We start from the raw sequence: 71296 nt of genomic DNA on the forward strand, positions 1-71296 counted from the left end.
AGTCAAAAGTTATAATGGGGAAAATGTTTTTCGTAAGAACGTTTTTTTTTTTTAGTTTTTGTCCTCTGGAGGCTAAACCGTTGACCTGAGGTCAAATCTGAGGACATGTAGGCGAAAGAGAATTGAAAGAGCTATCGAATCCGGTTTTGCGCGGCGCTCTAGCTCTATTGGTTCCCGAGTTATGCGCCGGGTTTTCGAAAATTGTTGAAATAGGCAAAATTTGACCATTGATAACCTCTGGCGACCTGACCTTTGACCTGACCTAAACAATGGCCGAATTGTTTTCCTCATTATTTTTTAGGCTCTTTCGAATGCCGCTTACCGCGTGTCTCTACGTGGCCCAGGAGCCGATTTAGACGGGGGGGGGGGCGTGAAAACGCCCCTTCCACCACCCCACCCCCCAGCACGACACGGAAAACTCGGACCACCAGTATGGCGGGGGTTAATCATCAGCATATTCACAAACAACGTTTATTGTCTTGCCTTTTCTAGCAGAGTAAGGAAAACAGAACATAGACATTACCCACTCCGTGATATACTCATTATTCTACTCGGTGATTTACCCCGCGTTCGATGTCTCTCGGACGACGAAGATTCTACGTCGTCCGGCCAATCACGTTCCATAACCGCAGCCGAGCCCCCGCTGACCTTGAACGGGATTGGTTGGACGGCGTAGAATCTCCGTCGTCCGAGAGACATCGAACGCGGGGCTAGTCATTATTTCTCCATGTTTCGTCCATTCCTTACGAACCTTCGGGACCGGTTGTGTTTTACGTTTTGGCTCATATTTCGGCACGTATGTCCGTCTGGCACATCTCTAACTCTGTACTCTCCGCCAGGTGACCTCGGTGGCCCGGCTGACCTCGGCTGCCCCGCTGCTGACCCGGCGCTCACCCTCCAGTACCGCGCTGCGCTGCTCTACTTGCACTCGGAGGGCGTCCGCCGGGTGATCCAGCTCCAGCGCCATCCCGCGCGCTGCCCCGCTGTCTCTGATGACCTGACGACCTCTCTTCTGCGAGTGACGGGTCTGAGGAGGCTGGGTGAGCCTCTAGTGGTGGCGGGAGGGGAGGACTGGATCCGGCTGCACCGCTGGATGAAGCAGGCTGGAGAGGATGTGGCCGTACTGGCACAGGACGCTCAACTGCTGGAGGAGGGAGTTCGGAGGAAGGAAGCAGAGGGATGGAGGAAGGCCATCTGGTTTGCGCCGGGAATAGATGTGAGAAGTTCAGCCGATAAACGGTTCGGTCGTAAATTCAAAATAATTACCACCAGTATTGCGGTGTCGGGAAGAAATCTGCTTTCGCATGAGATGGAGACCTCAGAGGCGTCTAATTTGTTTTTCGACCCTGGCATAAACGGCTTCGGCTACAACATCAGCAACAGCTGGGACGTGTTGTCGCAGAAAATCCACCAGTCTCCGACCACCGGCGGCGGAGGGTCTGCGGAGGCCCCTGCCGGCCCCGTCTCAGTCCTGGTGGCGCGCTGGGCGCCGGCGCCGCCGACTCCGGCTCCACAACTGCTGGTGCTGCGCGCCTCTCCGTGGCTGCTGACCGGCGTGTACCGTCCTGGACAGACCTCTGTCGAGCCGCCGCCGGCGCTGATTGTCCAGCGCAGTGAGCTGCGGAGCCGTCTGTCGGCCGCCGGCTGCGCCACCTGGCGGGCGGAGCTGACCGGAGCCGACCCGCTGACCGGGGAGCCGGTGAGACGCTCCTACACCGAGCGCTCTCTGCCGGCGGTGGCGGCACTGCAGGGCGCCGGGCCGCTGACGGTCGCCGTGCGCTGTCCCCGGATTGGCACCACGCTCCGCTGCACGGTGGAGGCGCGCCGGCAGAGCTGCGCCTGGGGCAGGGGCGGCGCCAGGCGGCGGAGTCGGGAGGTGCGTCCGAGCTACCACCGCCCTGGGCCGGCCCGTTGGGCTCCGCGGAGTCGGTCTCTGAGAGCTCAGCGCTGGATTGGCGGACGGCGAGTCTCTGCTACTGGCCCGCACCGGCCTGGGACAGTTATTGCGCGCCGATCGGGGAATGCTCACCAGTTCAGCCCAGCCGACCGACCTCATCCGTCTCAGCGTGTCCACCGGTCCGGAGAAGCCAGCTCCGTCGACAGCAGCGCCACCTACCCCGAAACCCCCGATCCTGCCGTCTACCCTGCCGAGAACAGATACTCAGCCGGCCGTAGCCACCCGCGTCCCGTGGCGCACCCTAGCGTCCACCGCAGCGCCACCTACCCCGTGCGGCGCAGCAGCAGAGGCTTCCTCAGTCACTTCCACCGGCGTCACCGGATCACCAACGACATCATGCTGGCGGTATCTCCAAACTTCATCTCCTGCGGTGGGGCGTTCGGGGGCTGTCTGATATGCGCCGTACTGCTGGAAACCTCCAACTCCAAGGTGCCGAAGGAGGCGTGTATCGGTCCGTGTGCGGTGGGCTCAGCTATCTCCTGTACCGGTGCCATGGCGAGCCTGCATAAAGAGATGGTGAAAGCGCGTCAGAAGATGTCCCGTCGGCGCGGCAGACTGTATTAAGGATCGTTACGTTCAACGCTGACGTGATGTTACTCAATCCAATCGGTGACGTTACTTGTTCCGTGTTCGTCGATCGTTTTGGTGTTTCTTTACGGGATCGAGTGGCCTTCAAGTAGCAGGTGAAGCGAGACTGTAGTTCCTTGTCATTTCTCCAGCGTACTAGGGCTGTTCTGCAGCTAATTTCTTTCGAATTGCAAGATCGGCATTCGGCAGGACTTGCTGTCATACACGATGGACGGTGGCGTTTGTTCTTCGTGCTACGTTTGGACGAGAGTATGGACACATCGTGTGTGCTCTGTGACTGTGTTGTCGGTAATGTAATAATGATCTGAGCGTCATTTTGATATCCATAGTTTATCCCATAATCAGTCATCAGGGAAGACATGCTAAAACGATGAAAATCCATCTCAGATTTGTTCGTCAACAATGCGGATCGATTGCTGTGCAGGATTACTGTTACCCTGACTGTTTCCGTCAGGTTATGACCTTGAACCTAGGTCAGATTTTCAAGCTGACCTTTTATTTCAAGAGTCTCATCAGATCAAGGTTATTTACAGATTAAATGATAACATATGCGACAAATTTCGATGAGACGGACACAGTGCTGTGTGCAGTGATTGTAGAAGCGTTTTTTAACCCGCGCCCCGTAGGGGGGGGGCCGAAACGGCCCCCCCTGTCCTTTTCGGTCGATATCTCCTAAACGGCTGGAGATATCGCCACCAAACTTGCAGGACCCCTCCGGGCATCAATTTTACACATTGTGACCAAAAATTTTACCAGAGGCTATGATAGGTTGGCCACAAATGACGTCAGAGTGACGTCATGTTCTGTCATTTTCGACCGAAAAAAGACCTTCGCGAGAAGACCTGTCAGGACTACAGCTTTGAAGATACAGAAAAATGATCAAGACATAAAAGGTGTAGAATTGACAGGGCTACAAAACTGCTATCTCGAATTTTTGAAATTTTTGAGTTTTGACCCCCAAAAATCAAAAAAGCATTTTTTTTGGATATACTCGCCAAAAAATCCAAAAAGTTTTTTGAGTTTCGAAAAAACCGGAATATATGTGATAGTGCCTTTCGTCTTCTATCTACATACCAAATTTCAGATCGATACCTCGTTTTTTGGCCAAGTTATAGCGTAAAAACTGTTCAAAAATGATGACGTCAAATTTTCAAACTCAATTTTTGGCAATTCTAGAACTCGTAGAGCAAAACAAAGACCACCATTAGACTCCCCGTGACGAGCTGCATCGAATCAATACCCATTTTATGCAAAAATATCAACTTTGAAATTTGACCTAATTTGACCTGACCTTGACCTGACCTTCACCAAAACGTGACCTAGGCTGGCCCCAAAGGCTGCCTAACCCACATAATCGCATTTGTCATGTAAAATGGACCATAAAACATGTATCACACGACACATTCATATTGTGACCCCCGGTGACCTGACCTCGCTGTGACCTGACCTGGTATCAGTGACCTCAGATAGCAAAGTATGTGTTTGACGAACAATGTACCATCGATGGTTTTCAATAAATTACCAATTTACTCGCTTTCACAGCACATTTCTTGAATTGCCTGTGAACGGTGAAAATCTGACCTTTGACCTGACCTGTGACGTCATCGGTTTGACCTAGGTCAATGAAATTTGGTCACAAGGTAGTTCCCGGGTGGGGCTATCGAACGCCGTTTGAATTTTGAAAATCGGCCGGTAACTTTCCGAGATCTTAGGGGGGGGGCCGAAACGGCCCCCCCCCTACGGGTGGTAGGGTCCGCCGGTAGCCCTACGGGGCGCGGGTTAATGATGTCCATGTTGACGGTATTTGTCCTCTGGAGGCTTAGCCGATAACCTTAGGTGAAATTTGAACATAGAGGGTATTTATCGCAAGAGAGCCATGGAATGCTTGATTCTCAATGTTTTATCATCCAAATGTTGTATGGTCAGACACGTGCGCTATTGAATTTCAAAATACCAGTGACGTCATTATTATGGTTTTATTTGTAGACTTGCTTTCTCATTTCGAAACCTTGAGTATTTGTCCTCAATTCGGCGCCGCCACACAAAACATAGCAAGCACGGCGTGTTGTGAGTGTTTTGGAGGTTATATGTTATTACGGCCTCTTTTTGGCAATTTATATGGTTTGTATTTATTTAAGGTCCTTTGCTTTGCATATTTCATGTTCTTTATGATCATACATTGCTCTCTAACTTTTGGAGCTTGGTTAAGAGAAAATTGTGATGTCTATCCAAATTCCAAACATAACAATTAGGTTGTTTTCAATGCTATTTAGCTATTCATTGGTTGAAAATAATTATTTACAACATTCATAACTAGGGCATTTGATATAAACTTCAACTATGTCAAACCTGGTCATCATGTGCCTTTATACTGATGCTGATACGCTTTGAAGTAAGTAACGTAAATTTTCAGCCCAATTTGTTTTGTCCTGCATCAGTTGAATCAACACATTTACTGAATCCTTGGCCTGGCACCCATGCAATCAAGGTTTGTGTTTGTGTTTTGTAGGTCATAGAAGACAGCTGGTTTAGTTGTGGTTGTCATGGCCACATCTTCCAGTGTCAGTTCGGACATCAGCAGAAGAAACCCACAGGACGACTATGAAATAATTCAGCGTATTGGAAGTGGAACTTATGGAGATGTCTATAAGGTATTTTAACTTTATTTTTATGTGTGAATACTTAACAGTATGAAACCCTTTTCCTATTTGTACCTAATGAAGCCATTGATTTAGCTCAAGTTTATGTGGTTTTAGGGCTTATCATTATTTTTTTCTTTTAAATGTTATTGCCACTCCAATATGGGTGCTGCACATCTACAATATGGGCTCTACACATCCAATACTTTGCGCCTGGGTGTTGGGGAGTATTACCTTTACCTATTTTGTCCTTCCCCTGACCTGGCCATTGCCCTCAGGCTACGAGACTGTCCACCAATGAGCCGGCCGCCATCAAGGTCATCAAGCTGCAGCCAGGTGAGTGCTGGTTCTGACCTGCCTTGGTCCCAGCTAAACTCTGATTAACTGGGCACAGGTGACCTCAGAAGCATGGGTGCCCTAAGATCACATCAGACTTTAATTAGCAATTGGGTCCTGTGAACTGTTGAGTGTTGGGCTGTCTCCATGAAGAGTCTGGTGATGTGGACCAAATGGCTACATTTTCTAGTTTTATGTGTCCACTGTCTCAGCACATATGCAGATGTGCCATGACAAGCTCACGAAAAATAGGGTCATCTTTTGAAGCACTCCTGCCACATGGTGTTCTCTACATCTGTGTCACATGTGACTGCTATTTGCTAACAAGGTTCCATCAAATTATTAGCATTATCATCTGGTCTTGCTCTGCTGGGTGCCTCAATTGCCAGTTGACTGACACTTGCTTCGATCTCGTACACGGGACAGTCATTCACCTTAGCGTTGCTAATTCATCTTTCATAATTTCACTCATTTTGCTCTCGTAGACATCGAGAAATCATTTAAACGTGGTTTTGGGGAATTTGCTCGGCTCACACAGATCGCAATGGTAGCCACTTTTGTAGATGTTTCCCGGCGCGGTGCGTCGTAGCCTCTCAAGGACACCGGTTTGCATGCTGCTCCTGACGCGTGTACGGCCGCGTGGCGTGGCGGTGGCTTTAGCCGCAGATCGACATTCTGATCTCGAGTTTTGCCGGCTCGAGGTTCGGTCTGGGGCAACGTGGTGGCACCACGTGCACGTAATTTGGAATGCTGGTAGTCAGTCCAACACAAAGTCCATCCGTGCTATTTTAGCTTTCGCATGATCGTTGTCAAAAATCGTGATGTGACATCGTCCCGTATCACGACATTTGGAACGGAAGCGGACGCAGTCATTTTCCGCCCGTAGCTGGACCTTGCCCTAACTTACGCTAAGTTTGTGACACATGCGGATCGACTGACTTGTCACGATCGAAACCCGGGCCGTAGCTGATGCCCGTGGATGAGCCTGGCTTTTGGTGAACGACGTTGCATTATTCGGTTATTGTTCTCTTTAGTCACTTTCTTTAGTCACTGTTCGTCGAGGATTTAACCCTCGCCCATGTAGGGGGGGTGGTGGTGCAACCCCCCCCCCCCCTGAGGCTTTTCGGAAATAGTGCAAAAACGGCGGCGCGCAGCGCCGCCAAATTTTGGGTACCTTATGGGGCAAACCTTGCGCATCTTTTGATTAAAAAAAATTTGACCGGGTCATGTCAGGTCACGGAGTTATGACGTCACAAAGGGAACAGCCTCCGGCCGGATTTTCACAAACTGAGTGCCAACGCCCGAGGTTTCCTGCCGGTGGTACGGACATCGGTTGATGGATCGTGATGAAACTTCCCATGCATGTTGGGGCAAGTATTGGCTATCATATGGTATAAGAAACTTGACCGGGTCAGGTCAGGTCACGGAGCTATGACGTCACAAGAGGAACAGCGTCCGGTACTATTTTTGAAAAGCGCCCGAACCACTATTTTGCTAATTCTTGTCACCTCAATGGGAATATGCAGCAATATTAGCTTCTATAGGGAGCAAATGGACCTCCCAAATCCAAAAATACAATCAGATTTCAAAAATTTAAATTTTGATTTTTCGAATTTCTGCCGCCGACTGTGACCTTGCCGACTTCCGGCGCTCCCAACGCGCCATTTTTAGAGCTAGGGAAACGAAATACATACCAAACGATAGAGAATTGATCAAGGAACACGATAGTGAAGGTTTCAAGTCGATATCTCCCACCGTTCTGCCGCAATCGCCGCGGAAAGTTGAAAAAAGTCTATTTTTCCGAAAATTTGACCTTTGACCGGTCAAAAGTAGGTCAAATGTTGACCTAGGACCAAAAAATATACCACCAATCGCGAGATCTCGGCGAGAGCAATCCGTTGGTCTTTTCCGCTAAGCTCTACGACGCTCCGTTTTCAAACGCCAAGGGGGGGTCGCACCAACCCCCCCCCCCCCTGCATGGGCGAAGGTGGCAGATCGCCGTTTACGGGCGAGGGTTAAGGAGGTCACCGTGGTTCAGATTTTCTTTTGCATGGCTTGTAAAGCACACCTTTGGGACTTGCGTGTCATCAAAGCTTCGTTATCTTCTCTCACCATTGGATATCGTGCAGTCGCTGCACTTTTGAAAATCCTAGGTATTGAATGTTCATCATTTGTAAGTACTTTTTAGCGGTTCACTGTTCATTGATTGACGTTTCCATCTTCCGGTAACGAAGGTATAATGCCATCATTATAACACCGTAGCTGGGGGGCTAGCCTTATTATCATTATCGATATAATACTGAATTTCCTGATATCCATATATGGAAAGATATCTACCTAAATCACTCTGTTTAGGTGCAGATTCACTGGATCGTCTTATGCTGTCTCCACGTTCCTCGCCCTTTCTTCCTCTCCTCCACCCTGCCTCTCTGTCTCCGTGCTGTGTTCTGCTCTGACCCACCTTCTGCCCGGGTGCAGAGACGTGGACCCGACTGTCGTGGGGGCCGGTCGCCGGGGCGCCCAGACCGGGTGAGCAGGCCGGGGCGCCCGTGGGCTGCCTCGGATACTGTGTGATAGCCCCGCCCCCCCCCCCTCCCCTAGCGTGCCGCGTCGCCCCGTCAGCGGCGCGACCAAGCCGGATTTTCGTGTGTCCAGTGTGGCGCTTTGTCCCGTGATCGTCTTCCCCTTGTATTTAGACACCCCGGAGGGTTTTTTTTTACGGTCAGATTAGGGAATGGGCCGTAAAGAGCAGCTCATCGTGCTGATAGTTTTTGATAAAGAGCGTTACTTTTCGAGCGTCTGACCTCGCGGGTTTTGGAAGATTTATGCGTTTGCAATAAACACCTAGATGCGATTCACCTAGCTTGCGCGTAGCCCCGTTGGTTTTGTGCTAGCAACTTTTTTAGGCAGATTCATTTACGAGCTTGCCGCGTATGACTAACAGGGTTATTCGTAACATATGACTACGCAGTTATGGTCATCTCGTTAAACAATAACAGCTTAGCTTTGTTTATGTCGGTTCATTAGGGATGCCTGAGCTTTGACTTGTCAGCCATGTGCATTGTGCATTGTGCATGACATAATTGCTGTGTAACATCTCATGCCATACCGATATCTTAAATATATTCCGCCTGTGTTGTGGCCTGCATAATGCATATTGCATGATCACTCGAGCGGCTGTTGTTTCATTTATCCAGCTCGTTAACACCGGAAATGAGTTTCTTCATGCAAAAGTTTCTTCATTTTTATTCCTCTTCCATTTTTATTCTTCTTAGAATGCACTTCCGATTTTCGACTGTCCATGGCATCGACATAGGGATTATGCTCGACGCACCTAAGTAAACTCTCAATAACGACTCCCGCTTGCCATTTTCCAAATGCAGCTCATATCGTCTGCTACCGACCGTTGTGTTTCTATCCCAGCCCGCTTGACTCCGCCAATACCTACTATCGTGAGTATGACCAGAGGTCGGTGTAAATGCGGCTGGTGACTAACACGCTGTGGCGACTAACAGCTGTGAAACCGATTGACGCTAAGGTGTGGCTCGACGGAGGGCGAGCCACCCTAGAACTAATGACGAGTCAACTAGAACTAACGGCGTGCTGCCTAGCTAGCCGTACCACTGTCATGCATTTCAGACGAGCTGATTCAGTTTGAATGCCATGTTGCACGCGAGTGGCGCCTGTCCTGTTATGTTCTTCCGAGCCCGCCGAAGGTTCAGCAGAGCCGCCTCACAGATGAACGTAACGAACCCCAGCACACGTTCAGACACGGGGCGGACTGACGAGCAAAGTGGGAGTGCTGTCCGGCGTCCGCCCCTCCAGCCGCTTCCGTGCATCGACGGAGTTCTCAGATCCTGCCGCGTGGTGACATCAGCCAGAGAAGGTCGACGCTAGTACACAGGGAGTTAGTCGTCACAGAAGACGGCGCCGGTGGATTTGGGATTCAATCATTGACCACCTAATACGCTCCAATATATCGGATACCGAATAGTGGTAGTGACGAGTAAACCTGACTTTAACCTCTGTAAAGCGTTTATGATATTGATCTTTTTTATGTCGGCCATATTTACTGCCGGGCGCGTTGTTGGGTGACAATACTGATCGTTAAAATCCGTCCGCTGTGTGTCGCGTTATCGGGCCTCAGTGTCGCCGGCGCCTCTGTGGCCGCTGTGTGGCTGGTCGGTCTGTGTACAGAGGCGTGTGACGCAGAATAAAACAGTACCGGGATGGGGGGGGGGGGGGGTGACGGACACTGACAATGACACTGACGGCTGCCCTCCGAGCCTGTGACGTCACGGCTCAATTGACGGTCGGCGCTGAGTGACACCGCGTGACGGGATGGGAGGGGGGGAGGGACGTTATTGCAAAGAAGGCTGCGGGTTGACATAGCCTCGTCGCACGCTGACACAACGACCAGCTAATGTAAATTAATGGATTTATTTTTAGTTCATTAACTTAGCAAAGCTGGTTCCCTGCCGAAGCCAAAACACCGCCATTAATTCAATTAGCAATCATTATTTTTATGTATCATCTATTTATTCACAATGTTATCCAATTACACCCGTTCCGACCTTTCACTCTTTTTGCTCGCCCGTCAGGTGACGACTTCAGCATCATCCAGCAGGAGATAGTGATGATGAAGGACTGCCGGCACGCCAACATCGTGCAGTACTTTGGCTCCTACCTCCGCCGCGACAAACTCTGGATCTGTATGGAGTACTGTGGCGGCGGATCGCTGCAAGACATTTATCACAGTAAGTTATAAACGGGATCCGACTAAACGAACGGGTAGTAATGTAGAGCGGCTGACACCTACATTTGGGGGTAGAGAAACGAAACATAGGCTAAGGACGTTGGTTCTGAGCGGGCTAACGTTTATCGAAAGACCCTAAAACTAAATGTGACTGACGTTTTCGGTGTACTGAACCTGGGTACTGAATAGCCGCGATTTTTCCGTCGAGTTGGTGGACAACCGTTTCTGGCTGTCGATCTGTGATCATCCTGTATGTCTGGCTGTATTGACCCTGCTCCTTTCTGTGTGTTTGTTTCAGTCACCGGTCCCCTGACGGAGCTGCAGATCGCCTGCGTCTGTCGAGAGACGCTCAGTGGCCTCTCCTACCTCCACTCCATGGGCAAGATGCACAGGGACGTCAAGGTAGGATGGAAACGTGACGACGTGCCACGTGGTAGAATGTTCACATGGTAGTCTGTTACTGGCTGGGATTTTTTTTTTGGACTTGCAGCATGAAATGGAAATGAGAATTGAATGAGGCTGCTTGGATGTAGTCATTTGGAGTGAGATAATCCAAACCCGGGATAATTTGCAATACCCAGACTGACAGATCGATGTATTGCAAGCACCTAATGAATGTCTCATGCATATGATTTGACTTGCAATTGACCTGATTTTCTCCGTTGCTATGCATGCAGCATTTCCCTCCATCGGGCTCTCAGCAGTCTATCCCGTTCTGACCTCGGTTTGGGCCGCCAGGGAGCCAACATTCTACTGACTGAGAGTGGGGGAGTGAAGCTGGCAGATTTTGGCGTCTCGGCTCAGATCACCGCCACCATCGGCAAACGGCAGTCGTTCATCGGGACGCCGTACTGGATGGCGCCAGAGGTATGATACGGCGCTGGGGTACGGTGGGACCACAACCGGGGATGGTGCTCAGTCAGTGTCTTAGCTGTGTGGTGCTTGGCTAGTAGACATAAAACTCATAATGCACCAGCCCATGAGTTTTCTTTAAAGTTAGTTGTGGGAAATAAGCCATTTGAACGAGAGCAATATTTGACATGCAAGCTACATCAATATCAGATCCCAATCAGGGGCGTAGGCAGGGGGGGGGGGCCACTGGGCCATGCCCCCCCCCCCTTGGGCGCCGAAGGCGCCCTTTGCGATTGGAGGGCGCCGAAGGCGCCCTCCAATCGCAAATGCAATTGTGATATAATCGAATCGAAAAACAATCGCGACTGGAGGGCGCCCTCCAATCGCGAATGTGTTTACAGGGAAAATACGGATGGAGGGCGCCCTCGGAGGACGCCCATTCCAAATACGCCCTCCAAATACGGTTGGAGGGCTCCCTCGGGCGCCCTCCAACCACATTTGTAGGCTGTAGCTCTCTAAGCGTAACGGTGGTCGCCTATGTAAGCCGCTGTCCCGTAAATAAGCGCCCTCTCACCCGAAGGCGCCCTCCTGTAGGTCGCCACCCTGCTACACATTGCCGCCCTAATTCTGCTGATCGGCGTCCTCATAATTATTGGCGCTCTCCTACCTATTGAGCCCTCATGTGAAATTTTGAAGGCCGCCTTGCTCCCTTTTGGCACCCTCTTGTTCAGTGCCGCCCTCCTACCTATTGGTTCCTAGTCCTTCCTGTTGAATGTTAATCGGGGCCCTTCTCCTATTGGCGCCCTCGTGTAGATCGCCGCCCTCCTAACCACTGGCACCCTCCTGTTGATCACCGCCCTCCTATCCACTGGCACCTTCCTGTTGACCAGCGCCCTCCGCACAGACGCCCTCCTGTTCGTGTCATCCTCTTGAGCAAAGGCGCCCTCCATTGCCACCCCCATTTTAATCGTCACCCTTCCGCTCATTGGCGACTTCCAGTTGATGACCGCCCTCCCACCTATTGGCGACCTCTTGTTGATCGCCACCCTCCTATTGGTGCTCTCCTGTTCCTCGCCACCCTCTTACCTGGTGGCGCCCTCCTGTTGATTGTTGATCGGCGCCCTCCTACCTATTGGTGCCCTCCTGTTGATCGCTGCCCTTCTATCCATTGGCGCCCTCCTGCTGCTCGCCAACTTCCTACCTATCGGTGCCCTACTGTCGAAACTCGGGATGTTGATCGGGGCTCTTCTACCTATTAGTGCCCTCCTGTGGATCACAGCCCTTCTACCTATTGGCAACATCCGTTGATCGCTGCCCTCCTATCATTTATTTACTCCTTTGGCATGTTTTTCAACTTAGTCGTTTCAACTTATTGCACATAGTTGATGTCTTGCCTGTGAAAACTGCCACAAATGAACGTGCATTCAGCACAATGAATGAAGTATCTATACCTATCAAAACTATCTACGCTCTACGATGCATAAAACACGTCTTTGGTCTTAACGGATTGATCCTACTTTACGTGCATCATGGCATCTATATGGATTACGATTAAGTATTGTCAACAGGTTCGGGCGCAACAGCAGGCATCTGAAGTTTCGGTGATTGAAACTGGTTATGTGGGTACAGTGTACACTGTATGCATCTGTGAGAAGGCTATGAAGGCTGGTCTGAGGTAATTTGGATGATGTTTACGCATCTCGCGCTCCGGTATCAATCCGATACGGTGATCTGGTGCGTAGATATGCCACCGCCAATAAACTTTTATACATCGACACCCATGAGCCAAGCTTTCTGTACAGTTTGTGTGGCAGCGGCCCGACCGAACCTTAGGTATTTTTTACACCTTCAAATTTGGTAAAAGAGCGAGAGGAGCTTTGAACAGTGATCGTATAAAAGGCGTGCCTAAAAAGCGGAGGAAAAGGTTGTTTTCAAAAATTTCGCGCGCCTTCGGCGCAGCATTTCAAGAACACTTGACCTTTTGTGACCTGGAGTATAAAGAATACACACGATGCAAAATCAATGCAGCACGACCTATACGAGGTTACGCAAAAAAAAACTGGTGGCATGGTAAAAAACGCCTCCCAACCCCCCAACCCCCACTGAGCGATTTTTTATCTCGCGACCGTATGGCGCCCTCCTTGGGTGAGGTGGCGCCCTCCAAACCCTTGGCCCCCCCCCTTCGCGATTTTCTAAATACGCCGCTGATCCCAATGCAAGTGTGACCAGCTGCTTTTGTCTCGCTCGACCGGTCTTTGCCGAACACCAGCGGCCGTTGGGCTAACCTCAGCCTCTGACTCTATCCGCCAGGTGGCAGCCGTGGAGCGCAAGGGTGGCTACAATCAGCAGTGCGACGTCTGGGCGGTGGGTATCACGGCCATCGAGCTGGCCGAGCTGCAGCCGCCCATGTTCGACCTGCACCCCATGCGCGCCCTCTTCCTCATGTCCAAGTCGGGCTTCAAGCCGCCGCAGCTCAAGGACAAGAACAAGTGGTCGCCGACGTTCCATAGTTTCCTGAAGGTGGCGCTCACCAAGAACCCGAAGAAGCGGCCGACGGCCGATCGACTGTCACAGGTCAGTTTTGGTCAGCTGATGGTGAAATAGTTATGATCTGAAATATCGCACAAAGCAGACGTATTTGTGTAGACATGGCCGATTCAATTTCATCATTCATATTTAGTAATCGATAAAGTTTATCCGACAAATTAAAATATATTATAAAAACGGTCGAAAATCAATAAGGACAAAATAACATAATGCTCGCTGCGCAGCTGCTCGTTCGAAGCTCCCCGTTGCTACACAAAAATTAACACAATCCACAATTATAAATTTCGTGGCGAACCACGCGCCACAATAAACGTTTAACACTTCTAATAAAATGAACAAATATTGAGCTGTGTTTTGCACCGCCTACATTTGCATCTGCTTTGGCATTAAAAATTATCAGGATGCTATACTGTTGATCGAAGCGCTTGTTATTTGCCTTTGCGGTCTAAACGTCCAAGCATATGGACCCTGCCAATCAAGCGTGACATTTGTTAAACAGTCAACGCCTGCTCATAGCTTTTTGTTAGATTTGTAACCGGCTTATCCACACCCCGCTTTGTCCTCGTGTCTCCGCAGCACGCGTTTGTGTGCTGCGACCAGCTGGACCGTCGCCGGTTAATGCGGGAGCTGCTGGACCGGGTCCGGAACCCCAGCGGCCACTTCCAGGAGGCCGAGCCTGATGATGAGGGGGTGAGTGACCCGCGGGAGAACGGGGTGGAGTGACCGGGGGCTGATGCTCAGTACTGGAGTGTCTTGAAGGGCGTTTGGGGTGTCAAAATTAGTAAGAACTTCGGGCTAGTGTTTGATTGTCTCATAGCCGTGGACAATGGTTGATACTTGATGCATAGACCTCTGTACACTGGTGTACTGAGGTCTATGGTCGATGGTTTCCTTAGCAAAGTCAGCTAAACTGGTCTGCTCAAATCGTTTAATGGCTACAAAATGACCCCGCCATCTTCGCACCCCTGAGCCCCAACAAGCAAATCAAATGTTAGTGTAGTCACGTTCGTTTATTACCTCCTTTCTCATTTGTTTTCATTCGTTTCCAGGCGGTGAACAACGTGCCACAGCGGATAGCGTCCCGGCAGCCCCCGACCAAACAGCGAACCAAGTCGGAGCTGCACAGTGAGTGCGCTGTGGGAACGTAGGGTTATCGTAGGAGAATCCAAAACCGTCGCCATAGGCACGCCTGGCGGGTCACGTTGCCAGGCATGCCGCGTGCGATTGGCGGGCAACCTGTATCGTGTTTCTACTATTGTTAGAGCTTGTTTTTATGCTGCCATTGTTTTCCTGGCTGGATATTGTTTCATGAGTTGTTATGAAAATTGGTGTAACGTGAGTATGTTTTTTGTTTTCTCCGCTAGCGGTGTAAAGGTATTTTTCATCTGTCTGTGTCCAAGCTCTTTTAGCTGTTCCATGACCAATAGCCTGCCCGGCGTCCCACTGTGAAGCCGAAGCGTGGACCTCCAGTGTAAACGGGTTATCCCTGTTCAGCCTACTATGAGACAAAGTACCCAAACCTGCACCCTCGTCTGTCCCCAGTGAGCAGCGTCAGTTTCGAGCCGCCGCTGGTCACAGAGATGTCCTCGGCGGCCGAGCCGGCGGCGCCTCGCAAACAGTGGAGGATCGCTGGCGTGGTGGTGAGTTACGTGCTGCTAGTCTGCTCAGGTGCACCGAGGGACGCTGCGTTCCTCTGATATTTCACCCATTGTATCATTCGGGCGAAAATGCCAGTTTTTATGAAATTCCGTGTGTGCGTGTATTGTGTGTGTGTGTGCGTGTGGGGGGGGGGGGGGGAGGGCGGATGGGGGCTTCAGTGTTGCCGTTCTGCAGTTATGTAAACTATCAGCTGCAGTTATGTAAACAGCTGCAGCCATTGTCATTGATTAGCTGGTTTCGCATCGCTTCATACGTCCGGGTATTGTTCAATGTTCATGTTTGATCCTCCATTATACCTTTGTATACAGCAGGCTGTGAAATTGACTGTGGAATTCCCTGACTCATCCCTTCAACCGCTGACCACCTAACCGATCTTTCAGGATGACGATGACGATGACGAAGCTGAGCCCTCTGCGTCGGACGTAGCCTCTCAGTGGGCCACGCGTGACCCCGAGGCGGAGGAGGTCAACAGGTGAGACCCCTGCCCCCCCTCCCCCCTCCCGCGGGGGTCAGGCGCATGTGGTGATGGCTGCTGGGGCGTGCCGGACTGTGCGATTAAGCAGCTGCAGCGTCAGTGGTGTGTATGTGTGTGTGTGTGTGTGTGTGTGTATGGGTGTGTTTATGGTTGCGATTGTAACTGTACATGTGACTGGTAAAATGGTGAGTGGATGAGTAAGTGGGCTTCAGTGGAACGTAGGAATAAGGAAAGCAAGGAGTTCGGCTAGTCAGATCAAGGATGCTTAGCTAGTGCTGGCTAGCCTAGCTAATTCAAGCTTTGCTGTTGAAGCGTTGGAGGGTGGTTGTTTCCCTGTTGGGTAGGCCTAATCACCCTCCGCTCGAGCAGCTGTCGTGCTACCCTGCTGTCGTACCGCGTGCTATCCGGCTTCTGGCGGTACCAGGAGCTCCCCACCGGTACGGGGAGGAACAATGCGCTGCGGGAGTGGACACAGATCGTATCCCAGCCGTGTGCGGGCCGGTAGTGGTATGATAGACTCTCTACGAGGTGTTCCTTGGAAGAAAAGACGGATGTCGAAAACAGACCATCTTCCCATGTCCCATCCAGCCGATGGGTTCGGATTGTATTGCTGGAAATATGCGGAAGAATCCAACTTTCCCTGCGATTTATCTTTACTTCAGTCGGCGTGTTCCTATTCTTTAGCTGGTCACGACGCGTATTCTGCAATTCATCGAAAATTAACCTACCCTCGCAGCAGCTGCTGTTGTGGTATATCTTAGCTCTCTTCCAGTAACCAGCGTGTCCTCTGGTCTTAAACCCTCCCTTCTCCCTGAGAGCTTGTTGCTAGCCATCCATCTCGCATAGCTCAGCGGATGCGGGAATATCCACTAACTGATGGCGGCAGGGGCTGGCGCCGAGTAGTGGGTCCGTCTGCTGATGGCCCTATCCTGTCGATCTGAGAGGCTTTCAAGTCTGGTGACGGCCGACTGACTCCCTAAGGGGAAGGGCCTCGTACGGCTTACGGTAACACATGCTCCAGAGGTGATGGAACTAATGCGGTGGAAACTGGATAACAGAAAAAGAAACTAATTGGTGGTTGGAAGACGTGCTATGTTATGTCGTGTTTTTCACGTTTTCATTCTTCTGTTTAGTGTCTGTTAGCTTTAATGTAATGATTTTATTTAGAGAGCTGATGCTAGACGGATAGCAATAACATTTGTCGGCACTGTAAAATAGTTTAATTGGCTAAAATCTTACTGTATGTTAATTTGGCTGTGTTTTGCATCAATTGCATCAATTAATTGTGCTAAAACTTCGCTAGTAGATGGGTTTTATGGCGTTTGTAGGCTGACCATGGCATTGTCGGTACTTTGGTCTCGTTTGTAATTTCCTCCTCTAAATAGTCTGATGCTTATCTTTTAGCATCGTAGTACTCTATCATCAGCATTAGACATCCCCTTCCCAATAAGGTCTTTGAACTAGTGCATCCTTTGAAACTTAACCTTAGTGTCATAGTTCCAACGTCAATTCGAAAGAGTTTGAGGACTTCCCGTAAAGCGGGGTGTCCAGCGGTTAGTCTTTGAGCCTCCAAAGCCATCTTTCCGCTACCGCCGTCTCCTCGCTCGCACTCAGCCAATATCCCTCCCTTAAAAGCCCTGTCTTGCTCGCTGCTATGTCTCCGGCTGCCTCGCCCGCCGCCTCGCCCTCCTCTCCGCCCGCCGTCTTCTCGGGGCCGCGCCGCGCCTGACACCGTCGCCTCTCCAGAGCTCGCGCCGCCGGCCACACCCTCGACTCATCGCGTCCCGTCGGCAGCGGCGGCGGGGGCGGCAGCGGCAGCGACTCACTGAGCCGCAGCCGCAGCCTGACCCGCTCTGAGCAGTCGCCCGTGGGCCGCCGGCTGCAGCGCGGCCCGCTGTCGGGAGCGGACGTGCTCAACCTGTCGCTCAAGTACGTAAGGAGCTGAACCGGAGCGAGCTGCCCCCCCCCCCCCAACCCCGAACGACCGGCCGATGGACGGTGTCGAGTTGGGGGGTGGGGAGAGAAGCGGGACCGGGTGGGGGACCGACCGGACCCGCCGCGCGGCAGGTCAGCCGGCGGACGGCCTGGGCCTCAGCGGGGGCGGAACGGCCGACTAGCAGAGCTGAATTTGTCGTAAAAACAACTGAACGTGGCCAATCGGAGCTCGTGGCCGAAATTTGTCGGCGATTTTGCAAATAAGCTGTTAAATTTCCGTTGAGTAACAGCTGTGCAAGAGTGGCTTTATATTGTTTCCTTGTTTCAGTTGATGTAACGACGTCAATGATGTAACGACCATTTGCATACTATGTTTAAACTATTTACACTGAGGCCATAAGTTTGACCTTTACCAGCACATTTACATACTTTGTCGACCATTTGCTTTCTTTGTTGCATACGAATTCAGCTCAACGTGCCTTTGGACGCACGTTGCAATGCACATGTAGGTGACGGCAGTATGGCTCATTTGCTCAACGTTAAAAGGTCATGGATTGATATTTCCAGGTGGATGATAAGTGTGATCTTTGGTCTCATTAATTCGATCCACTAATTGGAGTGATATTTGCTTTCCAGTCTGACCCATCATTGTGCTGATCAATTATTAAATGCTGAATACGGCTAACCATGAAATGAAAAAGTCTCCTTTCGAATTGGATAAGGTCGATACGGCTTGTGCTAATGTCGCAAAATGTCACTCAGGCAATCAACTTGAAGCTTTACACGAGAACCTTTCACAAAAGGCCACTTCTACACCTGCTGATGCTAGCTGGCCGTCCTGCTGCCGCTGACCTGCCGTCTGATAGCCAAACCTCTCGGGTCACCGGTCAATTCTCCCGGGAAATACGCTCGGTTCTGGTCGGCCCGACTGTTTCCGCGCTGCTCCGCCGTCCCTCCCGCGGCCCTCGACTGCCGAACAGCCCCCGCTTGGCCTCTCGTCTCGTCCTCACATAACGCGCCCCGTAGCTCTGTGCCGCACTGAATGCTGAGACAACGGTGGCCCGCCTCATAGTGCAGAGCTCACAAAACTACGGACCGCGAATTCATCACCCTGCGATGCGCTCATAGCTGGCTGAACACTGCTGGCGCTCACCAGTTCGCAATTAGCGGTGACGAATTCTCGGCCTGTGGCATTGTAATGCTCTGCATCTCGCATTCAGCTAGATTGAAACATTTTCGCTTCGCTTTAGTTTTTTTAGATAGTCTGGTTTTGTCTTTTATTTTTGCCTGTTCCGGAGCTTCTTTTGGAAGTTTGTAATATTTTTCTAACCTAACAGTTTTTAGCTTTGTGCTAGTATGTATGATTGTATGTATGTACGTATGTATGTGTGGATGTCTGCTTGTGCATTGGCATCTGTATGGGACTGGCTTAGATTAGTCTGCCTTGCCACTGAAAGCTCCGTGATTAGTTGCTGATTGTTGCATTCATACTGCTGATGATAAGGTAGTTTCCTCTGATAATTTGCATTGGTGCCTTGTGAACGTAATTCCTCTGCCGATATTTTGTTTGCCAGGCGCTTATCCCATCTGGTGAAACCGACATATCTGTGGCTTATTGAACTTGTAATCTGTAAATCGCATATAAGCACCTGAAGGGATACTGATATGGCCTCATAATCAGGAGCACCGCGGGTTTTAGCGGTAGTTTTTGCACCCAGAAAATTTAGTGTACTTCAGGTTATATCTTCGTCGTCTTAAGCTTTTATGTGCTGAAGATGCGATCGACTTGTTGGTTCACAAGCCGGCCATGATCGTGCAAAACGGCTTCGTCGTAGATCGATTAGTTTCTGAGATATAACCGGAAATGTAAAAGTGCAAAACGTACCGCTTAATCTCGCTAGAGCCGTACTTCAGACTGGTCAAACGGACCGAGTCAGAGACGCAAACATTAGGATCAAAGTTTGAGACCATAGACTGATAATCGAAAGGATTAAGATGTGATAATACGAAAGAATTTCGATATGGTCGGCGGAGGGGTGCCAGCAACCGTGCTCCCTGAGTTGGCTAGTGGCAGCCAGAATCACTGTCCTTCTTTGATACAGGAACGGCCCATCTGAGCTCGCTTTCAAAGTTGATGTGGATGTCTCGCTTTCGTGGCTGATCACTCAAGCAGTTATCAGCGATTTACCCCGCGTTCGCAGTCTCCCGGACGACGAATACTCTACGCCATCTGGCCAATCCCGTTCGAGGTCGGCGGGGGCTGGGCCGCGGTTATCGAACGCTATTGGCCGAACTACGTAGAATCTTTGTCGTCCGGAAGACTGCTAACGCGGGGTTAATTTCACTGGTAACTCGGTGATATTAAACGCGGAGAAACATCTATATGCCGTCTCGCCTCCAAGCGCGTCCCTGTTGTGGATGCAGCGAATTGTAATATCCATGCTACCAAGCTAATTTAAGTAGGTCGTGCGAAATTAAATTGAGCCATAAGGCTGATACATTCATATTCAGTTACATTTCTGTGCTAAAATACTAAATGACGCTATGCACATGCCTATCTGATAGTGCGGCTTTTCAAAACCAGCGAGTTGCACCCTGTGCCGCTGGGCAGCGCTGTCGGTTTTACCTGTGGGAGACTGCGCCTGGCTGGCACGGTACGCCGCGGTGGGGACCGCCTGGGGCATGAGCGGGGTGTCCTGTCGCCTGTCCCGCCCGGCCCCGCCCGGTCCGAGGCTGGCCGAGAGGTGGCGTCTCGTCCAGCCTCAGACCCTGCGGCGGGCGCCCTGTCGGCGCTGAGTCGTTAGACCTGCCTTCTGTCGACAGGAGCTTGTTGCAATTCATTGACGACGAGTTGCAGACCAGGTAATTGAGCTCCGTGTGGCCGCCGCTGAGGTCGGGCTGTGCTGTGTGACTCGTGTCGGGCTGAGTACGGCGTCCGTACGGCGGTGTCGGTGCGGCCCCCGCTTGTAGAGTCGTGTCCTGCTTGCAGTGGTCGTGCAGTCGGCTTTTAATTATACTGGCTTCAACTAGTCATTATTGAATTTGTAGCAGTTAAACTCTGCCTAACGCTACTAAACGGTACCCGGGCTGAGGTTTCACTCGGCGTAGACGCTGTCAGTTTGTGTGGTCGCGGTGTTGGCTCCGTTCCGTACCGGTCGTGTCCCGCTGCTTGCGTCCCGTGAGGTCAGTGTGCGCGCCCTCTAACGGTGACCTCTGCCGACCCGCAGGGGTCACACCGGGCGCCTCTCCGACATGGAGCTAGCGTTGTCGCAACAGTGAGTAGCTCCCCCCCCCCCCGCTATCTCTCCAGCTGTCACACTCTTTCTGCCTGCAGCGTTCTCTGGTGGCAGATCTATGGGCTCCTTCCTGATGATTCCTTCTCTATGCCAGCCTGACTTGAATGGCTACCGTATTCGTGACTGGCTGCGGCTTTGGCGCTTCTGTATAAACGCTTGTCCTCGCTTTTTAGCCCTGCGGGTCATATCGCTCGATGTTATACGCTCTGTTTTGTCTCTGTACACTGTCTTTTTTTTTCTGTTCTGCACAGCCTTACCACTTGTATTTCTACGTCACCATCTCATTTATCATTATGTCTATGTGCTGATTCTTGTTGATAATTTGTATATTGTAACATATATACCTCTATCTCCTTGTTGATAGTCTGGCCACTGTTCAGGCTATGAACTGACTGAACAGTGAGAATGCGGGCTTCAGCACTCACGTCTCACGCTTGCTCTATATTCTGTCAATGGTCGCACCTGAGCTGCAAATATGTTGGAATGACGCACCAACTTTTGTCTGCTGTAGCTGATGCCTTCTTCTCCTTGTCAAAGTTCAATCACATTTATATTATTCCTTATATGATACAGTAAAACTTAAGTGCGAATAACTGTTCTTTCATTTGTGGCACTGACACTTCAGCCACCAAACTCTAGTTGATCGTCATGTTACACCATAGGCAGAGGTCTATGGTCACACTCAACCACCACCATGCACCGATTTGTATTTGCCGTTTCCTCTTCACTGAATATTTTTGCTTGATTCGTTTTCAGACCCACGTATACCGGGCGTGTCATGTTTTCATGTTAAGCTGATACTTTGCAACTCCGGCTATCGAAATTCTGCACCACGCGGCCTCACCGTTTTGCACCGCACTGTTTTTGGCCATCCTTTGAACCATGGGTCGTCCTCTCTTGCTTGTGTGTGGTTCTCCGAGCTCGTTACCGTGGACATTTGTCCGGCCGCGGCCGGTCCCGCTGCTCAGACTGTCCGTGTGGCTCATGTCCCACTCAGGGGTCGCACCAGTTTAGCGACGAATGCCAACGCCTCTGGCATAGAAGTCACCTGGCTATCTGCGTTATTGTCATCAGGACAGAGGCCACAGGAGTTTAGTAATATTTCCCCTCCCCAACAGAAGTTTAGAGACATGAATTACTCCCGTTGGCAGGAGTCGGCACTCAGCATATTTCAGTGATGTATTTCACTGCTTACTATGTTTGATGCGCCCTGAAGCCCCAATAAACCAACAAACTGCTTACTATTTCATTGCCCCAAGCTCACAACAGTCGAGTGGTCTGTTTTTGCTCCTCCCGAGCTGGTTACATCAGCTCAGTGGCTGGTGTTTCGCTCCCCAGGGCAAACTCGGCAGGGCAGTTCAATAACCTGCATTGCTATCCTGCAATAGAGGTTATAACAGCCCACCAGTGACCGCTGTTTCGCTCCCCCAGGGCGACCCTAACGGTCGAGGAGTCACGGACGGCGCTCGAGCGGCTCTCTGCTGAACAGGAACAGAATGGAAAGGACGTCTCGGCACCGGGTGAGTGTCAGAAGACGGCCTCCTCTGGACTGGAGGGGCTGGATGATTCTGTACGAGTGTTCGTTATTAGTTGGTGGGTGGTGGTGTTTTGAGAGACCGCTTTTGGTTACGCTGGTGACAGTCAGCGGTTAATGACGTGATTGATTTTTCTCTGAAACCTCATACTGCCTCTTTAAGCGGTATAAGACCACCCGACTATTATTGGTGTATTATACGCCAATGATTGATACCGTTGGCTCGCTACCTAAAACCCAAACGTTTAACATGTTGTCCCATTCATGACTCAAGTAGGTACCGATCGATATTTGATTATGAGCTTTGCGCTGTGTACCTAGAGTGTGGTGTAAATGTGTGTACGATAAGACTATAATATGTGTCCGTGACGGGTTCGCTAACGACCAAGTGTCACGTCATCGGTCACTGCCGCCTCCCCTTCCTCCCCTCCCTCTCCTCCCCTCCCTGGCTGTCGGCGGGGTGGCACTCTGTGCCTGGCGCGGCTGACGGTCCCTCGCGTCAGACCCGGGGTGGTGACCCTCGCTTTGTCGATACGAGCCAGCGTGGCAGTCTAATGTGAAAATCGCTACCGTTGCGGCTTACGTTAGGGGAGGACCGCAAGGTACTGCGGTGTATTATTGGTTGGGGTTATCGCGAACACTATATTTATTTTGGCACCAGGTGGTAACCACCTGGTGGTTGTAATGTGTATCACCGAATAGCTTACCCAAGGTTATAGATACTATTCAGTCGGAAAATGGTGAATCGCCTCGGACAAAGCCACCTACGCTCATGTTCGTATGGCATTGGCTACTGATGCATTAACTTAATAATGTGGGTGCACAAATGACACCAATCATTGCGTAATATTGTATCATAAGAATTCCGTTGTTCGAGCTTTCTTTGTAGCGGTAATAGCTAAGCATTGATCCAACTAAAAAAGGATCCGCCTCTACGCGCACTATTTTGTATTCTGATGCGTGGGAGGTTCTCGTAGCGTCATCACTCATTGTCGTAGGTCCGATCGTTACATTATTGCCCCTTTAACACCGCCTGATTCTGCGTCAGAAGTGTGTGTTTTGTCTGTTGCTAGGTGTATTTCGCTATTTGGAGCCACAGGGTGAATGAATATGCACTTTAAACCACAGTACAGCGACGTGTTTAACAAATGCTGATCGGTCCCTTGCGGACGCTGCTATAGTGCGGCCAAGTCGGCTGGCTAGAGGTACAACTTTTCGCTAATATTTTATTCACGCTCTTTCGGTAAAATTGCAATCAATCCGAATTCCGACAACGCAGAACTCTGGTACTTTCAGAAAGGAAGGTGGTTTTAGTGATCGCAGTCCAAATTTATGGGCGTCGATCGCCTTTAACCCTATTCCTGGCGGGGGGGGGCTCAGGAGCCCCCCCCCCCCCCCCCCCTGAGGTTTTTTGGTTATTTCTCCCAAACGCGTTGAGCTGAGCTAGGAAGCTCAAATTTTCTGACTTTTCCTAAAAGGCTTCTACGCAACATGTCTGAAAATTTTGAGTTGATCTGACCTCAGGTCAGGTCACCAGAGGCGGTTTGGTGACCCTACCTCAGAAAAGTTTGCAATCACGCCAGAGCTAGAGTTTTTGACCGATCAATTTCTTCTCTTCAGGCTTTAGTTAGGGTACCAGTATGTGCAATTTGTATATCTCGGAATTTTGATATCGGTGACCTAAGGTCAGGCCAGTTTCGCGATCTCCCCATTATAAGTCAATGGGGGAAAAATCAACTCCCTGTTTTTACCACTAAAACGGGTCGGAATGGCCCCATATACCATACATGACTTCATATACGATCAACCTTCACTACCTTGAGGTCTGTTTTGCTGTTGGGCAGCTGTGAGGTCATGTGACGTCATCAAAGGTCACCAAAGATTTTTGGCCAATAACTCCGTACAGGAACAAGATACAGACGCGTGGATGGTCTCATTGTGTTCAGCTCGTCAAGACGCATCGAATGATATACATGATGACCTCGAGGTCACGTGACCTGAGGTCAACCTTTGACCTTGACCTTTCGAGGTCAACATATATATCATTCGATGCGGATTGACGAGAGGATCACGATGATGCCCTTAGTTTGTTCCTATCTTGACTAATTCGAAAGTTATTCGAGAAAAACTCTCTCCATATCTAGCGCCGCCATTTTGACTTTTTCGACCCCTGTGACGTCATCTTTGACCTGACCTGAAAATGACCTTGGTAAAAATTGTAGATCTTGACCGTGCGTATCCGATGCCGTTTACCGTTTGTCGCTGCGATGTGTAGTTTTTGAGATCTGAAGGGGGGGCCGAATCGCCCCCCCCCCCGCCAGTTTCTTGTCCCGGCGGAGCCCGCCAGGAATAGGGTTAAGGTCCGAGCGTCCTAAAATCATAAAGTATCATTCAGCTGTGAAATGTCTTGTAATTGAGCGGTTGCCCTTATAATTACCCCCTACGTATGGCGTCACTTCCCGCAGCTAGCTGCATTAGCTGATTGCAGACGCTCCACACGGACTCTTTGCGGGGACTCCGCTGACCTGACCCGGCGATGCCCTCAGGCGACTCGACCCTGCGGCGGCGGCACAGCCTCTCCGGTCGGGACGAGCCGGCCACTGATCCGGCGGGCACTCTGACCGCGGGCCACCGCACTCGGTCACTCTCCGACAGCGAGGCCACAGGTGGGACAGCACGGGGTGGGACAAACTGTAGGTGGGATAGACTGTAGGTGGGACAGACTGTAGGTGGGACAGACTGTAGGTGGGACAGCTCACAATGGGACAGCGTGGAGATGGGACAGCACGGAGTTTACAGTTTACCTGACTCGGCTCTAACCTGACTCAGCTCTAACCTGACTCGGTTGGGTGACTGGGTGCGGCTCACTTCATAGCTGCAAGACCATTTAAAAGGAAATTTGAATTTCATAAGACAGTTTCATAAGGACTTAATACTGTCTTAATTATCACTTTATTTCTCCAAAACAGCATATAAGACTATCGAGTCTGACAAGAGACGACCATGACAATATGACCCAAACTCAACATGACCCCCTCTCCCCCTCCCCCTGCAGCAGCGAACGGGGCCGACGCGGCAGCCGCCGACGGCGAGGCGGGCCCCTCTTCGCCGGTGCCGCCGCCGCGCCGACGAGAGAAGTTCCGCAAGGCGACGCCACCGCGGCCCGTGTCCAACGGGCTGCCTCCCACTCCCAAAGTGCACATGGGCGCCTGCTTCTCAAAGGTGGGTCACAACCAACGGCCCGATATGGGCGCCCGCTTCTCAAAGGTGGGTGATGCGTTACCGCATGGACTCTTGCCTTTCACAGTTGTCTCATTAGTCACCACGTAGGCACCTGCTTATCAAAAATAAGTCAATAGGCTATGTCACGTCATGTATGCTCACGAGGGAAGAACTGTTTGTTACATAATCCGACTGGGTTATAATGGTATGCGCGAATTGATTGCTCAGTTGTGTTGTTGTCAGAGTAGCTCTGATAGCTCGGCTCACTGAGTGGTGAAACCCGCTCAGACCCCGTGCTCTGTTGACACAGCGTTCAGTAGGTGATACTTGTATCAGTTACCACGTGGATGAAACTGCCATGTTTTAATGATTGTCATAAACCTAAATCCTGAGAACCTACATTTGATAACCCGGTCTGGCTTATCGATATGGCCCAGAGCGCAAACTGACCCACCATCCAACCATCAACCATGCCTGCCCTAAATGTAACCCCTAACCTAGCGGCTACCGCCTACAGGTGTTTAACGGCTGTCCGTTGCACATTCTGTGCTACCGCCTACAGGTGTTTAACGGCTGTCCGCTGCACATTCTGTGCACCACCACCTGGGTGCACCCGCTCACCCACGACCAGCACATCCTGCTGGGTGCCGCCGAGGGTGTCTACACGCTCAATCTGAACCAGCTACACGAAGCCACCATGGAGCAGCTGTTCAACCGACGCACCACATGGATGGTCGTGGTCAAAGACACGTTAATGAGCGTCTCAGGTCGGTGTCCCCTCCCCTCCCCTCCCTCCGCGGGTTATGGGGATGAGGGGAGTCGGGCGCTGGTTTGGGGGTGGGGAAAATGGGTGATTGGGTGTATTTGGGGATTATTGGTGTGCCACGCTGTCCTCAGGGCAGGACCCTTTTTGATATCGACCTCGGTTTACCGCTTTGTTTCGTGCGTCCGTATTTGTCCCCATTTGAATTTGTTTGTTTGGGCAGGAATTTATATTTTTAAGCATTTTTTATGACCTTTTTGACCTACATAAATGAACGGGACGTTTGATGACAACCGCATGCTGGAAACACAATTGTTCCACTGATGAGGTAATTGTGGGTGGTGGCTTGCAGGGTCCCAGCCAACAATGGCGAGTCAGCACAACTCCTAATTAAACGCGAATAAAAGTGCTTATGGCACTGTCCACTGGTGCGCAGCTGTGTATGTTCATTGTGTGTGCCTGTCTGTCTGCTATTTTGCACATTTTTGCTCCGTTTCACAGGTCTGAAGAACCCGTGTCTGTACCGTCACGACCTGCTAGCACTCCATTCGCGGCAACTGAATCGGTTTTCACTGAACGTGAACAAAATCCCGGAGAAGCTGGTACCGAGGAAATTCGCCATGACGACAAAGGTGAGCTCTACCAGTCGCCTGGCGCCGCAACCTCACCATGGCGTCTGTCGCTGTGCAGGGATGACGTATTGTGTGCTTAACTGCTTACACGTTCTCTTTGCCCTTGTGTCAAAAAGTTGAATTGATCAAACAGTGACGTAAGACCAAGCCTTTGTTATTCGCTGATCCTGATAAATATCGAGTGGAATAACCCGGTATCTCCGGACCCACGGTGGACGTTGGCGGCTACTGACGTGTCGCTATGGGTCGATATGCTGCTCCCACTGCCATCACTCAGGGCCCGCCGTGTCCCACTGCGTGTCACATTCAATATTCACAACAATACCCATACGGTGTGTGACCGTGCTATGTCACGTGACTCTTTACCTACCCACGGCGGTGTGACCTAGAGTATCGGCTCACATGGTCACGTGTTCGATTGCCTCTGCTGTGATCGGTTGTTCCTGGATCACCATGGTGCAGCACAAGAGTTGTTGTTGGGGCCTGGGCAGGCGTTTCGGCTCGTTTAGGCTGTAATGAGCTGAGATCTAAAGTTTATTGCATGGCTAGCAAGTGTTTTTTTTTCCGCTGACTCTGGACTCTGCCCAGATATCAGGCTGTAAAGAATTTCATCAAAAATTTCGTAGAATCCATTCATCAACTTCTTTCGATTTAAATTAAGTCCACGAAGCGGGCGGCTTATCATCGCTCCAGTACAGAGTAAACAAGCTAAGCTGAGCTGTGGTTCCCCATAGACGAGCCTCCAATTACCCTCCCCTGCACACCAGCCTCCATTGCCCCCGCCCCTCCTCACCAGCCTCTAATTACCCTCCCCTGCACACCAGCCTCCATTGCCCCCGCCCCTCCTCACACCAGCCTCCAATTACCCTCTCTTGCACACCAGCCTCCATTGCCCAATTCCCCCACCCCTCCTCACACCAGCCTCCAATTACCCTCTCTTGCACACCAGCCTCCATTGCCCCCATCCCTCCTCACACCAGCTTCCAATTACCCTCTCTTGCACACCAGCCTCCATTGCCCAATTCCCCCACCCCTCCTCACACCAGCCTCCAATTACCCTCTCTTGCACACCAGCCTCCATTGCCCCCATCCCTCCTCACACCAGCCTCCAATTACCCTCTCTTGCACACCAGCCTCCATTGCCCAATTCCCCCACCCCTCCTCACACCAGCCTCCAATTACCCTCTCTTGCACACCAGCCTCCATTGCCCCCATCCCTCCTCACACCAGCCTCTAATGACCCTCTCTTGCACACCAGCCCCCATTGACCCCACTACTCCTTACACCAGCCTCCAATTACCCTCCCCTGCACACCTGAGCCTCCATTGCCCCCACCCCTCCTCACACCAGCCCCCATTGACCTCTCCACCCCCTCCGTTCTGATAGGTACCGGATACCAAAGGCTGTGAGCGCTGCTGCATGGGTCGTAACCCGTTCAACGGCTACAAGTACCTGTGTGGCGCGGTGCCGTCGGGAATTTTCCTGATGCAGTGGTACGATCCGCTCAACAAGTTTCTGCTTCTGAAGGTGAGAGAGGAAAGAGGGAGAGAGAGAGAGAGAGAGAGAGAGAGAGAGAGAGAGAGAGAGAGAGAGAGAGAGAGAGGGGGGGGGGTAGGGGGCTGGGGAAACGGATGGTAAGAGGTTGAAAAGATGAGGGATGCCGAAGGAAGGTTTGGAAGAGAGGAAGACATCGGAGAGTTAGTGAAGAGGGGAGGGGGGGGGATGTATTGTCGGAAGTCGGCAGGGAGATTTAAAGAGTTTGTATCTAGGGGGTGTTCGATGTTATTGGGGTAACCGTATGGTCGTGCTTAGCTGAATGTCAGAAAATTACTGACTCATTCTTTGCTGGCGATGATCACATCATTCATGGTGCAGTGAGGTCCAAACTCCGAATCATAATCGTCGTGTTTGAAATTCTGGCCCGATAGCATTAATAAGAATATTACCCGGGCTGCTTTTCGAAACGCTGCTTCTTTGTTTGCTAAACAATCATTGTGTTTCAGTATGCTAGATAAATACTATGTAGCCATTTACTGTTCATGCGGAGCCAACACTGGTCAAGAGTATTTGATATAACCGATTAGATTCTAACAAAAGGCTTGCTGTCCTGATGTAGGGGTGGCATGACTGTGTCTTGTATTGAGTGATTCGCTGAAAAAAGGTGGGGCATGCTCCTTGCACGTGTGCCTTGTTGCTAAGTGGCTCGTTTGAAACGAGATCTGTTAGTTGACTCAATGGTTGACTCATGTGATATTGGTTTTGAATTAGGAATGTATCTTAGTAAAGTGCTGTTTTCAACGCAAAAATTACTTTTGAACTCTCCTTTCAAGTAACCGAACGTACACAATTCGTAACTTTCCTTTCTTTCTCTGTCCCGTCGGCAGCTGATTTTAGAGCTAACAACAAACACGAACTTTGCATAGTGTTTATTTCCGCGCAATCACAAACCCACTACCTACATGAGTTTGTGGGCCCGATTTCTACCAGCACTGTCCGTGATCCCATTTTGACTCCTCCCGGCGATCGACGTACGTACGTGGTTCTCAGTCGACTAGCGGACACCCTATGACTGCTGAGCGGGCGCCCTGCGTGGACTGAGCGGACGTCCTGTCTGGACTGAGCGGACGTCCTGTGTGGACTGAGCGGAAAGCCCTGTGCCCTGACTGAGGGCATAAAGGGACTGTGCCCTTTGCCAGTCTACCGGTTGCGCCATGTTTTTTTTTTTTTTAATACACTGATACTGATGTTCATGTCTTCTGAACGGGCGCCCTTCGCTAACTGACCCCCTCCCCCCCCCGTGTCGCCAGCACCACGAGTGTTACGTACCCAGTGAGCTGCGAGTGTTCGAGATGGTCATTACCCCCGACATGGAGTACCCGCTCATCTGCGTGGACGTTCGCCGGGGCTACGAGCCCGGCACGCTGCAGCTCGATATGATTAACCTGGTGAGTGGGACGGCGAGGTGGCGGCGGCTATGACGCTGAGGTGTGCTCGGTAGGCTTTGTAACACCTTGTGTTTGTTTTTGGTAGGGGGGGGGGGCGGTTCTGCAATATTATGTTGACTGTGCAATGAGCTAAATAGATCGCAGCGTGGGGTTTTCGACTGCAATCGTGACGAGTTTTGCTTCATGGGCGCGAATGTTTGTTTATAACGGTGGTGACCTATTTGCTAGTGAGGAGATTGTCCAACACAGCGTGCTATGTACCGTGACTTCAGTGCACAGTTAGGTCGTCACGTTGTAATCAAAGATGCGGCGCCTCACATAAAAGACCATTATTGATTTCACGCCGGCACAGGGCTACTGATAGTAAGCCAGTGATTACCATAGTTCTGATGACCGTCATGGTCCGTCAGACCGTTAGACCGTCACGGTCCTCAGGCTGCAAACGTTTGATAATCCCCGGAACGGAACCGTTTTATCTTTACAGACAGCCTTTTGTTTATTACCTGCTTACGTAATGCTTGGATAATGATGGTATACAGTACACATTACATAATGCACACCTATCCCATCGCATCCGTTGTCATTGAAAGAATGCCCCCACGGGGCGATTCAACTTCCGGAAGAACAAAAAATGTTGTGGTGGTGGGCGGAGGTGATGTGCTATGTTTGACAAGTACGGATACGCGAACACATCCAAACTGCGCGTAGTTGTACTGGCATGACTGGCGTGACTGATAAACGGGAAGCCTGTCCGAATGACGGGTGACCTTTACTGTTCCGGTCCATTTCGTCTGACAATGAATATCACGCTGTACAGTCATGCAATATCCAAATGGTGTGGTTATTGAAGTTCCGCTTGCTGTCACACGTATGCAGTTATATCAGCTCTGTTATTGCACCGATGTCGTAACATCGGTGTGATCGTACGTGTAATGTGTTCCGTTAAGTGACAGAGAGTGACTTGGGTTTCGAGCACGTTTTAATTTGTCCCTCGTAAAAGGCATTATCGCTGACATGAATGTCAACATTTCATACCACAATTATCACCTTGGAGTTGTATTTCATGCCACACCAGCGGATCTGTCAATCTGTTAAGTATTTCGAACCCCTACCACATGATAAAAATCCCCAAACACTGTTCAGACGACTCCCTCCCTGTCTATCTGTGTCTGTATCTGTGTCGATCTGTGTCTGTCTGACTTGCCAGCCTGTCTCTGACGCCGCGCGCTCCCCCAGAACACGGGGACACAGGGACCGTTCCCAGACGACCCCCAGCCTGTCTCTGACGCCGCGCGCTCCCCCAGAACACGGCCAGCTCGTGGTTCCTTCAGCCTGTCTCTGACGCCGCGCGCTCCCCCAGAACACGGCCAGCTCGTGGTTCCTCCAGCCTGTCTCTGACGCCGCGCGCTCCCCCAGAACACGGCCAGCTCGTGGTTCCCCGGCTGTGAGTTGGAGGACATGGACGGCACGGCCACCGTGGTGCGCGCCGCCGAGAGGCTGAACGTGCAGGCCGTCACGCAGCTGGAGCGGGACGCTGTGCTCGTGGCGTACGATAACATCGTCCAGGTGGGTGGCCGAGGGGAGGGGAGCTTGGCAAGACGCTGCCGTGATACGCCGGGAGAGAGGTGGGGTCAGAAAATCGGGCCGGCCTGGTGATGCAATGAGATGCCGATCTGGCTTTCTCCCTTTCTCCCTATGTGTATATGAAAGGATGCCTGACACTGCCTAGTGCCTATCGCCCGGGCAGCATTGCTTGTTTTGTGTTATACACTTTTCACTTCCTAGTTGCATTGCCATTAGAGCAGGTGCGTTGAATTGTTTAGGAACAAGAGATCACCTCCAGTATATTTCAGTAGGCGGAACTATGGTCATGAGTACCCAAATATAGGAACGTCCCCATTTTTGGGAACGGAGTTCCCAAATATGGGAACGGGCGTTCCCATTTATGAGAACGGAAGGCAATTTTTCGGCCGTTCTCCCACTAAAACTCAAAAGTGCATCACGTCTCAAAAAAGTGCACGCTGATTTAAGTATCTACTAAATCTCCATAAAGTTATCTTTAATCTGACCGTGGAACAAGGAAATTGACCGTGGAATGATATTTTTAATGATTTTTTGAAAATGACAGAATGGTGGAAATATGGGTTATACGACATTTAACATGCAATTTTAAGGAAAATGAAGCATTTTTTAGTTTGAGGTAAAGTATAATAATTTTCGCCTGGTTATGAACTTTCATACTATCGACACCAGATGCTGACAAATGCAAGCGAAGACGCGGACGGTCCCGAGGTAATATTGTTGACTTTTGTGTCGGGGCGGACGACCGCGTGGAACGTGAGTGAATTTACCGAGCTACTGTTGTAAACTCAGTTTATGCGGTTGAAAATTATCCAGCTGTATTTTATCATCCCGGAAAGACATATTTTATTTGGATGCTAGCTGTTTAGAGTTGTTTTATAAGGAGCGTCATGAGCGCGGTTTTTGTCTTCCGTGTTTCTAAGCGTGATCGTTTTGGGGGAATTTCTCTTATATAGCTCGCTCTGTGTGGCTTATTTATAATTTTTATGCTGATTTCGATAATTCCTCGTGCCCATCCTACCAGGCCTTTTGCCACTTACACTCATCAAGAAAGGAAAAAACTAGATTTTCATTGGGACTAGGTGTTTTGAGGGTGTAACATATTCAGCGTTCCCATTTTTGGATACTTCCTTGTACTCGTCAACTATCGGTGATAAACAGACAGGTGCTTGACATGTCTCCACCCTCAGCGCGGACGGTGGATATAGGTATGGAAGACCTTGTTGAACATCGCTGAGCGTTGTGAATTACGTAATCCTGCAGAGGGGGGCGTGCCCGCTGCGAGATCGACGGGAATAAAAGCGCAGAAGACCGGGCGAAACATGCGACGGTCTTGCCGGAAAGGTCATCTGATGATTGTTGCGTTAACAATAATTTGCGGCGTTGGACGTGATGCTTGTTAATGAAAAGAGCCCCTGAAAGGCGTCGGTGAAATCGTTCCCAATTTTGGGTACGCCGTTCCCATAATAAGGAACGCTTGCAGCGCCAGTGTACGAGAGCGTTCCCAAATTTGGGCTCGCGGCCCGGATGATGGACTGCTTTAGAAATAGGGGAACGATTTGAAACAACGATGGGCCTTACAATATCAAACTCTTTCCCAACAATATTGAGACAAATATCAGGCGGTTCACGATCGTTTTATATTTTTTGGACGTCATTTAACGGTTCTTTTTCTTGTTTTAAATAATGCCTACATGGCGTTCCCATATTTGGGTTTATCGTTCCCAAACATGGGAACGAAAATGCGTTCCCGAAAATGGGTACGCTTGACCATAGTTCCGCCTACTGATTTTGCATTCACTTATCGCACACAAACATATGCTGGTGAGCCACCAGCCCGGCCCCGTAAGGCTTTACAGGACTCACTACGCCACCACCGCATTTCCAGCAGCTCAGTCTGCCCCCCCCCCCCCTCCCGAGGGTAGAGGGAACGGTCCGCTGTTCGTGACGGTTGATCCCCGGCCGGCTGACGACTGTCAGACTGCCGACAGGACTCTGTCAAACTGTGGGTGACGGATGACAGATGTCTGGCCGGCCGGCAAGCACTTTGTTAGGCACGGGACGAACGGGGTCAGGCGCTGAGGTGGAACGAGGCGTAAATGCCGCCGACTCTCTCTCTCTCTCTCTCTCTCTCTCTCTCTCTCTCTCTCTCTCTCTCTCTCTCTCTCTCTCTCTCTCTCTCTCTCTCTCCGTCACTCCCTCCCTTTTCCCTCACCCTCATACCCTTTCCGCATCAAATTTACAGGATTCACGGACAGGCAGCGTCTGCTATCGCCCAGGTATATGCATGTTTGGTCGATAGGCGATAAGCGTGTCTACCGGCGTGGCTTATGACCTTAGTTACAAAGCCGATATTCGTCCTATGGGGCGGAATATGAAGTAAATAGATGCCGCCCGCCCCGACATACAGCAAGCGGTGCATGTCGTAAGCAAGTCCAGTAGTAAATGGAATGCAATTAGCAAAAGCGTTGAGCCATTTCCTACATTCGCTATGTTGAATACGTGAACTACTACGGCCATGGCTTCTGCCGTTACGCTTAAGTAACGCTTAATGGTAAAGAGCCAGCTTATCATTCTGTTGGCGGCTCAGACTGCGGCGTAGTATGCCAACCCACATCCATTGCTGAAGGAGGTCGGACCGCCGTTACTGCGACATAAGTACCAAACGGCCCCGCTGGAGCCCCGATGACCGGGGCTGGGGCATTGCTCCGTCTACCGAAGAGGGTATGCAGGACAAACAGCGGCTCAACAGGTGGCGACCGCTACATTGCCTCAATCGTTCCTGAAGTGACACTACAACATACACAATAACATTGTCCGGTCATAGCGTCATGACCACCTGTGGCGTCACGGTCTGAGGTCACAGCCGCGTCACGCTACGGGCGTCACGTGACGGACGGGCGGCTCGGCGCCGGAGGTTTTGTGCCCCGCGGAGGAACGGCCTGGTGCTGAGCGTTTTTCCGGGATTGAAACTCCCGGATGTTTGTGCATACCGATGGTGGCGAGTTTTGTTTTGTCGGTGTGTCCTTGTGGATGCGACGAGGTGCTGGCTGTGGAAGAGGAATGCGTTACAGAGCTTGTAGCTGCCGAGAACATAATTGGAAAACAGCGGCGTGTTAACGCTTTCCGGGCGTGTTGGTTTATTTATTTTATTTATTTCACATCGTGAGGCAATTCCACCGCATGCAGTGGCTATTCCATGCCTCGAGTCAGTTGTGTAATGGAAGAATGACTGATCTCAAACATGCACTCATCCGTACCAACATACAATCATACAGTCGCACCGCATCATGGACACACGGGATTTCAGTCGGCGTGCTCTACCTGCCGGAGATGGTCCCTCAGTTTGCGATTAAACGCTGAATGACTAAGAACACGCAGACTGACCGACAGCTCATTGTACCCGGATACAGCAGCGAACATGAAGCGACGCCGTCCCGACTCAGATCGAATGGCGGTGACGAGCAGGCTATGGTATCGCGTACTGGTGTATTGTATTATATGTATAATATTATATTACATATTATGTAGTATATCATACATATTGGTGCGGATTGTACGCGTGTGTTTTCGTGGGGTTTGACATTTGAAAGCGATGAATTTTGTATTTCCGTACTAGTATTTATGCAAACAATGGGCAGCGTTGGAAATCTATTGTACATAGGTAATTTTGTGGAAAATTGGATGAAGGTGGGTTATTTGGCGAGTGGTTCAGGCGTACTAACGTTTATTCGAACTCTTCCTCAGGTGGTGGACCTCAACGGAAAACCGAAAACCTCGCGAAAACAAATATCCGAGCTACGTTTTGACTTCAACGTAGAAAGTGTCGGTAAGTTGGACCGCGCATGATGACAGCGTGACACGTGTATGTAAAGGGGGGCGCTGTGTTTTCCTCATCAGCGGAAAAATACGCTTACACCTTTGTCACGAACCGGATGGATCAATTCCAAGGTCCCCAGGCTCAACGATGTTTTGGAAGCCGGTAGGTACCCATCTTAATTTAAAACATCCAAACATGTCGTCGGGTTATTGCTTGTTTACGTTTTGGAGGAGTCGTTAAACGACACTCATATATCGTGGCAGGCGTGACCGCACTGTCTGTCCTGAATTGATTTTTATCGTTACCGAATGTATTACCAATCGCCTGCACATCCTGCTATCTGACCTGACCTGACCTGACCTGACCCTGACCTGACCTGACTTGACCCTGTGTACCCAGTGTGCCTGACGGACAGCGTGCTGGCGTTTCACAAGCACGGCATGCAGGGACGCAGCTTCGTCAACAACGAGGTCACCCAGGAGATCACCGATCCTTCGCGCGTGTTTCGGCTTCTGGGCAACGACAGGTGAGGCTGATTCCATTCCATGTAACTCACCCTTGTCCCACTGCTGGGTTGGAATTCGCCTGTGTGCGTTACGGCCACACGCCGAACACTGCCCGAGTGGTGCACCTGCCGTACCTGCCATACTCCGTGCCAGCTGCCGAACCGGGCGTGAAATGGACTTTATATGCGCCCGGCATCGGTAGTTGCCTATCCGTTTTGCACGAACCCCCCAGCATTGGTTTCCCGTACCGTTGTCCGTTGTGCATTATCGTTCAAGTCAGCGACGAAGCTATACTTCATACATGCATGCATGCATACAGCGACGATGCATTTTTCATCTGTGGAGACTTCCACTGGCGTCCAACTGGCGTCCAACTGAGCAGACGTCCAAGTTGGCGTCTAAGTTGGTGGCTAACTGTTGGACGGAGACTTCCAAGCTAGAAGCGTCTAAAGTTAGCTGTCGTCAGATAGATGCAGCCGCGGTCCAGCTAGACGTGTCTAAGACTTGATGCGTCTAGCTAGACGCGAAATGGAAGGCTCCACCCCATGTTACATAGCTTCATGCCTACATGAAGCTATGTAACATGGCGATGGGATGGGCTTTGAAGCAAATTTACTCCGTATAGCCCTTTCGATCAATATTTGTTAGCTCGAAGAAAAATCTGCACTTCTAACTCCAACGGCAACAGTTGCCATATAATCCTACGTCCATCATTCTTGTAAACCCGTCTGTAATATTTTGCACACTATACGTGACATGATAACCCATTTGCCACATATCGCTAATTGGGAATCCCCTGGTGCCCTGGCAGTGCGTCCATTTCAGACCAGACAGCGACCGCCCTCAGTTCCCGCACAGACGTGTAATTACGCCCCCGGCGCGTCACGTCACGGATCGTCACACGGTCGCGTGACGCCGCAGGGGGGGGGGGGCGTGCCGCGCGGTGGACGGGTCGATTGATAGGGAGGGGGGCTCTGGTCCAGGCTCCCCGGTCGCGGATGGCCGGCCGCGGTGGTGCGGTCCGCCCGCGCTATGTGGGATCACTGCTCCTGAGACGTAGTTACCATGTTTTAAAATAAATTTTGCTCAGGAATCTCATACAGAGAACTGTTGAAAACAACTACTGAGCTAAGGAAGGAATCATACATACCGTAGCGAATAACCTATTCAAATGTTTTATCAGACTTTGTGTACACAAAAAAAAACTTACGGTAGATACATATCCTGTAGTGGATAATTTCAAGAAACTAAAATAGGCAATACAACTTTCATTCCAATCTCGATAATTGTAACCACCAAATCTTAATCACCATCATATCGTTTTGTGCATGAGATGCCTGCATTAAGCCTGAGCTTAACACGCGCACCGACGGGGGGCGGATATCCCCCCCTGAGGTTTTTCGTAGATAGTGGGAAAAACCGCGGCTCGTAGCGCCGCGAAATATGGCACGACTATTCTCTCATCAATTTTACACATGGTGTGCAAGTTTGAACCTCCTAACTTTGAAGGTCAGGTCACCAGGTCACTTTGAATGACCCAACCTCGTCACTTCTTTGCAACTTTGTCACCGTGCCAGAGCTACAGTAGATGTCGGAGGCCTTTGAAAGTCGCAGGATGTTATTAGGTCATTAGTAGCTACAATTTGTATATCTCGGAATTTTGATATTGGTGACCTAAGGTCAGGTCAATTTATCGACCTCCCCATTATAAGTCAATGGGGGAAAAATCAACTCCCTATTTTTACCACTAAAACGGGTCGGAATGGCCCCATAAACCATACATGACTTCATATACGATCAACCTTCACTACCTTGAGGTCTGTTTTGCTGTTGGGCAGTTGTAAGGTCATGTGACGTCATCAAAGGTCACCAAAGGTTTTTTTGCCAATAACTCCGTACAGGAACAAGATACAGCCGCGCGGATGGTCTCATTGTGTTCAGCTCGTCAATGCGCATCGAATGATATACATGATGACCTCGAGGTCTCGTGACCTGAGGTCAACCTTTGACCTTGACCTTTCGAGGTCAACATATATATCATTCGATGCGGATTGACGAGAGGGTCACGATGGTGCCCTTAGTCCTATCTTGACTAGTTCGAAAGTTATTCGAGAAGAACTCTCCATATCTAGCGCCGCCATTTTGACTTTTTCGACCCCTGTGACGTCATCTTTGACCTGACCTGAAAATGACCTTTGTAAAAATTGTAGACCTTGTCCGTGCGTATCCGATGCCGTTTACCGCTTGTCGCTATCTTGTTTCGTTCTCGAGATCTCAGGGGGGGCGGTCATCCGCCCCCCCCCCGTCGGTACGAAGTTGGCGCAGACCTCCGTCGGTGTGCGTGTTAAGATTTGCAAAAGGCCAATTGCCCATGAGCATGGCCCGCGCCAGTTCCAGGGAAATTATTCTGGGCCGCCCTGGTAGGCATGAAAGTCACGAAACTTTTCCAGAACGTTCTGATAATATGGTCAATGGTCATTTGTGTGTTTTATGCATCTGTCATTAAAGTGGCCGCTTTAACGTTGTTACGCTACGTCATGACCCTACAGCACGTGACGCCGCTGAATGTGACGTGGTGTGACACCGTGTGACGCTGTGTGACGCTGTGTGTGACGCCGCTGAATGTGACGTCGTGTGACGCCGTGTGTGACGTCGTGTGATGCTGTCCGTTACAGGGTGATCACCCTACAGAGCGTGCCGACGGTAGCCCCGGAGGAGTCGGCCGGCGACCACCGCAATCTCTACATCCTCACCGGCCACGAGGCCATGTACTGAGACCGGGTCGGTCAGCGGGCATGAGCATCTGTACATAACCATCATCGAAGGGAGGGGAGGGGTCGCTAGGCCCCTGTATACCTTATACAGAGGCCTACGGAGGTGGGGAGGGATGGGACATGCAATCAACAGTCTACACGACAGTGATATTATTTGGTCCGCACCGGGCGGACTGTGTGTTGTGTTTGAATCGGTTTATTCGCCAGTGGCGGCGACGCGCTGCCGTCGCCTTTCTGTGATGGTTTGTTGGAAAAACCGTCTGCTGGACCCCTGACGCTCGCAAATGCTATATATGCTTTTGTTTTTGCTTGTTTGCGTGCTTACGTAAGATGAGCAATAAGCGAGTACAGAGGCTGGGCTCAAGGTGAAATGTTGACAGGTATTCCAGGATCTGAGTGCGTTAGATTGTTACGGATGCTTGCTTGTGTCAGTCCGTTTTGCTCACCATGGGGCGAATTTTGTTAGCTGCTATCGTAATAAGCCGAGGTTCAGTCTAAGCGAATCGTTATATAAGGGAAGGCGCCATGGCCTATAGGCTTACATAAGTGTGTCTGGCCCTCTCGAATCTGCACACCACACACCAGTCCACGGAATTTGGTGGATGGCATACGACCGCAATTATATTTATCTTGCCATGTCAGCCAACAGATGTTGCTATTTTTATTTCGAGAATTAGATTAAATGGGGTTATGAGTGTTACCATTTACCGACAATTTGTGGATTTCGGGATATTCTGCCGTCAGGCGTCACCCTAGAAATGTGAGCTATTATTTTGCATGCGTTTGTGTTACCTTTCGCTCTTAGCAGCACCTCAGTGAAGCACATCTCATTGCCTGTCAATATTTTGCTTGAACAACTACGTTCTCCACCTGTTACGGTTTAGGCTGACCTAGGGGGACGATATTCTTCAAGCTATTCCTTTTCCCATCTGAATCTCGGTTTGAAGGCAGCGGTGTTTCGGGGAGCCATCGCGGCAGGCCATGGGGTCCATCTACCTCCTTAGCTAGCCGTGAGGTACTGCTGCGTCCCCGGGGCCGGCTGCCAGAGGTCTGCCAACGTACCCGGTTTGCCGTGAAGGTGCGGGTAGGCCCTCTGTACCGCTATTCTGGCGCGCTCCCCAGTTTGGGTCCGCGCTGCGACGTCTTTCCAACATGGCGCCGAGTGTTACCGGCGCTACTGGCATGCGAGGCTACCAAATACAGTGTGTGTCGTGCGTTGGACCGGCGAAATGTTACGCGGTTACCATGGCAACATATTCGCGAATTGTGTGCATTGTACATATGTGGCGTGTTGGAGGTGTTTTGTAATAAAACTGCAGTCGTATTGCCTGTGTTTTAATGGCCACTTCAATGGGAGGAAAGGTTTATTAAACTGAATAGTCTGCATTCTATGACCGCTGCCCATGGTCTCACAATTCACAAATGGGACATTAACCCGCACGCAATGCTAGAAACGCGCTCGCTGTGCTCGCTGACAAACGAGGATCGGGCATGTATGGTCTAGAAATGGATCGGAGAGTTGAGGCGTGGCTGAAGAATGCGAGTCGTACCAAATACCTCGGAATCTACGGGAATCGGCATATAAGGCATTCGAAATATTTCAGAACTTGCACCAGAACGTGGCGTCCCGGTTTAAAGTGTGATGCCACAAATTGGCTAGGTTACAGGTTGAACTTGAGACCATAACTTGGGGTTATTTGGAGATGGAAATATTTACATCACATGGCACACCAACTGCAACAAAACACATTTATCGAACATGAAATGAAAATGAAAAATGAAAAAGAAGCAACATGAAATGAAAAATGAAAATGCCAACAACATGAAAAAGCTAGCTTATGGTCCACGTGACGTGGTGGTGCAAAGACTGATGTTTAACTCAAGGCAACACCACGGTAACCTAAGCGAAATAAATGACTGTGGCCCCGTCCCAGGCTGAGGAGAGATGGGTCGGTTGTCGCGGTGGTGAGTGGTGATGAGCGGTCGGGACCCCTGGGCACTGCAGGCTCCCCTCACCCCTGGACACTACCGCCGTTGAAATGCCCTGTTCAACAGACTCGGTCCAGTTTCCCGGAGTCGGTCTCGTTTCCATGCAAGCTCAAGGCCGCAGACGATCGGTTTGACAAGTGCCCCGGGTACTTTCTCCCCTGAATATAGCTGAGTGACGCGACTACGACCACGGGACACCTGTTGTATCTGTTTTGGACGATATACCGGCTCAAGTGACCGACGCCATTGTTTGGTGCATGTGACACATTCACTCTCAACTGGAACAATACCACTCTATTGACCAAACATCCGGCACATCAGACACTCTGAGCCGGATTCATCCAATAACAGTCGGACCTGCCCTGTCCCCCCCCCCCCTCCTCCCCGGGACATCTCCCATTCAATCAACAATCAACATCCCATCACTTCCCCATGTCCCGATCACGATAGCTGCTCAGGAGTCCCACGGGTCGCACGTCACCCGCCACTGCGCCCGTTCCAGGCCGTGTCTCAGTCAAGGCCGCCTGGACCAGTTCGGTGGCCCACTGTGCAAGACGCCCGCTGCTGGCACCCGTGACCCGGCGGGTAGACGGACTTGGGTGCCGCGACCTGGGGTACAGGGAAGATTTGACAAGGGACTGGGAACGGCCTGACCCAGGCGCGAGTTCATTGTATATACTCTCTGTCAGCTATCCGGGTTCACATTCAAATAGGACAGATGCAACGTCGTCCTGGGGTTTCACGTGACCGGGTCGATCGGTCTTGGTCTCGGAAAAGGTGCTAGTCGCTTGATAAGATGCATAACAAATATTTACAACCATGTTCATGATCAGCCGTAAACTCTGCAATTGGAGGACAGCATTCATGGCACAGTGTAGGACTGAACGAAGCACTCTGAACTTCACGGTCATGCATTCATGACATAAACTAGATCGGCAAAGACTGTGGGAATGGTTGATACTCTGTGGTAACCACGTGTGTCGCCGGCCGGCACGGGAGTTCCCGGCGCAGACCGATTCGCGCGCCGACTTGTGACGTCGCTACCCCGCCCCGGCGCTGGGGAGGCGGCCCAGGACGTGTCTGTTCGTGAACTTTGTCCCATCACGATGCGACCGCGTGTCTGCGGCCTGCGCTGCCGCAGTGCGTCGGCCAGTGACCAATCCGCGCTCCGATCGGCAGCCACGTGGTGTCCGAGTGCTTCTGCGCATGTCTGGACCCGGCCCGCTGCGTCGGGCCGCGCGCTACCCCGGGACTTCTGGCCGAGCTCTTGGCCCGAGCAGACGCGTCACGTCTGGCTCCGCGATTTGGCCCGTTCTGTCCGGGATTTATAACTTAGATTAGGCAGGGCATATTTGGCAAACTTGGATTTCATTCTCGTCTCTTCGTCGCTCCATTGTCTGATTCGCTGTTTTGGTTTTTGACCTCGTTTTGATAATTTAAATATAACAACCCGCTCTTAAATTAATTCTTTTACTTGGGGCCGTTTGGATCGAACTGATTGAATTTTTGGAACACGCACCAGGTTGATATTTTCCATTTCTGATTAACGTAAAATCCAGTCACTGATATGTGGTGAACTGCCCCATAGCACCACATATTGGTGAGCCCGACGTGATTCTTGTTCGATTTTTCCATACTTCCGGGTTGTCGCCTCCGCTCATTCCCGAATCAATTATTTTATGTATATTATTCCCCCACATGGATTGCTATTCCGTCGCTCCACAGTGGCTTCTGCGCCACTTTTCCATGATGGTTTCTGTGCCATCTCTCCGCCGTGTGACTAGTTAGGCATTTATCTTCTCGGTGATTTTATTTCGGCGTTCCATTGGCTCTTTCGGATTTTGCACTCGGTGTTTTAAATTTTAATTGTTCAGTGCATTGCAAACACCGGCTACACTTAAACGATCATGACGAACGAGGGCACGATGGAACCCGCTCATGCTGAGCCGGTCCACCATGTCTCGATCAAGCCGCCGGTTTTTATGGACACCGCGGTTGACGGCTGGTTTGCTATTATGGACGCCCAATTCAACATTGCCAAAATCACCAACTCGCAGACCAAATTCTACCACGTTCTCTCTGCCCTGCCTCCGGAAACCATCTCGCACATTCCGCGTGCTGTCTTGAGCAACAAAAATTTCTCTGAGCTACAGACAGCCGTCACTGACATGTACGAAAAGACAAAGCCAGAGATGTTTGAGAAACTGATCAGCAAAACGCGTCTGACGGGCCGACCCTCACTCTTTCTAAGCGAACTCAGAGAGGTGGCCGACAAGGTTGGTGTCGGAGACGATCTCGTTCGGCACAAATTTATCCAGTCGCTACCCACAGGCATTGCTACGGCCCTGGCTTCTCAGCGCGAGCTCTCACTGTCGCAGTTGGGCAAACTCGCGGACGAGCTGATCCCTCTTGTGCAAAACCCAGCTGCTAACATGGTTCACTGTCAGGACCAGGACCCACAGTCTGACTCACAGGCGTTCCTGGTGGCTCAGCAGCACCCAAGGTACCACAGGGCCACTCAGCCGCAGAGCCGAGCCGCCACACACTCCCCTGCTCGTGGTGCTCGTGATTCAAGGGCGTCTCTCGGTCTCACGCCGTTCCACCCTGACCAGAAGCCGAAAGTATGCCGTGCTCACCTGTTTTTCGGCAGCCGAGCACGCACTTGCAAGCCATGGTGTCACTGGCCCGACAAAGCTGCTGATCTGACCATGCAGCCGTCCTCACGAGCTGCATCTCCCTCCCGTGCAGCCACAGAGTCGGGAAACGAGAGGAGCAGGCCGTAAACGCAGCCCTCGGCCTGCCGCTCCTTAGGGTCACAGCCAAGGTGAATGATCAGCCCCTGAAATTCATTGTGGATACTGGCGCTGGTGTATCCCTGGTTCCACCCTCCTATGTGAATGGAACTCTAATCCACCCATCTGCTGTTTCGATCACGACTGCCAGCGGGCAGCCACTGCGCGTGCATGGCGAGGCCACTCTCGATATTGTCCTCCCCACACTGAGACGCAGTTACACATGGACATTTGTAGTGGCTGAAGTGACAGAGCCACTACTCGGTAACGATTTTCTCGCTCACAACTCTCTGGTTGTCGATTGTGGTTCCCAAGTTCTCCGCGACTCCACCACTCTGCTCTCTGCTCCCGGTGTACCGACGACCGGGGAGTCTGTTCATTTGGTGATAAATGATCTCGCTCAGGTGCCTGAGGCAGTGCGGCCCATCCTAGAGGATCACCCCGCTGTTCTCAGCCCTAACCAGCCGGAGTACACAGACTCGCCAATCAAAACCACTCACTTCATCGACACCGGCAGCGCTCCACCCACGTTCGCCAGCCCACGCAAGCTGCCGCCCGACAAACTAACCGCAGCAAAGCAAGCACTCGATGTGCTGCTCAAAACAGGAGTGATTCGTCCGTCTAGGTCCCCGTGGGCCTCACCCATCCACATGGTTCCGAAGAGTACTCCTGGTGAGTGGCGTGTCACCGGTGATTACCGCGCGCTCAACGCCGTAACCAAACCGGACCGCTACCCACTGCCGCACATTCAGAGCCTCTCAACCAAGCTCCACAACGCTCAGTGGTTCAGCAAAATTGATCTGCTCCGTGCATATCACCAGGTGCCTATGAACCCCGCTGACTCAGAGAAGACGGCCGTCACCACGCCCTTCGGCTTGTACGAATACGCCTTCATTCCAATGGGGCTTCGCAACGCAGGTGCCACATTCCAGAGGGTCATGGACGGCATCTTCCGAGACGTGCCGTGCGTGTTCGTCTATCTTGACGATATCCTGGTATTTTCCGAGAACCAGGAGCAGCATGAGAAAGATTTGCGCCTCGTGTTCAGCAAGCTGGCTGAGCACAAGCTTCGCATCTCACTGGAGAAATGCGAGTTCATGAAGAAGTCACTCATTTTCCTCGGTCATGACGTCACCAGCACAGGTGTCACACCTCCCAAGGCCAGAGTGAAGGAGATTCTGGACCTCCCTCTACCGCATGACTCAGAGTCACTGCGTCGCTATCTGGGACTCATCGGCTTCTACCGGCGTATGATTCCGCGATTCGCCGATGTCACGTTCCACCTGACCGAACTGATTCGACTCAACCCAAAAAGCAAAGAACTGACGTGGACAGAGGAACAGACTCAGGCGTTCAGTGACAGTAAAGCAGCGCTGGCTGGCGCCTGCACTCTGCCACACCCAGTGCCACACTGCGAGCAGTACGAGCTCGCTACTGACGCATCACAAGTCGCGGTGGGTGCCGCGCTCCATCAGATTGTGGACGGAGTACCCGTTCCCATTGGCTTCTTTTCACGGAAGCTCAGTCAGGCCCAACAGAAGTACGCCGCGTATGACAGAGAGCTACTCGCGGCTTATCTGGCCACACTCCATTTTCGTGACATGATCGAAGGCCGCCACGTTACCCTGCGAACAGATCACAAGCCATTCGTGCGCGCTTTTCACAGCCCGCACACGGCTAAGTCTGACCGCCAACAGCGCCACTGGTGTGTCGTCACGGAATACATCACGGAGGTCTCGTACATTCGTGGCAGTGACAACGTGGTGGCGGACTGTCTCAGTCGCCCGGTAAATGCAGTGTCCCTCGATGCATGTGACCTCCATTTTATCGCGGCGGCTCAGAAACAGGAAAAGGAGAGGGGCGCCGACAGTGCCGATTCAGAGCACCAGGAGTCCGAGTCAGGTCCAGGATCGCGCTCAAACCCGCAGGACACCTCCCGATTGGAGCCAGTAACACTGTCTGGCGACATCACAGTCCTGTGTGAAAACTCTGGACCACATCCACGCCCGTACGTACCAGAGGCATGCAGGCGCGCCGTGTTTGATCGTTTCCACGGCCTGTCACACCCGGGTAGGAAAGGGACCACCCGTCTCATCAGCTCTCGCTATTTCTGGCATGATATGCGCCGTGACATTGCGCGATGGGTGAAGGAGTGTGAAGCATGCCAGGAAGCCAAGGTGCACAGGCACACTCGTTCTCCGCCCGGTCGATTCGATGTGCCCTCGCAGCGGTTCGAAACTGTACATATAGACATAGTCGGGCCGCTGCCCCCGTCAGTACCCCACGGGCACCCCTTCACCGCGCCATTTCGTTATTTGTTGACATGCATCGATCGCGCCACGCGTTGGGTCGAGGCCGTGCCGTTGGTCTCGATCACCGCGGAAAGTGTAGCCTCTGCTTTCCTCGACACTTGGGTGTCCAGATTCGGAGTTCCGCTGCATGTTGTCACGGACCGCGGTTCCCAATTCGAATCAGAACTGTTTTCACACTTGTCTTCAATGATAGGTTTCCATCGCCTCCGAACCACTGCTTATCATCCGACATGTAATGGGATGGTGGAAAGAGTCCACCGAACGCTCAAAGCCGCCATCCGGGCGCGCAGGCAAGAGTGGCTGCGCGCGCTACCAGTAGTTTTGCTAGGTATAAGAGCTATGCCAGCAGAGTCGGGTTTTTCGGCATTCACTGCCGTCACAGGCGCGCAGGTGCTGTTTCCCCGCTGCGCCGTCGAGAAGGTCCCCGTCGGGACAAAGTACGTCCAAGAACTGGCAAAGCGTATGTCAGAAATCGATTTCGTCACACTCTCACAGGGCTCGAACCATGCCCGCATACCACCGACACATGTGCCACCCGATCTCATGACATGCACACACGTGTGGGTACGCGTTGACCGCGTGCGGCACTCTCTGGAGTCCCCGTACCGCGGCCCCATGCGAGTCATCAGACGCAACCCTAACGTGTTCACGTTGGAGCTGCCGACTGGCGCCCACGACACTGTAAGCGTCGACAGACTCAAACCGGCACACATGCCGCCACCTGCGGACACGCTTGGTCCGAGCAGTACCGAGCCTACGGCTCCGGAGCAGCAGCCGTCACCGTCGACCTCGCTCGGGCCCCTAGCCACTGGGGCGCCCGACGAGCCGACACAGACGCCGACGACTACAAGACCGTCCAGCAAGAGGACTTCAAAACCTGGAGTGACGTCTTCCGCATCGCCGGCCAAGGACGACAAGCCGTCCGCGGCTGCGCCGGTGCACACCCGCAGCGGCCGCCGCGTGCAGTTCCGGCCGCAACCGGACTTCCGATACTTTTGAGTGCGCCCGCGTACGTGCGTTCGAGGACGATCCTGATCGCGTGGCGCCGACAGTGAAGTGATAACTGCGTCGCGCGGTGTAGTGATTCTTGCGTCGCGCAGGACCGTGCAGTGACAATTGCGTTGCGCCGTACCGTGTAGTGATTATTGCGTCGCGCAGAGAAGTGTCGATCGCGTCGCGCACCGAGTGATGTGAATAGTGATTGTTTTGGCTTATCGTGTATGCGCTCCGCGCTGAGGCGGTGAGTACTGTGGTAACCACGTGTGTCGCCGGCCGGCACGGGAGTTCCCGGCGCAGACCGATTCGCGCGCCGACTTGTGACGTCGCTACCCCGCCCCGGCGCTGGGGAGGCGGCCCAGGACGTGTCTGTTCGTGAACTTTGTCCCATCACGATGCGACCGCGTGTCTGCGGCCTGCGCTGCCGCAGTGCGTCGGCCAGTGACCAATCCGCGCTCCGATCGGCAGCCACGTGGTGTCCGAGTGCTTCTGCGCATGTCTGGACCCGGCCCGCTGCGTCGGGCCGCGCGCTACCCCGGGACTTCTGGCCGAGCTCTTGGCCCGAGCAGACGCGTCACGTCTGGCTCCGCGATTTGGCCCGTTCTGTCCGGGATTTATAACTTAGATTAGGCAGGGCATATTTGGCAAACTTGGATTTCATTCTCGTCTCTTCGTCGCTCCATTGTCTGATTCGCTGTTTTGGTTTTTGACCTCGTTTTGATAATTTAAATATAACAACCCGCTCTTAAATTAATTCTTTTACTTGGGGCCGTTTGGATCGAACTGATTGAATTTTTGGAACACGCACCAGGTTGATATTTTCCATTTCTGATTAACGTAAAATCCAGTCACTGATATGTGGTGAACTGCCCCATAGCACCACAACTCCTCTATGCGTTCCCCCATTTACTTTATCCGTCTGTTACGTTAGCAGTAGAATCATTACTAAGTATATTTCATAAAGAGTTGCCTTAGAACGTCTCCGTCGCTGCCCACTCCCCGCCCTTCTGCCATCACCGGTAGTCTCAGATAATTTATTTCGATGAAATGAATACACACGATACTTTATAACCCCCGCCCGTATCGGTATTTGGCCGCCGTTGCCGGCCACTAACCCGGCACCGCCTGGGCTATTTCCGTACCCACGACAGCCTGGGGGGGGGGGTCGGATCCGACCCCCCCCCCCCTGTTATCTCGAGAACCAATGGTCGCATCGAGCCCCGCGAGGCGGCGTTCGAAAGGTCTCTACGAGACCTTCCCAAAGCACTCTTAACCCGCGCCCCGTTGGGCTCTGCCGAGCAACGCGCCCCGTTGGGGGGGGGGGGCCATTTTGGCCCCCCCCCCTAAGATCTCGAGAACCACGCAACGTAGCGACAAGCGGCAAACGGTGTTGGATAGCCCTATCAGGGAACTACCTTGTGACCCAATTTTATTGACCTAGGTCAAACCGATGACGTCACAGGTCAGGTCAAAGGTCCAATTTTCACCGTTTACAGGCATTTCAAGAAATGCGTTGTAAAATCGAGTAAAATGCATTTCATTGAAAATCATTGATGGGGAAATGTTCTTCAAACACATATTTTGCTAGTTGAGGTCACTGATACCAGGTCAGGTCACTGAGGTCAGGTCACTGGGGGGTCACAATATGAAAGTGTCGTGTGATACATGTTTTATGGTCCATTAACATGACAAATGCGATTATGTGGGTCAGGCAGCCTTTGGGGCCAGCTTAGGTCACGTTTTGGTCAAGGTCAGGTCAAGGTCAGGTCAAGGTCAGGTCAAATAAGGTCAAATTTCAAAGTTGATATTTTTGCATAAAATGGGTATCGAATCGATGCAGCTCGTCACGGGGAGTTCAATGGTGGTCTTTGTTTTGCCGTGCGAGGTCTAGAATCGCTAAAAATTGAGTTCAAAAATTTGACGTCATCCTTTTTGAACAGTTTTTTCGCTATAACTTGGCCAAAAAACGAGATATCGATCTGAAATTTGGTATGTATATAGAAGAGCGCAGGGACTATCACATATATTCCGGTTTTTTTCGAAATTCGGAAAAATTTTGGATTTTTTTTTTAGTTTTTCTAAAAAAATCAATTTTTTGAAATTTTTTGGGTCAAAAACCCAAAATTTTGAAAATCCGAGATAGCAGTTTTGTAGCGCCGCTTTTTGTCTATGAGACCATATAAAGAACTTTGAAATTGCTTGATAACTGTAGATTTGGTGAGCGTTTCAAGATTGCATGTTTTTTGCTCATTTTTGCTCGAACATGACCTCAGTTTGACCTCAATAACTCCTGACCTAAGGTGACCTAAGACTTGAAATTTGGTGTGAAGGTGTCAAATTGATGCCCGGAAAGGTACTGAAAATTTGGCGGCGCTGCGCGCCGCCGTTTTCTTGCTATTCAGGAAAAACCACAGGGGGGGGCCAAAATGCCCCCCCAACGGGGCGAGGGTTAAGATTTTAAGATTGAGGTCAACTTTCGGGTCAAGGTCAGGTCAAAGGTCAAATTCTGGGGTTTTACATGATTAGGCTTACGGACAGCGGAATCGATAGCTGCTGCTCGAAACTCACCAAAAATGACCTCAAAGGCCTAGTGAAGGCACCATGTAAGTAGGTATAGAGGTCATACTAAGTACGGGTCAAGGTCAGGTCAGGTCACGAAAGGTCACGGTTTTCACTTTCTGCTACATGGGCGTGCAACACATGTTTTATGGCTTATTTTTTTACGCCGAATCCGATGGTAATGGTTATATGTGACCCCAATTCACTTTGCTGGTGATAAGTGTGCATTGAAAGCATAAAAAATCGTTTATACTAAACGAGGGCTGAGAAAAAGGGTCATTTTTTCAACTTTTTATTTTTGACATAAAAATGCACTTTTCTAGACGAGCTTTGTCCCAGGAATCTAGTGGTGCCATTTGTTTTCACATGCGATGTTCAGAAGTGCCTCTAATTCACGAAAATGCTAATGACGTCACCATGCCCTATGCATGTTGGAGCTATTTTTTACAATTTGGGGGTCAAAAATCAAGATAGAAAGTTGAAGTTTGGGACATCTAATGTTCTAATAGGGCTCTATAACATATATTCCGGTTTTTTGGAAATTCTTAAAATTTTGGATTTTATTAGCTGTTTTCCAAAAATGTAGTTTTTTGAATTTTTAGGGGTGAAAAACGCATTTAATGGAAAATCCGAGATAGCCATTTTAAAGAACTCGTTGAGCTGCGTCTATTCATGTCCTTAATTTGCAATTTTCTTTAAACCCTGATTTTTGGCGATTTTTTAAACATTTACCAATTTTTTACTAAAAACGCCATGTAGTTACATCACTAAAATCGATATATCTAAAAAAAAAAATTGAAAATTTTTTCTTAAAAATGACACAGAAGACGTCAAATTGATGGGGGAGAAGGTATGCCAAGTTTCAAGTTGATAGCGTAAGCGGTTCTTGAGTTATTCAAGAAAAACGGAGGGGGGGGTCGGATCCGACCCCCCCCCCAGGCGGTCGCAGGCTAATGTGCAGGGGTTCGGAGTTCGGACCCTGATCGAGCTAGAGCTTCGCTGGAAAAACTATGGCGTATTGCCCGTGACGAGAGGAAGCTGATGGTACCCAATTTTAAGGCCCTAGGGCTTTGGGTGACCTTCCAGGTTATGTCAATGACCCAAAGGTCAGGAAAATCGGAACCTGCTAGAAATTCGCTAGAATTGATCCGGGTTCCTGATTTTGAATTTTGCATTTGATTTGATCAAAGATGGTGTATTTATGTATTTGGGGTATGTAGGGTCGCGTTAGGTCAGGTCAGGTCAACCAGGAGGCGTCCAACCGGCTATTATAGAAGGTGTAATCCGCCAGTAACAGCTTCGTAACATGTTTCAGAGGCACCAAAACTATTTTTAAAATGTTTGAATGAATGCCGAGTTCGAAATCAGCTACAAAAATTACTCAGTAGGGTCGTAAAAATGTAATAATTTACCTAAGGTCACCAAAGATCAACGACCTTAACCCGCGCGGGGCTGGGGGGGGTAAATTTTACCCCCCCTCGCGACTTTTTGCGATATCTCAAAAACGGCGGCGCGCAGCGCCGCCAAACTTTCAGTACCTTTTCTTACATCAATTTGACACGTACCCTGAAAATTTGAGCGAAATCCGTCGGAAAATTTTTGAGAAATTGACGTTTTAGTGACGTCATGTTCGCCATTTTCACCTCAAAAACGGCAAAAGTTCAAACGCCGCTAACATCTTCATTTTTAAAGGAATCAAGACGTACCAAAAAAGGATATACGTAATTTTACTTTGTCTATCAAATGGCTATCTCGGTTTTTTTGAAAATTTTGCATTTTGGCCTAATTTTTTTCAAAAAGCTGACTTTTTTGGGAAAATGATTATAAAATCCGAAATTTTGAGTCTATCGAAAAAACCGGAATATATGTCAGAGAAGTGGTCTATGTGCACCTACATACCAAATTTTAGAAGAATCGGTTCAAAAATGTGGGAGTTATTCAAAATTTTATGACGTCACGACACACAAAATTTTTGAAAAATGATTTTTTTTGAAGTTCTAGACCTTGTACGGAAACAAAAATAGCACCATTCGATTCGCCGTGAAAAACTGCATCAGATAGACACCTTTTTAGGCCTTAACAACCAACTTCAAAATTTGACCTCACTTGACCTGACCTTGACCTGACCTCGACCTGAAATTCATCCAGAGGTGGTCCATATCACTTATTGAGTGTGCCTATTGAATTCTATGAGTAAAATGACCCATAAAGCATGTGTCGCACATGCCCTTTTCTATATTTTGTTTTTTGGTGACCTGACCTGACCTGACCTGACCTTGACCTTGACCTCTGAATGATATTGTATGCAACGAATATTGTCTTGGTAGCCTAAGAACACGTTTTGGGCGATCAGTCTCAGTCCATGACTCCATTCTTCGGCAACTACGGTGCAAGGCTAGGCCGATACTGTAGAAACTTGCAATTTGTACCCTTGACCTGACCTTGACCTTGACCTTAAACTTAAAATTAAGTACATGTTTTTAGTTGTTCGTGATGAGAGCTTTCGATTGGCGTTTGAATTTTCCGAATCGGATCATTAGTTCGGGAGATAACAGGGGGGGGGGGGTAAAATTTACCCCCCCCCCAGCCCCGCGCGTTCGGCTGGAGACCCCAGCCCCGCGCGGGTTAACCTGACCCTCGCGAGACCTTGGCACCTATCATAATACATGAGAAAACCATCAGTTCAGAAGACTGAGGAGGACTGGAAAGACTGGGGCGACGTTGACTGAAAGATTGAGTAGGTACATACATACATACCTGCCATATCGACTGTCCGGGTTCAATTGGTCCGTGATCGAACGAGACACCGTGAACTGGAGCCTGGAGGCCGGAGGGGAGCGGTCTGGCCCGGGCATGAGTTCATTGCACTCTGGGTCAGTTCTCCGGGTTCAAATTGCAGGATGCAGGTGCAGGTGCAGGTGCAATGTCTCTCCCTGGTTCCTTGAGACAGGGTGATAGTTTCGGTTGTCTCTGCATAGTGCATGGGAATAATGCACACGATTAGCCGTAAAATCGGCGACTTATAGATAGACGCGGTGACGAATCAATACGTTTCCGTGGCGATGCTTGGAGCGTCCTAAACTTGGTGTCCATGTGCCGCGCTGTGCATTCAAATAAATTATATCGGGAAGGGTGTAAGGGAAGCGCCATGCAACCTCATCAGACTTTATGTTTTACCTACATTTTAGCGCTACGTAGGGCCTATAGGAAGTCCATGGTGCTGAGGAAAAAAGTTACCTTAGCACATCCTCGCTGTTGTTCCCTCCCAGCTGAGGCTCCTCTCACACAGCCGTCGTACCATACGTCTAGCTAGGCACTTATTTGGCTCAAATAGGTAAGTGATGCCAGTCTTCACATTTTTTTCGCATTTAAAATGAGCCGCGCAATATGTGTATAAAATACAAAGTTTAAAAAGAAAGATAAAATACAGATATTCACCGTTCTGCAATAATGGCGGTAGGAAAGCAGCCACACGGGGTCCGCTACCCATAGGTACCTATTATGTTGTTATTCCCACGTTATTCCGAGGCAGGGCTATAGCGTATGCTTATTACGGAGCGAGCGAAGCGAGCGTAGTCTTTCCTTAGATTAACGGAAATTTCTGAGTATGAGCGGCCGGCCGGCCGGCCGTGGTCACGCTTTTGCGAGGCTTATATCTCAGCAACCACTTGACCGATTTACACGCGGTAATTTTTGTAGGGTAGCTTCATTCCTTCTACCAAGTATTGGACTATTCCCGATGCATGTGGGTGACCCCTTATGCACGTGCCACGTGCAAAACGAAGAGGTGTCAGTTTTGTAATTGTTGCAATATCTCGGTAACTACTTGGCCGATTGCGCTGAAAGTTGGCATGTAGGTAGGCACCCACTAGGCACTGCATATTACATGTGCCAGAGTTGGGGTGCTGCTGCACGTGCGCACATGCAGGGGTCGTTTCCAGATCTCGGGAACGGCTGGACCGATTGCGCTCAAATTTGGTACACGGTTGGGGACCGGTTAGTAGGGTGCCGTGCACAAGTCAGTTGGGACCCTTTTTGCACGTGCGCACGTGCAGGGTGCCGCTTCCACATCTCGAGAACGGCTGGGCCGATTGTGCCCAAATTTGGCACATCGCTAGAGACCAGTTAGTAGGGTGCCGTGCACAAGTCAGCTGGAGGTACCCCCTCGCAATTTCGCACGTGCAAGGCCCACCCTCTCGCTCGCTCCGTTAGTCGCCCCAAAAGGCGTTATACTGGTTACTTAGGTATAGGTACATAGGGTGTGCTGTGTGATGTATACCTACCTTCTTGCTGTAACGTCCTTCCATTCACTACACCGTCAATGTGCACTGTAAATTGTAATTCGATCACATTCAATGTGGTTGAGTTCACCATATTTCTAAAGTGGTCAATGCAGACGGTAACACCAATGCATACTACATGCAGCTATCCATCGTCCCAGCGGACATCAATAGCATAAAGCAGCTTCGGTGGTTTCTCAAGGGCTTTCGAATTTCCGCGATATATCTATACCCTAGGCTGGTATGAACCATGACGACCAACCGGTAAGGCAAGGTTAATTACGTTCCTGCATTTTATAACTGGAGCCATTGCCCTATTAAAGTGACCATCCCACCTTAACATTTAGTTTTGAGTTGAGATAGCCAAAATGGAGTCCCTGGCTTGCACTTATCGGTTTGAGCACTCACAAGATCGAGAAATGCCTCAAATCGAAAATAGCTAATTTCAAAGTTGCAGCACTTGGATTCAGAGGGGCTAATGCATTAGAATGCCCCTCTCAATGTGTGACGTCAGCGCAGATCTTACGATTTTAAAATATTTTACTAAAACGTTTGGTACCACGCGGTGATAAATGCTGCTTTGCGCGCAACAAGTGCCGCACTTCAAATTACGTCGCTAGGAACAGCGGACGTCCCAAAAAAGTAAACAAAAGTAAAAGTCTAATATCTTGAAAACCAGTGAATATTTTTCGATGAAATTTGGTAGGTAGATATTCGTTTTCGCTCTTTCTGAACCGAGGAACATCACTTTCGTGCCAATTCATTAACCTTTTTGAAGGTGGGATGGGAGGGTCCCTGGGTCCCTTTAAATTTCCTAAGTCAAACTGATCGGGGCGCCGTTGTGTTTAAAAAGCGTTGTTTGGGGGCCGTGGCCCCGCTCTTCGGAATGTCTTCAAAAACCGGTGACATGTGCGCTCAAGGCCACATACGGACGTGTGAAGAATGATAATGAGCATTCGTCCTCCCCTTTAATAGAGAAAATGACTGTAAATTACCCAGCCGTCTAGGTCTAGGACAGTGTGGCGTATGGCTCCCACGTGTCACCCCCGTCGTCCTTTGGTTTGTAATTAGCTGTTGATGACGTAACACCGGCTGATTATGACGTAACACTGGCTGGTGGTCTGGCGGATGACGCGGAATGGCGGCCGTCTGGTGAACGTCGCCCACGGCGAGGAACGTCCCTGATACGCCGCAGGCGTCCTGCCTGTATATTCACTGTGAATTCACTGTTTAATCACTGGTGAAGCTGCTGGCTGGGGTGTGGAATGTATGGACCGGAAGCCTAGCCCTCGCATGTGTAGGGGGGGTCGGATGGACCCCCCCCCCATGGTTTTTCGCGAATAACTCGCGTAAAAAGCGGCCGATCGCGACGAAACTTTCAGTACCCTCGCCTTGATCAATTTTACACCTACCCTGAAAATTTCATGACCCTGACCCAAATGACCTTTGACCTGTGACCTCTTTTCCGAGACCATGTTTGGCCGGAATCGCGATTTCGCGTATGTCGGCTCGCACTAGCCGCGCGTTTGCAAGCTTTTCGTGGTTTCAAACGTTCAAACATGTGATTTGATGTTACTCCCGTGGGTGTCAAGGTCACCTGAAGGTCAGGTCAGGTCATTGACCTTTGGTGACCTCGGGTGACCTCGGTTCACTTTTTCGAGTTTTACATGTTTCTGGGCTAGTTTTTGGAGCTGAATTCGAATTTAGCAACCATTTGAACATTTACGAAGTAGTTTTGGTGACTTCGTAACATGTTACGAAGCTGTCAGAGGCGGTTGACACGCATTACGAATACCCGTCACAACCCCTACCGGTTGACCTGACCTGACCTGACCCGACCTGGTCTAAATGCTTGAAGACATCATCTCTGATCAAAACTAACACGATATTCGTGATCAGCACCCCGGAAAACCACATAGCAGCCACACTTTACGACTTTCTAACAGGTCCCGATTTTCCCGGTTTTCGGGTCATTGACATTTGACCTGACCTGGAAGGTCACCCGATGACCTAGGACCTTAAAATTGGGTATCATCGGCTTCCTCTCGTGACGGGCAACATGCTCGTTTTTTCTGCGAAGCTCTAGCTCGATCAGGGGCCAAACGGCAAGGGGGGGGGGTCCAACCGACCCCCCCCCCCTACACATTAGAAGCTGGCAAACGCCGCACACATGCGAGGGCTAGAAGGACGGAGGGGATCGCAGGCAATTATGAGCGGGGAGCGAGGAACGGTGCAGTCATTTGTCTCGCAGCCCCACAACAGTCATGAGTCAACTGTTGGCACGTGCCATTGGCCGATCCGAACGAAATCTTTGTGGAGTGAGACGACCCACGGCTTTGGCAGAATGTGCCTGGATTTATCGTGAAGCATTGAAGTGAATGTGTTGAGTTAGCGGTTCTGACGAAACGTATAATAAATAAAGGGAGTCTGTTGTTGACAACCATTCCAACAAATAAAGTTGCCGATGTGATACCATATCGCAGTCGTAGAAATCCAGTGATTATCGATCGAACATTTACTTCAAAAATCTCAGCACACATGGCAGATATGCAGGGTTACAGCGTCATTCAATGAACAATACTTCTTTGGTTCAATCCCACCATTCAGTAGAGCCGCCTAACTAAACACATTAGATCACATTCTGTAACAAATACCATAATTATCCGTAATTGATTAAGCCATCCTGATTCCGCACCCGATACTGATCATACAAAAATCACATCTCCCACATGAAAATACGGACAATTTCGCTACAGCTCACTGAACTTACCGTTTTGCACGGTAAAAACTCGACAGCGATTGTAAACATGACCAAACATTGCCGAGATTTTCTCGGCGACCAGCACACTGACAGGCGTCCATTGCACAGGGCCGCTACACACATGTGGCACTTATAAGGCTTGGCTTCACAACAATGCTGATTGCTCGTACCGACAAGGGCAATATTACACTCAATAACATTACAGCTGCGCGCTTATGCCGGTCCCAGAGACACGCGCAGTTGCCGATAGGGCACCGTTCGGTAGCGTCCCATTGGCAGCCTGTGCAGCTGCCCTAACCCTGTCCGTCTTTGTCGGTCTTTCTTCATGACACCGGTTCGCGTTGTTATATGACAACAGCAGACGCATTATTGTAAGTGCGTTACGCTGCCGATCTCGGCGTCCAGCCTACTCTGCAAGACTCCATGAATCACAACTGACTACTGGAAACCGAAATAATCAGAGAATTACACTCACAAATCAGTGTCTTCGATATCACGTTACATCATTACACCACACGGCTCGGGAACGTCTCACGTGGGCAGCTTCAGCCGATATCACAAAATTCCTAATACAAAACGCACTAATCGATTTCACAAAACAACCAACGCCGAAACCGACCTACTATTGTGGCCTCATCTGAGCGCCGCCACACGGGGCACTCCTTGCGCCGGCGCGCCCCGTTGGACCCTGCTGAGTCTGATTGCCGCTAAGGCCGATCAGGAGAGGTTGCACTGTTTTCGTCGACCAAACATTCGCTCCAGCTCCAGCTTTTCTGCGCTGAGGATGAAGCGGCGCTGCTTCGACACCAGCGTGTCCCGCCACTTGTCAGGCCTGCGGCGGACCGAGAGCGGGCGTTATTTGGCATGTAGCGGTCAGCGGAGGCTGCGTCAGCGTTATATCAGGTGAAAGACATTTAGCCACCTGATGCCACTTGAAATATGGCTAAACCTGTAAACTCATTTTAGTCCATTTTCTTCTAACTTATGCTAAACACTTTTTAACTAGGTACTACGTAGCTGTAACGCACCCACGAATGTCAAACGTAACGGCGCCCGTCGTACGATGATAATTCTGCCGTGCAAAGGCAAAAACCATTATGTCGGGTCAGAGGCCATTACATCAGGTCAGAGGTCACCCGAACATATTGGGTTTTGCCTTTATTCGGCAGAATTACTACGGTGTACCCTGTATCATAATTACGCCGCGTGACTATAGCTGCGCAAAATGCCCGTGCAATGAGCAATGGACAGCAGCAACAGCCACTTCCTGCGCCACAAGTATAAACGGGTGATGAGTAAGGAGTAAGAAGTCTAAAACTCTGCCTATTCTGAGTAACACCAAAGTAGATACTTACTTGTACTTTTTGATACCGGGCTTGTGAACCAGGAATGCGTTGTTTAGTATCATGAAGTCGTAGTCTTGTATGCATAACGTATAACCCTGAAAAAGAGGAATTGTTTGATCATTATTCCAGTCCCCAACAGCTGGCCAGAGTGCCGTTATATTCGTTTTAATCATCGTAGCTAACCATTTATTAGCTGCACAGTGCACCATCAGAAGTTTTTGCCCTTTTTGTTATCTTTGCTATGCGTACACATGATTTTACAATGAATGCACCTACGCTCTTCTTCCTTGAGCAATGCTTGGTTTCTTACATTTAATATTTACCAATGTTCATCACTCAAGCACATGAAGTGTCTGAGCCAGTGTATGTACAGTCTAACACTGCACAGCATTCTTCCCTTCAACGCATGGCGAACACGCTTGGTAGCGGCCGGTGCAGTGGCACCCGACCCGTCAGCCAGCAAACGTCCCCCTTCCCGGGCTTCGTGAACCCCTGTGCCGCCTAATGACTATGACTATGACTATGCCATCAGTGACCAGCCGTATATCGATCGCCGCCAGCGATAGGTCTCAGAACTCGCGGAATCGATGACATAAGTGCCGTACATACGTGGCCACGTAAGGCATAATGCTTTATCGATACGTTAAAGGGTTCAGTTGAGCTCGCCTAGTAGGGAGTACGATGACCATGAAGAAGCGTTCGATTCTAGCTCGCAAAGATAGACCTATTGCTTCTGGAAGTAGCGAGGTTCCATGTTAGAACGATTAGCCCGGCTAAAAGAGAAGAAACATAGAATATGCACCGTGCAGGTGGGTGTCTTGCCACAAGGGGCAGAACATGCTAAATTTATTTGTGGGTATTTGAATTGCGTTTGCTTTGTCACTCTTGCTACCGATGTCGTTCTCTCGGGCATATGCTCTTTCATCTTCTCACTCTCTCGCTTACATAGGCATGCGCTTCCTCGCTCACATTCTCGCTCCCTCTCTCCCTCCTTCCCCTCTCTCTCTCTCTCTCGCCTTCTCCACCCCCCTCTCTCTCTTTCCAGTCTCTCTCTCTCTCTCTCTCTCTCTCTCTCTCTCTCTCTCTCTCTCTCTCTCTCTCTCTCTCTCTCTCTCTCTCTCTCTCCCTCTCCCTCTCCCTCCCTCCCTCCCTCCCTCCCTCGCCTATCACCAGCCACCTTCGTCACACAGCAAAAACAGCCACATCGTCCCTTTCCCATATAAAAACGGCAAGGGGCCGGACTGTGCTGGCGTTGAAATAACAGATCCGCCGGACCACCACTGCGGTGGCTCGCCTATTGTTACTTTGGTCGATCTCCCTACCAATTTGGTGTTGGCTTTCTCGACTGGTAATAACCAAACAGTGGGCCAGCAATGGTGCTCCGTCCTTACCACGCACCATTCATATGAAAAGACCACGGCTCGGTTGGACGGTGCAATGCCGGTACAGTTCACATAGCCTTCGAGACACGGTTTCCGAAAATATGACTACAACGTCCACCGAATGAGGAAGTGGGGTCCATACAATGCAAACACGATGATACATTATGATGGCAAAGCATTCAAACCTCCCTAGCAAAGACAGTCTTACCTGTCCCATCTTATCCATCTTGCCTTCCCAGGTGAGGCGTTCGTCATAGGCGGGCTCCTGGTTGGTACATATGTAGATGGGCTCCCACTTCTCGAACGGCGGGTGCCGCTTTCCCACGTGGAACACGTCCATCTGCTGCGTCTCCTTGGAGAAGGTCCACTCCTTGGCCTTCGGTATCCGGTGGCACGTGGGACACATGTACTTGTGGAACGGGATGGCGGTGCCGTTCTTCAGCATGCCCGTCAGCTGGTCCTTGTGTAGTGGAGGCGTGTGGTTGGCGGCCACCTCGAAGATGCTGAGCACGTAGACGCGCGGCTGAGGCCGGCACAGAACCGGCGCGTTGCGGCGCACCATGTCTATGAACTGTTCGGCCAGACCCTCGCTCGGGTACAGCTCTACGTCCGAGGGCAGCACATAGTGAGTCATCACCGTCTCGCGCGCCACATTGCGCAGCACATTCACCGGGTACGTCAGGTGCTTGGCCTTGCGGTACGACTCCTTTGCCACCCAGGGCGGCGGCTTGGAGCAGTCCGGCTGCCGCTGCAGCAGCTGCGTCGCGTTTGTCACGTTCAGCGGCACCTTGTCCACGTCAAAGACCACGTGGAAAGTGACTAGTTCTCTGGCGAGCGGGTCAGCACAGAAGCGCAGGTACGACAGGGCCTCGACGGAAGGTATAAAGTCATCGGCAGGAGCGTACAGCGCGAACGACACGGGAGCGCGCCAGCGGAGCACCAGGGGCACTATGTTGTCTAAGAAGGTGAAGTCTCCGTGGGTGGTATACGTCACCGTCTCGTTGCACGCCACGCGACGCTCGCCGATCACGAAGTTGTACAATACCCAGTACTTAGTGCCCCGCATCACATAGTGCGCTCGTGGCACCACGTCGCTGCATTGTCTCAGTTGGCTCAAGGCACAGTGCGGGTCGATCTGCGCCGCTGTCTGGGGAGGCGCGGCTTCCGTCGTCTCCGCCGCCGCCGCTGGGGTTGTGGTCGGTCTGGTTTCCAGTACGGTCCTGGCCACGGGCGCGGCCTGGGCGGTCGGCTCCGGAACAAACCCGACCACCGTCGACTGGTGCATGTACCAGACGCCGTAGGAGAAGAGCAGGCACGCGTTCAGCACCAGGCTGAAGCGGAGGAGGCTGGCGCTGGGTCGCATGGCGGCGGCGATCCGCGGCTGTGCGCGCCGGCCGGACCCCACGGCTTCACCTGCGGGTCACGGCGCCACGGTCAATGGCTGTTGGCTATGAATGGCTGTGTCAACGCTGACACAGGCGGGGGGACTGGACAGGAGGGTCGAGACGGGCTGATCGATCGCCGCGGCAGGATCGGGAAGGAAGCTAGTCCCGCTGTCGCCGCTGGGCGACCACTGACGGCACCAAGTCCTACGATCAGCGGAGGAACGGATGTAGCAGGTGCGCACTCCTGTCCCCACAGGCAGTGTAGGGACCTCCACCCCCACCCCCGTCAGCCAGCCTCCGCCCGTCGCACCCACACCCAGCACACTTACTTACTCGTACCCTCACCCAGTGTGGCACCAACGGAAGTCGAGTACCTCATTAGAGCGTTTATAACGGGCGGACACGGAACAAGGTATACGCAGCATGGTATGAGTCAAAATGCAGCGACAAAATTTGTGCATGACAAGTTAGTAGTTAGGTGTATTTATACAAACGATAAAGGAATGATACCAATAGTTCATGTCTCCTTTCAGTTGTCCGATGTCCACTCTCAATTCTGTCGCGTCGCTAACGTCGGCTGTTGAACGTTTGCGGCGCAGCTGATCACGCTCCAGTCTCGCAAGGGAACATCGGAAGGCAAGTTGGCCTCATGATGGTGTGTTTACATTAAAATGGTCTACGTAGGCGTAACATCGCAGCCTGTATTCAATGGTGCATTATGTCGGGCACAGAGTCCGGGTCCGTGTGCTGCTCCGGATATTGAACTCCTATTATTGCGCATGGTGCCTGTTGGTGCCTTTTATACAGCACGAACCACGTATTTTGCTGCTATGAACGGGGCATTCTACCTACTCTACCTCTACTAGCTTCACCCCCACTGTAAGTGGCGCTGCATAAGTTTACTAACATCACCATCATACGGACTACGGTCCATGGCCAGTTAGTTATATAGCAATTCGCTGTAGGCGCAGTGATTCACTATACACTATACAGTGATTCGCGCTTAACCCTCGCCGGCACAGGGGGGGGGGGTTGATGCAACCCCCCTAAGGTTTTTCGCGAATAACTCGCGTAAAAAGCGGCCGATCGCAAAGAAACCTTCAGTACCTTCGCATTGATCAATTTTACACCTCCCCTGAAAATTTCATGACCCTGACCCAAATGACCTTTGACCTGTGACCTCTTTTCCGTGACCATGTTTGGCCGAAATCGCGATTCGGCGTATGTCGGCTCGCATTAGCCGCGCGTTTGCAAGCTTTTCGTGGTTTCAAACGTTCAAACATGTGATTTGATGTTGCTCCCATACATTAGGGTGGGTGTCAAGGTCACCTGAAGGTCAGGTCAGGTCATTGACCTTTGGTGACCTCGGGTGACCTCGGTTCACTTTTTCGAGTTTTACATGTTTCTAGGCTAGTTTTTGGAGCTGAATTCGAATTTAGCAACCATTTGAACATTTACGAAGTAGTTTTGGTGCCTTCGTAACATGTTACGAAGCTGTCAGAGGCGGCTGACATGTATTACGAATACCCGTCACAGCCCCTACCGGTTGACCTGACCTGACCTGACCCGACCTGGTCTAAATACCTAAAGACATCATCTCTGATCAAAACTAACACGATATTCGTGATCAGCACCCCGGAAAACCACATAACAGCCACACTTTACGACTTTCTAACAGGTCCCGATTTTCCCGGTTTTCGGGTCATTGACCTGACCTGGAAGGTCACCCGATGACCTAGGACCTTAAAATTGGGTATCATCGGCTTCCTCTCGTGACGGGCAACACGCTCGTTTTTTCCGCGAAGCTCTAGCTCGATCAGGGGCCAAACGCGAGGGGGGGTCGTACCAACCCCCCCCCCCCCCTTGTGCCGTCGAAGGACGCAAAATGGCCTGTGCCGGCGAGGGTTAACCCGCGCCCAGTAGGGGGGGGGGGCCGAAACGGACCCCCCCGTCCTTTTCCGTCGTTATCTCCTAAACGGCTAGAGATATCGCCACCAATCTTTCAGGACCCCTACGGGCATCAATTTTACACATTGTGACCAAAAAATTTTTCCCAGAGGCTATGATAGGTTGGCCACAAATGACGTGAGAATGACGTCATGCTCTGCCATTTTCGACCGAAAAAAGACCTTCGCGAGAAGAGCTGTGAGGCCTACAACTTTGAAGACACAGAAAAATGAGCAAGACATAAAAGGTGTAGGTAGAATTGACAAGGCTACAAAACTGCTATCTCGGATTTTTGAACTTTTTGAGTTTTGACCCCCAAAAATAAAAAAGCAATTTTTTGGATAAATTAGCCAAAAAATCCCAAACGTTTTTTAGTTAAAAAAAACAGGAATATATGTGATAATACCTACCGTGTTCTATCTACATACCAAATTGCAGATCGATATCTTGTTTTTTAGCCAAGTTATAGCGAAAAAAAACTGTTCAAAAATGATGACGTTAAATTTTCAAACTCATTTTTTGGCAATTCTAGACCACGTTGGGAAAAACAAAGACCATCATTGGACTCCCCGTGAAGAGCTGCATCGAATCGATACCCATTTTATGCAAAAATATCAACTTTGAAATTTGACCTAATTTGACCTGACCTTGACCTGACCTTCGCCAAAACGTGACCTAAGCTGGCCCCAAAGGCTGCCTGACCCACATAATCGCATTTGTCATGTAAAATGGACCATAACACATGTATCACACGACACTTTCATATTGTGACCCCCCAGTGACCTGACCTCTGTGACCTGACCTGGTGTCAGTGACCTCAGGTTACAGGTAGCGACTAGCGAAGTATGTGTTTGACGAACAATGTATCATCGATAGTTTTCAATAACTTACAAAATTTAATCGATTTCACAACAAATTTCTTGAAATGCCTGTGAACGGTGAAAATCCGACCTTTGACCTGACCTGTGACGTCATCGGTTTGACCTAGGTTTATAAAATGTGGTGACAAGGTAGTTCCCCGGTGGGGCTATCGAACGCTGTTTGAATTTTGAAAATTGGCCGGTAAAATTCCGAGATCTTAAGGGAGGCCCAAACGCCCCCCCCCCCCCCTACGGGTGGTAGGGTCCGCCGGTAGCCCTACGGGGCGCGGGTTCAAGGAAGGGAGGGGGACGAACACACCTTTTGCGGTTGTTCGCAACTATCTAAAAAATAGCGGCGCGGAGTACCTCCGTTTTTGACAAACCTTATTACATCATTTTTGCATTTTATGAAAATTACAAACCAATATCTCTCAAGGTTAGATGATAGATCACCAGTTTAGGTCAAGTGACCTCACCTAGAAATAAGTTACAATGCTAGTGCCATAGCTATTCGCTACACACCGAGTAACAGATCACTTTGAAACTTTCAGCAATGCATAATGGCAACAGCACGTATAAAATCATATCACATAATTTTGATATCGTTGACATAAGATCAGGTCAGTTTTGCAACCTCTCCATTATAAATCAATGGAATAACATTTAAATGCGCCTCTTTTGGACGAAAGTCGTTCTGAACACTCTCAAACATTCAGGTCAAACAACAAGTAAACACGACACACTGAATCGAAAAATTGCGCCTGTGACCCCTCTTTGTGCCTCTGGGTCATCTCATGTCATAAAAGTTTCCCAGCAGATGTTTTAAACAATAACTTTTGATAGAGATAGGTATGCTATAGCGATGAAAACACCTCAGATGCATGTTCAGCTCGACGCTACGGAACGACTGATATGCAATATGACGTTTTCCAGTCCTGAGATCAAATTTTCAAAATGACCTTTCAATGCATATAATTCCTTCGACGCATCTTGACGAGAGGAACACGACGCTGGCAAGAGAAATGTCGGGACTTTCTTCAGTCAAATGCTAGTACCGAAAAAAAAACATTTTCCGTAAAAACCGCTATTTTTAATCCGTGCATGAGTGGGATATTTTCCAAACTACTGGACCGATCGTCAAAATTCAAACAGCGCCTGATAGTCATGGAAAAACTGTTGATAGAAACCTAATTTCATTGACTTAGAGGTCACCGATGACGTCAAAGGTCAGGTCAAAGTAAATATTATCAGCTTTTTGGCGTATAACTTGGCCATTATGAAGATAGTATATATATTTTTCATATAAGTATATTTTTCAAAATTTTAAAAATTTGAAAATCCTAGATAGCAGTTTGATAGCCACGTTTATTGTGAGTCCACTCATGCAAAGAAATAAGATTTATTATAGCTTAAAAACTGAGCCCTTGACAGCGATTACCGTAAGTTTTGCATAAAAATCGGCCGACATGACGTCACTCTGACGTCATTTTCGGCCGACTCATGGCAGCTAAAAAGTGGAAATTTAAACCAATGATGTCAAATTTATGCCGCTGAAGGTACGTACCTTATCCCGCGCCCCGCTGGGCTATTCAGCCATACGCGCCCTGCTGGGGGGGGGGGGGGGGCAGATTCTGCCCCCTGTCTAATTTCCGAACCGATGGTCGTAGAAAGACGAGGAAAACGGCAATCGAAAGCTCTCAACAAGGCGGATCTTAAGAGCCCAATTTTTTTTTGCTTAAGTAGGTCAGAGGTCAGGTCAAGGTCAGGTCAAGGGTACAAAATGCAAGTTTCTACAGTATCGGCCTTGCACCGTAGTTGCCAAAGAATGGAATAAGGCTGATTGCCCAAAACGTGTTCTTAGACTACCCAGACAATATTCGTTGCATACAATGTCATTCAAAGGTCAAGGTCAAGGTCAGGTCAGGTCAGGTCACCAAAAACAAAATATAGAAAAGGGCATGTGCGACACATGTTTTATGGGTCATTTTACTCATAGAATTCAATAGGCACACTCAATAAGTGATATGGACCACCTCTGAATGAATTTCAGGTCGAGGTCAGGTCAAGGTCAGGTCAAGTGAGGTCAAATTTTGAAGTTGGTTGCTAAGGCCTAAAAAGGTGTCTATCTGATGCAGTTTTTCACGGCGAATCGAATGGTGCTATTTTTGTTTCCGTACGAGGTCTAGAACTTCTTAAAAAATCATTTTTCAAAATTTTTGTGTGTCGTGACGTCATAAAATTTTGAATAACTCCCACATTTTCGAACCGATTCTTCTAAAAATTGGTATGTAGGTGCATATAGACTACTTCTCTGAAATATATTCCGTTTTTTTCGATACACTCAAAATTTTGGATTTTATAATTATTTTCCCAAAAAAGTCAGTTTTTGAAAAAATTTGGGCCAAAATCCAAAATTTTCAAAGAACCGAGATAGCCATTTGATAGACAAAGTAGAATCACGTATAACCTTTTTTGTTACGTCTTGATTCCTTTAAAAATGAAGATGTTAGCAGCGTTTGAAATTTTGCCGTTTTTTAGGCGAAAATGGCGAACATGACGTCACTAAAACGTCAATTTCTCAAAAAATTTCCGACGGATTTCGCTTAAATTTTCAGGGAACGTGTCAAATTGATGTATGATAAGGTACCGAAAGTTTGACGTCGCTGGCGTAACGCGTTTAGAAGTTATTGGCGAAAAACGGGAGGGGGGGCAGATTCTGCCCCCCCCCCCAGCGGGGCGCGGGTTAACCCTCGCCCGCACATGCCATTTTCCCATCCTAGAACGCACATGGGGGGGGGGGGGGGGGTGGTTGCCACCCCCCCGCGCCATTTCGTTCCTGTTGGAGATAGAGCTTAGCAGTAAAGACCAAAAAGATTCTTTGGGAAGAGACGAATCCAATGATACCCAGTTTTACCTTCTCAGGTCAGTCATTGACCTTCCAGGTCAGGTCAAACTAAAAAATGTTGCTGTTTTGGGTCACCGTTGGATATCAAGTGCGCTGCTTATCAAATACCGATGACGATGCTGTTTTCTGGTGCCAAGCCAGCTAGAACCTCTTTGTCACACTATCCGACCAGAATTTTGCTGCTGAGGTCATTTCAGGTCAAGTTAGGTCAAGGTCAACTATATGTGTTTGTATGTCTGTGTGTGTCTGTGTGTATACTGATGTGTGAATCGATTGTTTTTGGGTCCATATCACATGAAATCATGATCTGAGAAGCTTTTACCAAAAATGCAGTCAAAAAACTTCACAAAAAGTAAATTCAGCTTGCCTAAAACGCAATTATCTTAGATGACCTAGGCTGACCTTGACCCTGACCTTGACCCCTGTACATCGTCGAACAACATGTTCCATGATAGGTGGGAGGTAAGACTGGCAAAAAAGGCCGAAATCAGGGTGTCAAAAGCTCACAAGGCCCATGGCAAACGCAAGATGTTGAGAATTGGCCATTTGGGTCATGACATGACCTGAAAAACAAGGTCATATCTCCGAAACCAAAAATCACAGAAACTTTAAATTTTCAGTGGACATCAAGAAAGGATAGACGAGCAGCTATACGAAAAATCAGCCTTCTAGCTCTAAAAATGTTGAGTGCAGAGCAGAAAGACTGCCTCCCATGTGCGGGCGAGGGTTAAGTTTCGTGTTGATGCGTTAAACGGTTTGGAAGATATTGCCGAAAAACGGGAGGGGGGCTCTGTAGAGCCTCCCCCTTTAGTCATGCGCAGATTAAAGTTCATGCCCTCTGTAGCTAAACAATTGATCCTAGATCAAATCTGAGGAGTTGTTAGTGAAATATCGTTAAAAAGAGTTATCGAATGCGCTTTATGGGCGCGGGTTAATTTCAGTCCTATCGGCCACCGGGAATCCCGCGTTTGATGTTTAGAATCCGGTTTTATGGGCAATGAGAAAGTTTGTTACGTTATTAGATGGCAGATAGCAGATAGGTGCTGAAAACATCCAAAGATGAAAAACAAATTTAACGTGACAGAAGACTGCAGACAGTGCAGAGGTACAAATAAAGCAAAAGCGTCCATTCATATCTAAGGTATTCATAACCAACCACAAAAGCAAAAACAGAGCCGCGTTTTATATGAGTACTCGTATAGGTATGACAATAGTCAATAATTCAAGTTTCCACGTGTTCGGATCTGATATCGCATCACCCAGAGCAGGATACAAATCAGCTCATTCGAAGAAGCGGCATCGAGGAAAGTGCCAGCCCACAGCTCGCAAGTAGCAGGGGCAGTCTGGTACCCCAAGGTTACGTGACTCACTCTCATAGCGTGAAAGGACGACACTGGATACAGCGCAAGACAGATGACAGCAGACCAACATCAAACCCTGGAGGAAACTAACCTGTCAGCTACGTTCCAGCCGCGACCTCATCTCCGTCAGCTCTCCGCCGCCGTTCCCAAAATCACGTGTGCGTCCTGTCGCTCCCCGACCGGGCGGCGGCGCCCGACCTCTCGACGCCGGACCAAGGCCACGACTGGACCGCCGCAGCAAGACCGGCCGCCCAGAGGGGTGGAACGGTCGGCGAATGGAGCCAGCTGGCGGTCCGCCGTCCAGTGCGGCCGCTGAGCAGCTGCCCGGACCGGTGGAGCCTGCCTCCCGTGTGGGGACTGGCGAGACATCTGACGGCCAAACGGAAACTGCTAGTTTACGGGTACTGACATGGCGCTGCAGAAGCCGCTGATCTGTCGCGAGCGATTCTAACATCGGAATCCTTTATCCATTAGCATATTCGTTGGAGGTGAGCTATGGCTAGTTTCACCGTTCCGTGCTTCTATCCTCAGGATACTGAAATCCTTCTCCTCCACGCCGCAACCCCCCTCCGGCCTGGACAGGCAACTTTATCTGATGCGGGCTGCTCCCTTGGAGCGGCACCGCTGCTCCCGAGGGAGCGCACCCCGTAGCCGGGTGCAGTGAGTGCCTTGGGGCTGGGTGGCCTGTCCTCTGGACGGGCTCAGCCCCGGCGACTCACTAGGGTGCCTGCCCAGACCAATGTCTCCCCCTATATCCTATCATCCTCCCGGCTCTGAAATGGTCTCATTGGACCGAAAGGGCCTAACCCAAAAAAATGGCTAGTTTGAGCATAATTATAAATATTATGATGTTAAAAATTACATTAAGCCCATGATACAATGAAATGATAGTGAAATAAGTCCAAAAAGTATTATACCTAAGTAGGTAGGTACATGGGTGGAGAATGTCTGAAAAAGTTACCCCGGCCGGCGACCGAAAGTCAGAAAGACGATATGCTCCAATGCCTATTTGTCAACGGCAATCAACAAACCCATATCCTGATCCTGTGACATGTCTGCAGTTTTTATGCTTTTTAGGGAAGACTGCTGCTCGCAGGTGCGAAAAATTTCGTAATTTTAACAACAATTTTGCATCACGCCTTAAAAGTTCGGCCGCAGGTCACCTAAGTGTCAGGTCATCAGGTCAAATTTGCTGCATAATAGTGCTAAAAACTGCGATCAGGCCCTTTGCAAAGCTTATTTCGTGGAAAGTTGCAACCTTCCCACACAAAAATGTCAAATTTGACCGTTTTGGCCCTCTAATTGATTTAAGCATGCACCTGAAATATTATTCGCGACCGTGTTATCGAATGTTTTGCTTGCAGTGTTCTAGCTCCGTTATGGTCATGAACTGTGAGAAAGTTGTCGGAGCAAGAGTGGAAAAGTTACCCCACTGAAAGTTACCCCGGCCACGGCCGGGGTGGCCGGGGCAGGTTCTCCACCCATGGGTAGGTAGGTATTAGGTATATAAGTAGGTATAATATTTTTTTGACTTTTTCACTATCATTTCATTGTATCATGAGCATAAGGTCATTTTCTTAAATCATAATATTCATTAGAATATTCATAACTCAGCTGTCAGCCAAACGCTGATGGGGTCCGTTTCCACACCCAGTCTATGTAATTCCAGAACGGATAGTCGTAGAAAGATGGTAAGAGGCAATCGAAAGCTTCGGCTCACGCCCGGCTGGAGTATTCCGCCGAACGGCGCCCTGCTGGGAGGGCGGGGGGCCAGACTCTGCCCCCCCTGGTACTGAAAGTTTGACGTTTGAAGTTTGACGCTTAACCCTATTCCTGGCGGGCTCCGCCGGGACAAGAAACTGGCGGGGGGGGGGGCCGATTCGGCCCCCCCCTGAGATCTCGAGAACGAAGCAAGATAGCGACAAGCGGTAAACGGCATCGGATACGCACGGCCAAGATCTACAATTTTTACTAAGGTCATTTTCAGGTCAGGTCAAAGATGACGTCACAGGGGTCGAAAAAGTCAAAATGGCGGCACTAGATATGGAGAGAGTTTTTCTCGAATAACTTTCGAATTAGTCAAGATAGGAACGAACTAAGGGCATCATCGTGATCCTCTCGTCAATCCGCATCGAATGATATATATGTTGACCTCGAAAGGTCAAGGTCAAAGGTTGACCTCAGGTCACGTGACCTCGAGGTCATCATGTATATCATTCGATGCGTCTTGACGAGCTGAACACAATGAGACCATCCACGCGTCTGTATCTTGTTCCTGTACGGAGTTATTGGCCAAAAACCTTTGGTGACCTTTGATGACGTCACATGACCTCACAGCTGCCCAACAGCAAAACAGACCTCAAGGTAGTGAAGGTTGATCGTATATGAAGTCATGTATGGTATATGGGGCCATTCCGACCCGTTTTAGTGGTAAAAACAGGGAGTTGATTTTTCCCCCATTGACTTATAATGGGGAGGTCGCGAAATTGACCTGACCTTAGGTCACCGATATCAAAATTCCGAGATATACAAATTGCACATACTGGTACCCTAACTAAACCCTGAAGAGAAGAAATTGATCGGTCAAAAACTCTAGCTCTGGCGTGATTGCAAACTTTTCTGAGGTAGCGTCACCAAACCGCCTCTGGTGACCTGACCTGAGGTCAGATCAACTCAAAATTTTCAGACATGCTGCGTAGAAGCCTTTTAAGAAAAGTCAGAAAATTTGAGCTTCCTAGCTCAACGCGTTTGGGAGATATAACCAAAAAACCTCAGGGGGGGCTCCTGAGGCCCCCCCGCCAGGAATAGGGTTAACCCTAGAACGCCTAGGGGGGGGGGGTTGTATCAACCCCCCCCCCCGAGGTTTTTCTTAGCTACACGCCGAACCGTTTCAGATAGCCTGCTCAAATTTTCAGTACCCTTTGGGGCATCCTTTGCGCAACTTTTGGTTTTTTTTTGTCAAGGTCATGTCAGGTCACGGAGTTATGACGTCATAAAGGGAACAACCTCCGGCCAGATTTACGCTAAATTGGAGATTGCTTCACATTGGTATAAATGCCGACTGACCTGACGCACTGATGGATTGTTTTATAGAATCACAACTGGCTGATTTGACATTGGCACAATGTCCGTTGACATTTTGAAGGTCACTAAAGGTCAAGGTAAGGTCATTGACCTCGGTTGACCTGTAATGACTTCTTGCACTTGTATGCCATTTCGGGGTATTTTGATGCCCTGAATTCGAATTTGCTATCCATTTCAGGCATCGTCGGTTGTTTCTTGTAGTTCATTTTGGGTCAGGGTCAGGTCAGTGACGTCACACGCCTGACGTGACCCAATGCACAAATGACCTTGCAGACTTCCGATGCTCCCAACGCATCATTTTTAAAGTTATGAAATCGAAATACACACCAAACGATAGAGAATTGATCAAGGATCACGTTAGTGAAGATTTCAAGTCGATATCTCTTACCGTTTTGCCGCAATCGGCGCGGAAATCTGAAAAAGTTAAATTTTTCCGAAAATTTGACCTTTGACCGGTCATAAGTAGGTCAAATGTTGACCTAGGACCAAAAAATATACCACCAATCACGAGATCTCGTTG

General features: G+C 50.1%; 2 protein-coding genes across 14 annotated transcripts; one reads left to right on the forward strand and one right to left on the reverse strand.

Annotated features, from left to right (window-relative positions):
- The first annotated feature begins 4570 nt into the window (after positions 1-4570).
- Positions 4571-40141, forward strand: LOC122373247 (mitogen-activated protein kinase kinase kinase kinase 5-like). Of its 13 annotated transcripts, none has more exons than XM_043351107.1 (25): positions 4580-4612; positions 5055-5196; positions 5463-5520; positions 10122-10277; positions 10575-10678; positions 11015-11143; positions 13439-13702; positions 14252-14365; positions 14725-14800; positions 15218-15315; positions 15715-15806; positions 17556-17738; positions 20568-20606; positions 20972-21019; positions 22472-22560; positions 25121-25240; positions 25630-25796; positions 26359-26563; positions 27061-27191; positions 28578-28718; positions 29999-30136; positions 31553-31702; positions 35465-35546; positions 35937-36063; positions 38719-40141. In XM_043351107.1, exons 2-25 carry the CDS (start codon positions 5089-5091, stop codon positions 38816-38818), a joined length of 2919 nt encoding a protein of 972 aa, XP_043207042.1. In that variant the 5' UTR covers positions 4580-4612; positions 5055-5088; the 3' UTR covers positions 38819-40141. The 13 variants fall into 13 exon arrangements, with proteins under 13 accessions (XP_043207050.1, XP_043207042.1, XP_043207043.1 ...); XM_043351106.1 differs by having other exon boundaries at positions 4601-4666; XM_043351108.1 differs by lacking the exon at positions 20568-20606.
- Positions 40142-56245: 16104 nt separating this feature from the next.
- LOC122373250 (beta-1,4-glucuronyltransferase 1-like) lies at positions 56246-68040 on the reverse strand. The gene is made up of 4 exons (XM_043351124.1): positions 67784-68040; positions 59443-60647; positions 57862-57947; positions 56246-57338 (listed from the first exon to the last, which is right to left on the reverse strand). The coding sequence occupies exons 2-4, from the start codon at positions 60595-60597 to the stop codon at positions 57224-57226; spliced, it is 1356 nt and encodes a 451-aa protein (XP_043207059.1). The 5' UTR covers positions 60598-60647; positions 67784-68040; the 3' UTR covers positions 56246-57223.
- Positions 68041-71296: the final 3256 nt, after the last annotated feature.

Source organism: Amphibalanus amphitrite, unplaced genomic scaffold (genome assembly GCF_019059575.1).
Source record: "Amphibalanus amphitrite isolate SeventyFive unplaced genomic scaffold, NRLGWU_Aamphi_draft 001466F_arrow, whole genome shotgun sequence".
Taxonomy (NCBI): domain Eukaryota; kingdom Metazoa; phylum Arthropoda; class Thecostraca; order Balanomorpha; family Balanidae; genus Amphibalanus; species Amphibalanus amphitrite.

Excerpts from the sequence above, each read along its gene's own strand:
- LOC122373247 (XM_043351107.1), top strand. The coding sequence starts at position 5,089 with ATGGCCACATCTTCCAGTGTCAGTTCGGACATCAGCAGAAGAAACCCA. Across the intron at positions 10,278-10,574 it reads GCTGCAAGACATTTATCACA|TCACCGGTCCCCTGACGGAG; the intron begins GTAAGTTATAAA and ends TGTTTGTTTCAG. Across the intron at positions 11,144-13,438 it reads CGTACTGGATGGCGCCAGAG|GTGGCAGCCGTGGAGCGCAA; the intron begins GTATGATACGGC and ends TCTATCCGCCAG.
- LOC122373250 (XM_043351124.1), bottom strand. The coding sequence starts at position 60,597 with ATGCGACCCAGCGCCAGCCTCCTCCGCTTCAGCCTGGTGCTGAACGCG. Across the intron at positions 57,948-59,442 it reads AGATGGATAAGATGGGACAG|GGTTATACGTTATGCATACA; the intron begins GTAAGACTGTCT and ends CCTCTTTTTCAG. Across the intron at positions 57,339-57,861 it reads CCCGGTATCAAAAAGTACAA|GCCTGACAAGTGGCGGGACA; the intron begins GTAAGTATCTAC and ends GGTCCGCCGCAG.